Source organism: Vigna unguiculata, chromosome 8, assembly GCF_037176805.1.
Source record: "Vigna unguiculata cultivar grain cowpea cultivar isolate G323 ecotype 2 chromosome 8, ASM3717680v1, whole genome shotgun sequence".
Classification (NCBI taxonomy): domain Eukaryota; kingdom Viridiplantae; phylum Streptophyta; class Magnoliopsida; order Fabales; family Fabaceae; genus Vigna; species Vigna unguiculata.
In genome coordinates this window covers 21705920-21757870 of record NC_140799.1, presented here as the reverse complement: position 1 = coordinate 21757870, position 51951 = coordinate 21705920, and the positions used below count along the sequence as shown (strand labels likewise).

Below are 51951 nucleotides of genomic sequence, written 5' to 3'. Positions count from 1 at the left end.
GTAATTTATTCTTTAATTCTTTAATAATTTATTAAATAACCAAGTAATTAGAAATTATAAAAACATAAAATAAAGAATAAAAAAATAATATAGAAATATATTTGTAAATTTAAAATTAACATAAATGGATAAAAGAGTAAAATAAATTTTATTCAATGTGGCCACAAAATAAACTTGAATAGAAAAAAGTAAATTAACAATTTCAAATTATTAAAAACCCAACTTTTTGGACAATTGTAAACAAAATAAACATGCTTAGAAAAAAATAGTATATTCTTTTCTTACATTATAAAGGATTAAGAATAAAAAAATAGTATAAAATTATATTTATATTTTTAATTTAACATAAATGAATAAATAGGTAAAATAACATCTATGCATGTGTAACAACAAAATAAATATAAATAAAAAAAGAAAATTAACGATTTTAAAATGACTAAACAACCAAATTTTTGGACACTTGTATCCGGTAATTAAAAATCATAAAAGGGTAAGATTAAAAATGAAAAAGAAAATAACATAAAAAATTAATAACTTTAAATATATTTTTTCTTTAATAATTTACTAAATAACCAAGTAATTAAAAATTATAAAAACATAAAATTAAGAATAAAAAAATAGTTTAGAAATATATTTATATTTTTTAGAAAAATTGAATTTAACATTAAAACAAGTGGATAAAAGAGTAAAATAACTAATACACAAATGTACGCAAATGTGGTAGTTAAATAAATATAAATAAAAAAAGTAAATTAACAATGCCAAATGACTAAATTAAAATAAATGGACACTTGTCAGAGGTGTTAATTCGGCCAATGGCTTATGGGCCAACCTTATCTCACCCTTCATTAAGTTCACTTGACCAAAATTTTGAAAAATTCGACCTAACCAAAATTTTGTCAAATTCAGTTGAGTTTGCATTAGTTAAAATTTGGCCGAATTTAGCCAAGTTGGCCCAACTTAAGTCGAAGGTCATCTCATGTCGACTCATTTTGAAGTTTTAGACAAGTCAACTTGGACTAAAGGTTGAGATGGGCTTGCCCGAGCTAAAGGTTAATCTTGGGAGATTTGGCTGAAGGTTGAGATAGACCGACCTATACCGAAAGTTTAATAATATAGTCAAAAATAATAATATATTTTTCATGGTTAAAAAGAAAGTCCACAGAGTGACCTTGTCCTACAAGGCTTCTATGGGTTTTTTTGACCTTGTGGGATTTTTTAATAGTTGCTATTTTGGTCTTATGGGCTTTTTTGGTCCCACTCTATGTGGATCAGGGTCAAGTCTTGTAGATTGGCTCAAGTTGACAACTCTACTTGTCAATAAAATATAGGTAAAAAAATAAATTTCTTAATATCTTATTTTCTTATATTATAATAGATAATAAATATGCACATGTGACAACAAAATAAATATAAATAATAAAGAAAATAAATTAACAATGTCAAATGAAAAAAAATTAACTTTTGGGACACTTGTAAAAAAATTAAACATAAGTAAAAAAGTAAATTTCTTAATTTCTTCTTTTCTTATATTATAATAGATGAGAATTATATATATATATATATATATATATATATATATATATATATATATATATATATATATATATTCAAATAACATTATACTAGTGAAAACATAGGTTTTGTTATTTTTTTATGATAATAAAAAGTAGCAAAATTATTATTATTATTATTATTATTATTATTATTGTAAGTGTTTTTATAATCTAAAAAAAAGTTTAAAAAATTACATTGAAAAAACAAATGGATAAATTTAAAGAACCAATTACTTAAAAGGTGATAATGTTGTCATTGACGTGATCAAATTAATACTACTAAACTATAACAACGTCACTAAGATAGTAGTCAACAAAATAGAAAGGGTAAAGTAACCCAAAGTTATCTCCCAACGAAGACAAAATTGTTTTTTTAACAAATTAGTTCTTATAAAAACTATACAAAAGAGTTAGTCAAATAAAATAAAAAATGTAAGAGGATTAGGATAAACAAAGAAAGAAATAAAATTTAAAAGATAAAAAGAAATAAAAACTATAGTAAAGAAAATAAATTGATTCCAATGCTTTTTTAAAATAGATCAATCATTGGTTATCTAAAGATTATTCCTCAATTATTTATTGTTGTAGATTTGCAAATTATCAATGTAAAGTCTCAATTAATTTGTTGGCGTTCTAACTTTTAACTAAAGTACAGTCTCAATTAAAAGTGAGAACTTTTAGATTATCCACAGTAAATTCAACCAAAGTACAGTCTCAACCAAATTTTACTATGTCTAATCATGTCTATTCTTTTATCTCCTCACCAAATAAAAAACTTAATTAATCAAAGTAAAGTCTCAATTAATTTTAGTTAGATTAAATACCTTCAATCAAAGTAAAGTCTCAATTATTGGTAAAAACTTATTTAATCACATGAAAATTTCTAAATAAAATCAAAATAAAGTCTCAATTGAATTTAAAAACCATTAAACTCATGTGATTAGTATGCATACAGATTTAAACGGTTCGTTAATTAGCTAACATGTAAAAATCATTACTTTTTACGTGATTCAGAGACAAAAGACATAGATGAATGAAAACCACAACAATAATAAAAAGAACAAAGAAATTCTTTAATTCTAACCTCAGAATAATATATATATATATATATATATATATATATATATCGCATGTTATAGTCCCACATCGCTTAGAAGTCAAGGCTTAATGTGGTTTAAATAACTCCTCATTCCACCCTTTGAGGCATCTTTTAAGGACAACACCGTGCGGTCGGAACATTGGCGCCGTCTGAGAGAATGACAACTCCGGGCTTGGTTTGGTACATTCAATAGTCCCACATCGCTTAGGATTCAAGGTCAAGCACAATTTAAATACTCTTTCCTTCCTCCACCCTCCGAGACGACTTTTAAGGACAAAACTGTTACGGAGCACATGCTCCAAAGCGGACAATACCTCAGATGAGGGGTGATTGACCCTAATGATATCACACGACGAACTTGGGATCAGAACATTTGGCGCCCACTGTAAGGCCCAGGTAAAACATTTTCCTACCTCCACAATTTATATTATCTCTTCGTGAGACCATCACAATCCAAAATCACCTTACACATACTACCATGAGCATTTATGGTAAAAATTTTGCAATTTCCTTAACAAAAATGTTATCGTGACTAGGGATGTAAAAAAAATTCGTACCCACGGGTATTCGCGGATAAAACTCGCAACGGGTAAGAAATGGATACCCGCGGGTAACTAGTACATGTATTTTTTGTACCCGTATGTTAACAGAGCAGGTATGTGTATCATAATATTTGTACCCGTGGATACTCGTACCCGCTATACTCTAATTTAAATTAAATAAAATAAAAAAAAATGATTAAAACATTAACACATTGATTTTAAATGGGTTATTTTTTATCAATTGGTTTTAAAAAATCTCAATTTCTTTATAAATTGTTATTCAATACTATTTAAATGGATTATTGCACTTTGTTTGAAATTTATGAATGTTATGCATGTTAGCTCAAGCAAGCTTGGTGCAAAGATTTGATAAAGTAAAGTGCATGAGATCACATGTGGTTGATGAAGATTGATGAAGATTCGTTCAATGATCATGTTTCTATAGTGTTAAATCTAGAATAATGTGTTGAATATGAAGTTTACATGTACTATATTCGTAGGTTATATGACATAGGTTAGATGTCTTGTTAGTCTTAATGCATCCTTTTTAATATATTAAAATGGGTTTTAACAGGTTAAAAAACTTGTTATATATAGTTTCTGGTATGAATGTATTCAATCAGTTGAATTATTTTACAATCGATTGATTTCACTTAAGTCAAGTGAAATCAATAAATTGTATGAAAAATTAAACTGATTTATTTCTCCTATGACTATACTATATAAGCTGTATTTTCGAGAGTAAAGATACGATTTTGAGTTTTTGAGTGTGAAAACCTGTCATTCATCACTAAAAAACTCTTTCTCTCTCTGAATCACACAACTGCAAGGTAAAGATTGAAGATCTTGGTTGGTCTTGGAGGCAGTTTTGCTTGGTGGAAGCTTGAAGAACTCGTGTATGTTTGGCTAAGGAGAGCCACCTCTCGATTTAGTAGTTATTGTGCCTCTGGTTGTGTCCCTAGTGTGATTCCAAGTCTGTAAATATGAGTGTTATAAGGTTGTGGTTGAGATTTTTGTGGGAGTAAAAAATCTTGGTGTTTTCTATTGTTCAAAAGTGTAATCTTGGTTTGTGATTTGTATGGTTGAAAAGTGGAATCTTGAAGAACTCATGTATGGTTGGCTAGGGAGAGCCATCACTAGGTTCAATAGTTCTTGTGCCTCTAGTTGTGTCCCTGGTTTGATTCCAGGTCTATAAATGAGAGTCTTACAAGGTTGTGGTTGAGATTTTTGTGTGAGTAAAAAATCTTGGTGTTTTCTATTGTTCAAAAGTGTAATCTTGATTTGTGATTTGTAAAACTTTTGATAATTGTGGAAACCAGACTTAGGTTGTCTTAGTAAACTGGATGTAGCTCTATGATTGAGTGAACCAATATAAAAATTATTGTCCAATTCTCTTTCCTTCATCTCACTCACTTTAAAATTTCAAGAAAACCAAGTAAATCATTCTTTGTTGTGCTTAAATGCGTTTTTGTGTAATTTGATAGTGTAACATTGTTAGATATACTGTCTAGAATGAATCTTGTGTGAGAGAGTATATTGTTTGAGTGAAATTCATTAAATCTACATTCTACATAATTTCGCTGAATTTTAGCCGATTGTTTTGAGATTTTAATCAACTAATTTATAGGTGTATGAACAAATTAATCTGTTGTTTTTATTTTCTTATCAATCCACGTGCTTCATTAACATGCCATTCATTATCCATATCCGATACTTGAAGATACTTTACTAATACTTATCAATGAAGAATCTAGTTTATAAAACTGTAATACTTTTATGATGATAATAATTTATAATTTTTTATGTTGACAACTTTAATACATATGATTTTCATTTGGATTTACATAATAACAATCATATATTTATGATGTTTTTAAGAATTATTGTACACTTTTCAATATATGTATATATATATATATATATATATATATATTTATATCACGTGTCATATCTTATTATTTTTAGAATGAATGTATTGACATATCAGATACGTGTCATTTTCAATACACGTATCGTATTTGTGCATCAAAGCAAGAAAAATGAATTCGCCTAGGTCCACCATATTGTTCAACAACATTCATATTTAGGGCCCACTGTATCAAGACCAAGCAAGGAAGGGAAACTTTGAATTTAAAATACAATGATGAAATAACATGGAGCTTTCGTGATGTTAGTGACGTGCGATGGTATCTGTTGGCTTTCGTCGCAACACATTCGCCATGGTGTACCGTGCAGCTGGAGGTTTCGATGGCCTCCAAATTAACAACCAATCCAAGTTGGTTTTTGCAGCACCACCCGTAAATGTCTTCACTGACTTTACGTGTTGGATTCCAACTCTCTAAGAAACTATTTAGATTGGTGTGGGAGGCCAATATGGGTAACACAATTGTAGAGAACACCACTTTTTCACTTGGTACTAGTGGAAACCTTGTGCGATGGAAAAATTGCCAGGCAAACACTATCAACAAAGATGTTGTGGCCTTTAGGTTGTGATAGAGGACTATCCAAAGATTCCATACAAGAAGAACTTGAAGATGAACCTTTACAATTTAAAGGACCTATGACAAGGACAAGGAGCAAGAGATTGAAAGATCAAAACTATTCAAGGCTCTTGATGCTACAAGCAATCCTGAAATTTAAAGAATATGAAGATCATGGCTTGAAGCACATTTGAAGGATAGTTTTTAGGAAAATTAGTTTATGTTTTTAGACTTTGGGTTTCCTCTTAGAATATAGTTATGTTCTCTATTTTTGGGCTTTCTTTTATAAATTAGTTTATGTTTTTATGTTTTGGGCTTGGGCCTTCTTGTAGGGTTCTCAGGTTTTCTTAAACTTATGTGCCTATATATAGAGGTACAAAAAACAATGTAGACACTTTTAGTCATATATTGAATTTGATTTCATTAAAGAGAGGATTCTCTTTGTTCTTGGCTTAGGCCTCCGGTTCTTATCAAAGATTAACATCTTTGTGGCGAAACTTCACTTGACTTATCAATCTACTAGATTGTGGCGTCCTCCATCTTTGTCTTATTTCGTATTCTTCTTTGATTTATTCGTGTCGTGCCTCTTGAGGATTCAAATTCAGAAATAATCATACTCTTTCCTAGATAGGATCATATCAGCTTGCTTCTAAATACAAACATGGCCCTCCTTCTAGCACCTACGGGATGGCCTTATTAAACTTCAACCAATATGTCATCAAAACGACATTAGAAAACGCAACCATGACACGCTTCGACGTTAACCACCAGAGCAGTCTCTGCAATGTTCGCACAATCGTTGGAGACTGATATCGCTGTCGTTAGGCGATCAAATTACCACTACTTAACTTTAGCAACTTCAGTATTGCCAAGTTAGTAGTGAACAAAATAGTTAGGGTTAAGATAACCTTGAGTCGTCTCACAACGAATACGGAATTGATCTCAAATATTTGATTCTTAGAAAAATGCAATTAAAACTAGTAACAATAAAAATATAGGGGTTTTGATACGCAAAGCATGAATGACATGCAAATAAAAGATCGTAAACACAATAATAGTAAATAGGTCAATTCCACTACTTTTTCAAAATAGGATTCTTCATCGGTTATCTAGAGATTATTGTTAAATTAATTATTGTTGTTGATTTACATTCTCACTTTTAATCAAAGTACAGTCTCAATTAAAAGTGAGAATTTTTAGATTATTCATAGTAAATTCAACCAAAGTACAGTCTCAATTAAATTTTACTATGCCTAATCATGTCTATTCCTTTGTTTCTTCACCAAATAGAAAACTTAATTAATCAAAGTAAAGTCTTGACTAATTTTAGTTAAAGTAATTACTTCTAATCAAAGTAAAGTCTTAATTATTGGCAAAAACTTACTTAATCAAATGAAAGTTTCTAAATAAAATCAAAGTAAAGTCTCAATTGAATTTAAAAACTTTTTAACTCATGTGATTAGCATGCATGTAGATTTAAAATCATTATTTTCTATTCGATTAAGAAGCAAAGGATATAGATAAACAAAAACCACAACAATAATCAAAATAACAAACACATAAATTCATCTAACCTCAGAATCCAGTTAAAAAATTATAGTGGAAACAACCTTAAAAGCTTAGCCCTCCATGGCTTTGATGGAATACATGATGATATGAAGGAAAGAAATATAAAAAGAAAAGAGAGAATGAGAGATGTGATGGATGACGGTGTTTGCCAAAACCAGAGAGTTCTAAGTTGTAAGTTGTGTCGCTTCTGCTCCCTTAAGTCTCTTTATATAGGCTTCAACTGGACTTTGGGCTTTATCTGTCGGTTGCTAAAATCTTTTATTTTTATTTAATTAATTAGCAACTTAATTTCTGTCCAATTTCTAATTCTACCCCTCTTATTTAACCATTGTTGTAGTTTTGACCAGAGTTGACTACTGGCTTTGACCAGCTGACCTGTTGACTAGTTTGACTGCCCTATCAGATGCTGACACGTGACAGTGCATTTTCTCTCTCCAGAATTAGGGTTTCTACAGGTGCAATAGAGATGGAGATGGCAATGACGGCTGCTCCTCTACTACCGACGCTGTGGTTCGCGATGTGTTTTCTGGCGAAGTACTTCTTCTCCTATCTGGCTGTTGCGACGCAAGGCACGAAGGTGATGGAGGTGCTTCCATGGTGTTTGCATTTCTGGTATGGCTCGTGTGAGAATCTGCTGGTGCGTGTTGCTGCAGCGATGGTCATGGTGGTGCGCAAGAATGGTGGCGTGTTGCGGTCTACATTTGGTTCGATCTGCAGCGGTGGTTGAGCTGGTTCATAATGGTGGCTGCCAGTAGTGATTTTGTGGTGGCCGTGACTGGTTCTGAAAGTTGCAGGAATGGCGTGAAGGTGCTGCTGCGCAAATCTGGTGTTGCAGTGATGGTGTTTTGCGGTGGTGATGGTGGCACGCTGTTCTTCTTCCGCGATGGTGGCTATGGCTTCCGCTGTTGTTCTAAGGCTCGTTCTCGCTCACAGTAGAAGATGATGCAAGGTGTAGATGCTGAACGGTGGTTCTGGCTCGCAAGTGCAGGGAGGTTTTACTGCAGATTTATGGTGGATGCGTGATAGTGTAGATACGTGAAGGTTGCCGGCGAGAATGATCTCAAATCTTTTACTGCAGATTTATGGTGGATGCGTGATAGTGTAGATGCGTGATATGAGACTATGTAGGACCAAGGTCAATCCTTGTCGTGCCTAAAAGATTTAATAAAATATTTTGTTTCTTTTAGCATTTTTGTCTTATTATTTTTAGGGAAAAAAATAACATTTTGAAAACCACATTTTGAAAAAAATAACATTTTTAGGGTTCTTACGCTTTGCCAAGGTTCTATATCTTGTTTTTCTCCTTATTAAGTTGGGGTTTCAACATTCTATCAAAGTTTCAACAACTTGTTTCTTCTCTTTGAAAAATGACTACCAATGTTTGAACGCCTTATCAACTATCTCTTGCAATCATTACTCCATTTCAAAATAGGTTGATTTTCATCCTACATATCTCCACAACAATGAGTTTGATGATTGAAAAGAGAACAATTGACTCTAGCAAAAATTTTCAAAAGGTAGAGCATAACAAGTTTTTCATCATGCATTCATACATTTCAGGATCTTGATCTCTACAATAATGTTTTGATCCCTTGTGCTTGAAATAAGAAAACATGCTTTTTATCATGAATAACCATTTGCATCATATATCATCGTTCATGTATTGACACCAGATTCGAAAAGCAAACACCTTGACATCATGAACAAGCGAACATTTTCATGCATCATACATCTTTAACCATTGTTTCTTCTGAAGGAATCAATCTACAAAAATCATCTTGAGATTTCTCAAATTGAGGATCATCTTCAAAGACCTATATATGCTCTAAGCCTAGTTTCGTACTGGCCACCAAGCCCTGTTTCGTATTGGCCCACCAAGCCCAGTTTCGTACTAGCCCATCAAGCCTAGTTTTGTCTGGCCCACCAAGCCCAGTTTCGTACTGGCCACCAAGCCTAGTTTCGTCTGGCCCACCAAGCTCAGTCCCGTACTGGCCCATCAAGCCTAGTTTTCTCTAGCCCACCAAGCCCAATTCTGTACTGGCCCACTAAGTCTCGTTCCATACTGGCTCAACAAGCCCAGTTTCGTACTGGCCCACCAAGCCTAATTTCGTATTGGCCCAACAAACCCAATTCTGTACTAGTCCACTAAGCCCAAATCTGTACTGGCCCACCAAGTACAGTTTCGTATTGGCCTCCAATCCTAGCTTAATCTGGCCCACAAAGCCCACCTCACTTGGCCCGCTAAGCCTATCTCGCGACCTTCTCCTTAGGAATGGTCAACTCTTGTGTTCTCCTTTCGGACAACGACCCTCTCCTTGGGATTGGTCAAGTCCAAATCCTCATTTCATCGCGACCCTCTCCTTAGGAATGGTCAACTCTTGTGTTTTCCTTTCGGACAACGACCCTCTCCTTGGGATTGGTCAAGTCCATATCCTCCCTACATCAAGGCCCTCTCCGATGGAATGGTCATTGATTTCTTTCTTTACATCAAGGCCCTCTCCGATGGAATGGTCATTGATTTCTTTCTTTACATCAAGGCCCTCTCCGATGGAATGGTCATTGACTTCTTTCTTTACATCAAGGCCCTCTCCGATGGAATGGACATTGTTTTCTTTCTTTACATCAAGACCCTCTCCGATAGAATGGTCATTGATTTCTTTCTTTACATCAAGACCCTCTCCAATTGAATGGTCATTGATTTTTCTTATGTTTACATCAAGGCCCTCTCCGATGGAATGATCATTGATTTTCTTATGTTTACATCAAGGCCCTTTCCGGTGGAATGGTCATTGATTTTCTTATGTTTACATCAAGGCCCTCTCTGATGGAATGGTCATTGATTTTCTTATGTTTACATCAAGGCCCTCTCCGATGAAATGGTCATTGATTTTCTTATGTTTATATCAAGACCCTCTCCGATGGAATGGTCATTGATTTTCTTATATTTACATCAAGGCCCTCTCTGATGGAATGGTCATTGATTTTCTTATATTTACATCAAGGCCCTCTCTGATGGAATGGTCATTGATTTTCTTATGTTTACATCAAGGCCCTCTCCGATGGAATGGTCATTGATTTTCTTATGTTTACATCAAGGCCTTCTCCGATGGAATGATCATTGATTTTCTTATGTTTACATCAAGGCCCTCTCCAACGGAATGGTCATTGATTTCTTTGTCACATCAAGGCCCTCTCCAATGGAATGGTCATTGATTTTTGTCACATTAAGACCCTCTCCTATGGAATGGTTGACTCTTTTTTTACTTTCCATATCATGACCCTGTTCACGGAATTGGTCATCGCACCCGTTTGAGTCAGTTTCTATTCATCCTTTTCCTCCTTAAAATTCGTTCAAAATTGGTGTCTCTATCTTTACTTATCTTTTATTGTAATAATTTGGAAATGTCACATTTTGTCCGGGTAATACCTTTTTTTTATTTTTTATTTTTTTTCTTATCTTATTTTACTTTTATTTTGATTTGTCATTTCATCTTATTTTACTTTTATTTTATTTTATTTTTATTTTGTTTTATTCTTATTCTTATTCTTATTTTATTTTTGTTTTTAAATTTAATTTTTAAAATTTTGATTTTAATCATATTTTGTTTACTTTTTTTATTTTTGTTTTATTCCTTTTTCAAAAAATATGTATATATAAAAAAATGTAAAAAAAATGTGAAAAAAGAAATAGAAGAACAAGAGGTTAACGTAAGGTCTCTGATATTCGCAGACCTAAGGTCTCTGATAATTACATGTGGTAGCTAGCTGGCCATGGTCATGATGGTTGAAGGAGCAGGAAACAAGGTCTGCTTTTAGCCTTATCCCATGTCTCGAGGTTGGGAGGGCAGAAACAAAGAGAACATAACAAAAGAGGGAACTACATAATAAAAGAAAAAAACGAAGATTCAAGGGGGGACCAACAAAATAAACGAAAAGAAATTTCCTTAGTTCTCCACCCACGGGATCAGAGGATTACACATTCAGAAAGAACACAGTCAGAGGGATTTTACAACGAGAAGGGAGCAAAACCGTGGTTGATAGAGTGAATTACATCTTCAAGTTTTCACCTTCATCTCACCTGCATAAAATCAAAGAATAGATACCCAAACAACCCCCAAATATACACGTTTCATCTTCTTCAATCATTTCCACCCAAATACAAATCTGAAACAGAGAAAGGGAGAAGAGATAATCACCGACGGCATTGCTGCCGGCGCGTCTAGACACAAATGGCTACGGTAAGGTGGTACAATGCGGAAACAATCGCAACATGCTAACATCAGAGTGCGCGAAGCCTAAGCCGGGAAGAAACCCTCACGTTGGGAAGGGGGAAGTTGGCACTACCAGTGACGCGCACATGTTGTGGTAGCGGCGACATTAACGGTGGTGATGGCAGGCACTATGTCGACGCGCTCTAGTTGCAGCAGCAACGACATTCTTGGTGGTGGTTTGGGTCGCGACGGCCAGGTCGTGGTTTTCGTGGTGTTCGTGTGACCTGGTTGCGGTGGCCGGTGCAGTGGTGGTGAGTTGTGCTGTCTCGAATGTGCTAGAGACACAGGGAGACGTTGTTCACGGCGTAGGAGTGTTTTGCGCGAGGAGCGGCGAGCGACGACGGCATCGCTGGTGAGGCCTCCGGCGGAGGCTAGTGATGTTGGTGGTGACCAAAAGGTGAGCGCATGTCTCAACTGTCGAAGTCATGGTGGCTGCTGGAAAACGAGAAGAGAGAAACGAGAAGAGACGACTGCCATGGGTAAAAGAGAGCTTTAATTTTAATTAGGTTTATTTTGAGTAGAAATTGGTTCTGACCATGTTATTTACTTGTGCACCCCCGTTTTTAATCTTTGCACCTCCATTATTTGTGTTGGACTGTTTGTGTATTTCTTTATGCACCCCTGATGTTTGCCAGCCTCGCACCCCATATTTGTTTTCAACTTGTTTTGTTGTTACTGATTGCACTTCACTTTTCACAGTTCACACCCCTCCTTCTAGATTCACTTCACTTTTTACTTTTACTCGCTACACCCCCACCTTTTAACAAACACACCTCATTTACTTCATGCACCTCACACATTATTCATGCACCCTCACATTTTATTTTTTCCATTTTTATCCTTTTTATTAAATTCTACCTTTATAATTTTCTAAAAAAAGAAAAAAATAAAACAAAATATTTTAAATTATAAAAAATTACAAAAAAATAGAAAAAATCTAAAAAATGAAAATATTCTCTTTTGCTTTATCGTGTCTAGCCGGTCGCCCGCACCGTGTGACACTCATTTTTAGAAAACCAAAAATAGTTTTCTTTCTCTTTTAGTGTCTGTTCGGTCGCCTGCACCGTGTGACACTTATTTTCTAAAAAATACCAAAAATAATTTTCTTTCCCTTTTAGTGTTTGTTCGACTGCTCGCGTCGTGTGACACATATTTTCAAGTAATTTAAAAATACCAAAAAAATATAAAATTCCAAAAATATAAAATTATCAACATTTTCAAACAACCACATCTCTTAAGAACTACGTGATCCTTGATTCTCCATTGTGAGATACGTAGGAGCAAGGTCAGTCCTTGTTAGGTTCACCTCCAAAAAATCAAATCATTTTTCAAATAGTTTTTTTTCAAATATCTTTTTAAAGAACTACGTAACCCTGATTTCTCATCTTTAATGAGAATACGTAGGACCAAGGTCAATTCTTGTCGAGCCCAAAAAATTTAAAAAAATATTTTGTTTCTTTTAGCATTTTTGTCTTATTATTTTTGGGAAAAAATAACATTTTGAAAACCACATCGACTCTGCATTTTTAATTAAAGGTACCGCCCTCGGGCGGGCGTTGTAGGGTGCTAACACCTTCCCTACGCGTAACCGACTCCCAGATCTGAAATCTGGCTTTTCGCAAAGTTGTTTTATTTTGATGGTTTTCCATAGTTTTCCAAAAATAACTATGGTGGCGACTCCAAATATCTTTTTAAACCTGTTTTCTTTTTCGGTTCGCCTTCCCGTCGCGATTCCAGTTGCGACATAATTCTTTAAGAAACTTGGCGTATTTAGGAATTTGTCTTACAGCATCCAACAAAGGGATGTTTATCTCCACTTTCTTGAAAGTATTCAAGATTTCTTTGTCTAACTCCTCCATCTTTTTAGTTTTTGCTTTCAAACGGTTTGGATAGGGAGGAAGAGGAGAATAAGGTGAAGAATTTTCAGAGGAAGTATTAGGAGATACTAACCTGGAGTTATCACTAGGTTCAGGCGTTTTAGATGTTGCTTGTGTTGCTTTATCTGATCCTCCACTTTCATTATCAAGTACAACTTCATTGTCCTTTTCTTCATCTTCTTGGGCATCCCCAAGGCCTTGTATTTGCTTACCCGATCTTACAGTAATATCACTTACATTTCGCGGGTTGATTACAGTTTGTGCAGGCAAATTCCTCGAACCTTGTTGAGACTTCATCTAATTCAACTCATTTTCCATTTGTCCAATCTGGTTCTGCAAATTTTGATTAGTTGCTTCCATTGTCTGTTTCAACTCATTGATTTGTCCTTCATCATGTCAGCCATCATTTTCATCATTGCTTCCATGTTTGAGTCACCACAGGTTGCAGCTGGTTGTGGTTGTTGCATCTGTTGAGGTGGAACATAGACTTGTTGATATTGAGACTGCTGATTTCCCCATTTTTGGCTGGGATATTCCTTCCAATCTGGGTTGTACTTGTTGGAGGACAAATCATGGTTGTATTGCTGTTGAGGTGGTCTATTATTGCTATAGATGTTTGCAGCATATGCCTGAGGTTGTTCACCGTCTAACGTCCCTGTCTCTTTAAACATAGAACAAGCCTCGGTAGAATGATTAGTAGAAGCACAAATTCAACATAAGGTAGAAGGGATAGGCTTTTTCAGTAAGTCTGTCAAGGTCCTTACCATGGCCGCTAAGTCATCCAACTTCCCTTCTATTTTCTTGTGATCTGCAACATATGAAGCTTCTACTCCATGGGTTCCCTTCAATAGAGTTATAGAATTACTCCTGGTGGAAAATTGTTGATGGTTCGACGCCATATTCTCAATCAATTATCTTGCATTTGTTGGTGTTTTGTCCACCAATGACCCTCCACTTGCAGCATCTATCATTTGTCTATCCATGATACTCAATCCCTCATAAAAGTACTGAATGAGGAGATGCTCGTTTATTTGATGATGAGGACAGGAAGCACATAACTTTTTGAATCTTTCCCAATACTCGTGAAGATTTTCTCTTTCTTGTTGCCTTATCCCATAAATATCTTTGCGAATAGCAGCAACTATAGATGTTGGAAAAAAATTTTCCAGAAATAATCTTTTCAGAGTCTCCCAAGTATTGATGGATCCTAGTGGAAGGCAATATAACCAATTCTTAGCGACATCTTGCAATGAAAATGGAAAAGCCTTAAGCTTAATATGTTCCTCTATCACTGTTGTAGTTCTCATGGATGAACAAACAACATGAAATTCCTTCAAATGATGGTACGGGTTTTCTCCTGCTAATCCATGGAATTTAGATAGAAGATGGATTAATCCAGACTTAAGCTCACCTTCTCAATCCGGATATTGGATGCACATGTTTTGTGTAATTGCTGCATCTGGTGAAGCCAACTCTTTTATTGTTCTTTCTTCCATTCTATCTTCTTGAATTTCTGGTTTAGGTGATGAATCAGAAGATATGTTAATCACCGGAGGTGATTCTAGCGGTACACTTTCAGTAGTAGGTTCAGATGATGACGATGCTCCTTCAGTAGAACACCTGAGTTCAAGTCTCCTGCGTGATTTACGCAAGTTCCTTTCAAGTTCTCGATCAAGTTGATAAAGTTGACCCGGGTTGGCCCGAGTCATGCACTATGCAGTCCACCTGAAAGTGTTCCTCTTTTTTTCTTCCTATTCTTATTTTGGAGAAAGATTTCAAGAAAGAAATAAGTTAAGATGTCGTTGGATCTACTACCAAGAAAGAGAGGTGTGTCACAGTGGACAACTTAAATACCAAGTCTTTCCTAGACAGAGTTTTCCTAACTAGTCTCAAACAAATTTCTTAAAAGAAATTCTTAATCAAAACAAAAATAGAACTTTGCTTTAAATATATGAAAAGAAAACTAAAGACTACAAAAAACACAAACTCTATTAAACGTATATGCGTAAAATAAATAAATAAATAAACAAATAAAACAATATAAATAAATAAATAAAACAAAATCAAAATATAAGAAATACTAACCGTATTCCTCCGCAACGATGCCAAATTTGATATCGCTGTCGTTAGGCGATCAAATTACCACTACTTAACTTTAGCAACTTCAGTATTGCCAAGTTAGTAGTGAACAAAATAGTTAGGGTTAAGATATCCCTGAGTCGTCTCACAACGAATACGGAATTAATCTCAAATATTTGATTCTTAGAAAAATGCAATTAAAACTAGTAACAATAAAAATATAGGGGTTTTGATACGTAAAGAATGAATGACATGCAAATAAAAGATCGTAAACACAATAATCACTACAAGAATATGTAATTTTAGATGAGGTTTATTCCTTGAGGTTATAATAACCTCCGGTAAATAATAGTAAATAATAGGTATGGTGGAGGTTTTGAAAACCGTATTTAAGTATCAGGGGTTTTTTTATGAACCCCGGAAAATTTTTATCTTACCTTATTTTTTTATTTCTCACCCTTTTTTCTAATTTTTAGTTAGATTATTCAAATTTTCTCCCTTTCTCACTAAGTCAATCTAGAGGAAGAAAATGCAGCCTTCCCGTGCCTCCATCGTTTTTGGTTCAAGTTCAAGGTAACCAAGATCTTTTCTCTCAAAATGTCGTCTCCTTATTTTTGTTGTTCTTTCGATTTCATTTCCCTTTGTCTCATTTCAATTTTGATTTCGTTTAGTTTCCATGATGCTATCGATTTGGTTTCCTTCTTTTCATCTCCTTTACTCATGCCCTAGGTCACTGATTACTTTGCCACCATCAAGTAGTAGCATTGATCGTGCCACAGTTACCGGAACCAGAGTGTGATTCCATAGCCACCGCAACCATCGTAACAGTGTAATCCCTACTTTTGTTCAGGTACTCCTCTTTGTAGCTCCATCTTAGATTTTGTTCTTAAGTTTCACCACTTCGCCATTTTTTCTTTTCCAACTTTTCCTTTCTTTGCTGAGGTAACTCGGTAGGTTATTCCCTTTCTTTGTTGTATGCCTTCACACCTCTTTCTCCCTAAATACTTATCATTCACATTTCTAAATATAAGTGATATAAGTGAAACCAACACTTGTAAAAAATAATATTTCATTAATTTACTCTAGATTTTCCAGAATAATTAATCTTTATTCTGTGTAGAGTAACTTTCCAGAAAAAAAATTGTGTAGAGTAATTTGTCTTTTATAAAAGTATCCCGAGAAAATGAAGTTATGGCTAATTCTGTTTTAATATTGTTTGGAGGAGAAGATTCCAAAATGAGGAAACTGAATGATATAAATATGTCCTTGAAATGGCATATGGTTAACACTTAAATACTATAATTGACCGAATACTTTGTATCACCTAAATAACAACTTGGTGTAGTGAGAAAAATTTAATTAAGTTGTAGTTTATATAGTGAGAAATTTCCACGTATTTAATGGTGACAAGGAAAAGCTTCTAATTGTCCATGGCGTGCTGCCTGAAAGAAGAAGCATTAGAATTAATGGCATGTGAGAGTTAATGAGCAACTTAAACTCCTCCAAATAGACAAAGTAAAACACAAGAACTTAAAAAAAATGAGAAGAAAGTATTATTCGTTGTGCTAAAAATAGCTAGATGCCAGAATTGGAACCCAACACATAGGGTAAAAGGACTTTATTGGCATGATTTGATCTCTGCATTTTTGTTGTGAATGTTTTTTGTTTTAGCTAATCAATTAGGCATAGAGATATTGTGAAAGACAAATTTTCTTACAATCAACTACAATTTGATTTATGCAGTGCCAGTACAATACATGTAAATGGTAATTCAATATGATCACAACATCCCTTTTATTGTTTTGTATAACAGGTGGTCGAAAGTGGTTCTTATCGGGTGACAGTTGTACTTACAATTTCAGATTCCTAATCAATCTTCAATATTAGAGTTTTGAAATTTCATCTTATGGTGAAGTCAATCTTAATTTTGCATGTTGTTAGATGAAGCTTACAAATGGCTATTTTTTTGGTTGTTTTATGTAGGATCTAACATATATTTCTGGATAGCTATCCTTCCTGTATCTGTAAGTTACTTCATTATGTCCTTCATTTTCGTTTTAGATATCCTAATTGCATCAAATGATAGTGTGGTGGATAAACTAAACTTTTAAACTTTTGTTCCAGAACTATTTAGATGAATGGCATATGGTTAGTTCTTTGTGAAACAATATTGATATTTTTTGTCTATGATAGTTTAAGATTTTTTTATTAACTTATTACTGGACAGAATTTACAAACAATACACACGTAATTGACAAATTAAATTCTATGAACATATATTTTTATCTTCTTATCACATGTTTATGTTCTCCTTGTTTTCTTGTAACGCTTTTGATCCTGTAGTTGTGAATTTTACAATATTTTTAGTCTCAAGGCAAAGGTAAATTCATGAGAATTATGTAAATATTACAAAAGCCAATGAAATATAAGATGTTTACCATAATCTGTTTCTGGGTTGCAATCTTTTCTAAGATCCATTTTCTTTATCTATTTCACAATTCTCTAAAAACAAATTATTTTTCAAATGATTACTGTTTACTATATTCATATGATGTTAAACGAGTCTTCTAAAAATATTGAAATATATATATATATATATATATATATATATATATATATATATATATATATATATATTAAATTTAGCATCTGTTTGGACTACATAAACAATCTAAAAATGAAATAAATGAATTTTTTCATTCATGTTACTCCTAACTATAATGCACTATTAGTTTTGAAAATAAGATACTAATTTATAATAAATTTTAAAGAACATCCATGTAAAGTATAACCGAGAGAATATTATATAATGAATATGCCATAATTTGTAATATTGAATAAATATTATCCAGTATTTAATTGGGGTTTGAAAATATGTATTCGAAAATGTGCTGGTAGCACTCCTTAAACATAGTTCAGAAGAGATTGGAATTAGTTATGTTGTGTGATTAATATTGAGTGAGTTTAAGATAATTGATATGTATATTATCCATGTCTCTCTCTACCAACCCCACAAAATGAAGTGGGGAGTGGAAGGAAAATTACAAGATAATTTTGGAGGTAGCAGCATATTCAAAAATTACAATTCAAACGGATGACAGATAGGAACTTGCCCAGCTTAGGGAACATACCCCACAATGCTGAAATAGATAACATTGTACTCTGATTAAGGTTTTCCTGCTTTAGTTTAAGCCCTTCCAGTTATATATATATATATATATATATATATATATATATATATATATATATATATATATATATATATATATATATATATATATATATATAGTCACACAATGTTTCACATTAATTTTGGTGAAAACGTGAAAACTTAGTAATTTGTTTTATAAGCTAAAGTTACAACTTTTGGAGAAATAAGAGCTAGAAAGTTTAATTCTAGTCTTTCTATAATTTATATTTGTTTTCAATCTTTGAATTTTAAAGTGTATTATTTTTTGTCTTTTTAGCATTTAGACATCGTTTTATAGAAAAGCAAGGTGAGTGTATTCCTTCCTTGCACCACTTCCTCCTTCCACTAAGTAAAAGTATTGGCTAAGACTTTAGTAAATAACTTAAAAACACACGCATATATGTAATATAATACATATATGTAATATAATAATATTATATGATATATGATATAATATAATATGTATTATTATATAATAATACATATTATATTAAAGTTTAACCACGTCTAACAGATTTATTTCTGTAGTTAGTGTTAACTAATTGCTCTTATATTTTTGTATATGTATATCTTATAAATATAACTTGACACTTCCTTGTTTTGATTATATTACTATATTTTATGTATTTATGTAATTATTTATATTTTAATATTTAATTTAAAATAGAGGGCATTTTCTTCTCTTCATCTCTACTTCATCTCTCAATTTCAGCAAACGTGGTCCTCTCAATCATAGCTTCCAATTTCTCTGCTTTTCTCTTCTCCAATCGGTCAATCACAACTCCAAGTACTTTCGTTTTCATCTCAATGGACAAATCTTGGATAGAGATGCCTAGAAATACACCTCAATATATGGAAGGATTGAAGACATTTTTAGACTTTTCATTTGCTAATAGTAGTGTGAGGGGGGAGATAGTATGTCCATGTCCGAAATGCAACTTTAACAAGTGGCAATGTCGTGAAATAGTGTATGAACACTTGATTATCAAACCTTTTCCAAAAGGATATACAGTGTGGCTTCTACATGGGGAGAGAAAAGGAGCAAATGTGACGGATGAAATACATGTAATGCCAAGAGAAAATGATGAAGTAATTCCCGCTAATAATCCAATGTGTGACATGATTAATGATGCATTTGGGTATCATGAATACAACGATGACATGGTGGATGATAGGGAAACGGGTGCAGAGTCAAGCCATAATATGAATGATGATCTTGGAGACTTTTTTCAGTTGATGCAAGAAGGTCAAGAGAGTTTATATGAAGGGTGTGATAAATATTCTAAACTTTCTTTCTTGATCAAGTTGTATCACATCAAATGTATGTGCAGAATAACTAACAAGGGAATGTCCATGATACTAGAGTTGTTAGCCGATGCTTTTGGACATGCTAAAATACCAAGCTCATTCTATGAGGCAAAGAAAATTATTAACAAGCTTGGTGTTCATTACACAAAAATTGATGCTTGTCCAAATGATTGCATGTTGTACTTTGGAGAAGACGCAAATATGGACTTTTGCAAGAAATGTAAAACATCTAGATGGAAGGCAAAAAAGAAAGGTACAAGTGACAGTGGTACAAGTAATAAAAGAAAAAAGATTCCTGCAAAGGTTTTAAGGTATTTTCCTCTGAAGCCACGCTTACAAAGGATGTTTATGTCTTCTAAAATAGCTGAGCATATGCGATGGCATGCATCAAAAAGTACAAATGAAGACATCTTAAGGCATCCAAGAGATTCTAAGGCATGGAAGACATTTGACCTTAAACATCCTCAATTTGCCTCAGACCCTCGAAATGTGAGACTTGGTTTGGCTACTGATGGGTTTAATCCATATGGCAATCTAAGCACCGGTTATAGTATTTGGCCAGTTGTACTCATACCGTACAACCTTCCTCCTTGGATGTGTTTGAAACAAAGTTCCTTTATTCTCTCTATGATCATTCCAGGAAAGCGAGCTCCAGGAAATGATATTGATGTATATTTACAACCACTAATAGAAGAGTTGAAAGAGTTATGGAGCACGGGCATAAAAACTTTTGACTCATATGGTAATGAAGTGTTTGATATGCATGCAGCCGTATTGTGGACTATTAGTGATTTTCCAGGTCTTGGAACTCTATCTGGATGGAACACGCATACTGGGTTGGCATGTCCTAGATGTAATTTTGACACAACTCCTAAGAAGCTTCTTAAAGGTGGTAAATTTTGTTTCATGAGTCATCGTCGTTGGTTAGATGGGAGGCATAGATTTAGACTAGCTCGCATGAGATTTGATGGAACTATAGAAAATAGAAATCCACCTGTGGTAGTGTCAGGATATGATGTCTTACAACAAGTTGAAAATGTCAATGTTGAATTTGGGAAAGAACCAGTACTTGAAGAACGAGCCAAAAGACAACGGGGAGTTAATCATGCCAAGTTAGACACTCAACAATGGCGAAAAAAGAGTATATTTTTTGAACTTCCTTATTGGGTAGACAACTTATTACATCACAATTTGGATGTTATGCATATTGAGAAAAATGTATGTGATAATGTGGTGTTTACCTTGTTGAATGATAGTTCAAACAAATGTAAAGACAATCTAAAAGCACGAAAGGATTTACAACTTTGGGGTATTAGACCTGATCTTTGGCCTGATGAGAATGGTAGATATCTCCCTGCTATATATACATTGACAAATGCAAATAAAGATATCTTTCTCAAAACTTTGAAGAACATGACTGTTCCAGATGGTTACTCTAGTAACATTAGTAGATGCATTGATGTCAAACAACGTAAGCTTGGTGGATTAAAAAGTCATGACTCACATGTTTTGATGGAGCAACTTTTACCTTTGGCAATGAGAAATACACTTCCTAAAGAAGTATGCTCTATCTTGGTTGATCTGTGTATGTTTTTTAGGCAATTGTGCAATAAAGTTTTAAGAATGGATGAACTTGACCAACTACAAAGTAGAGTTGTCCTCACATTGTGCTACATGGAGATGTTATTTCCTCCTTCTTTCTTTACAGTCATGATTCATTTAATTGTGCATTTGGTAGAAGATGCCAAGCTTGGAGGACCCGTCCAATATCGATGGATGTATCCCATTGAGAGGTATTTAGGAAAGTTAAAGTCCTATGTTCGTAATAAGGCACAAGCAGAAGGGTCAATAGCTGAAGGATACATGGCTGAAGAGGCTTTAACTTTTTGTTCTAGATATGTAGATGGAATTGAGACTGTATTTAATCGACTGCGTCGTGTTAATGATGAACCTCATATTGTTCCATCTAATATAAGTACATTATTCCCACAAGTTGGAAAACCAGCCAGTTCTTTTGCTTATTTCACTCTATCAGCAAAGGAAAAGTTGCAAGCACATCGTCATGTGCTAACTAACTGCACCATAGTTGACCCGTTTCTGCAGTAAGTATTTATGCATTTTTGTATAATTAGTTTTTCCTTCAACATTACATTATATATTTTATATCTTTGACATAGGGAATTTAGAGACACTTTACGAAGACAACTAAGAAGCCGCACACGATCATCCTCTATGATAGACAAGAGGGTTCATAGGGAATTTGTAGAATGGTTTTCACGTCGTGTATGTATATGTTCTCCAATAATCTTTAACTTATATATATTATTAAAATATTAAGCATGTTTCTTAATATTAAGTATTTTGTTTTATTTTGTTTTAGATAAGGAATGAATCAATTGGTACCCATTCAATTGATTTAAAATTCTTAGCTATGGGTCCGATTGATTGTGCAAAGCGATACAGTGCCTACAATGTGAATGGGTTCAAATTTCGTACATTGGAGCGTGACCTTTGGCTTAAAACACAAAATAATGGAGTGTTTGGTACATTTGGGACAAGGAGTTATGCAAGTAGCATTGACAATCAAATGCGGTTTGGAGCTGTGCCATATTACGGTCGATTGGTAGACATAATTGAGATAAATTACCATGGACATTTCTCAGTTGTTTTATTCAAATGTATGTGGGCTAATACAACTTCTTCTAGAGGGATTATGACTGATGACTTTGGATTTACATTAGTAAGTTTTTCACGTTTGATCCACACTGGTGATAATGATGATGATGAGCCATATATTCACGCATCAGAAGCTCAAATGGTGTATTATGTAAAAGATGAGTTGGATAAAAATTGGTGCATACCTGTACATTTAAAGCCTAGAGACATGTACGACATGGGTGAAGAAGATGTTGACGATTTTCATGAATCTGAACCATTTGAGCAACAAAACTTAGAATTATTATATCCAGATGAGGATGGAAATATACAACTAGCAAGGTAATTGTCACATAACACTCTTTGAATTTTAGTTTTTGTGTAATTGATTTTCTGATTTTAGGATTATTATTTCTGCACTTGTTTTGATTCAATTCTGTATTCCATAATCCAATGCTATTTTTCTGCATATTTTATGTTTCTATGGATTGAGTACAATTTTGCATCATGACTTTGTATTCAGCTTGAAGATTATCAAGCTTGGCTTGATGCAGCCTTAGTTTCTCATGTTCTTGTTGAAGAGCATCTTCAACCATAGCTTTATCAACACATAAATCATAAACCTCAAGTATAGTAAGTCATCCTCTTGTGTCTATCACAGATACAAGATATCTGGTCTCTTAAGTGTGCAACCTCTCTTAAGTGTATTCCAATTCTTGAACTAGCTTTAATATATCAGAAAATGCAAAATGTGATTCCCCTAGTTTAGAATCTAATACTGTACATTGGCCATGCGCTTCAGTTCTGCCCAAAGATCTGTTACCACATCCTCAGCTTCATTCAACTGTGCTTCAAGCTCTTCAATTTTTCTTTGCTGCTGCAATGATGCTTTCTCTGCTTCAGCTGTCTGTTAACAAAGAAAGCATTAGTTTATGGAAATTCATTAGTTTGTGACTTTCAAAGGAGAAACAAGAAAATCCAACCGATATTATTAGATTATAAATAATGACATTCATAACTAACAATAAAAAGTCATAGGTGTCTTAAACACAACATATAAGTAACTACCAACAAAAGGAAGTGTCAATCATCATCTTCTAAATTCAATTCTTCTTTAACATTTTCACTATTATTATTATTATTATTATTATTATTATTCTTACAAGGTAGATTAATAAAATAAAAAAAGGTGAAGTATACCACTGTTAGCATTAGCATAGGAAATGCATGAGGTGGGACGCAAAATCCCATAGGAAAGGGGAAGAACACTAAACAGGGGATAAGAGGTTAATATTGAATGAAGTCAAAGATAAACACATAATTTATCTTCTGGGTTGTTAGTCTTTTATGGAGGTGTTCATCAGAAAATAGCTTCTGGGTTGTTTGAGCCTTTCATATTTAATGAAAGTCTAAAGTTGCTATATTTAAAAGACTTACATCCAATTCTCCTCCAAGAAAACCTAGAAGGATTAATATAAGAACAAAATATACATGCTCTCCCAAGAAAAACACTACCCACCAACAACACCAAAGTGTCAAAAAAATTATTCGGCATAAACTGTTTGTGGAGAACAAAGTAAACATTTGTTACTTACATGAAAGCAAAGTCAAAAGATCCTTCATTTGCAGGCTGCACCCAAACATTCAAATATGTTTTTAGATAAAACAGTAAACATTCACATAGTCTTAGAATCTTAAAATTTGGTTTACCTATAATAGTTCGGATGTACACACCACCCATAAGTCCTCTTCTACATGGGGACAAGTAGTTGATCACAAGTCTTCTTCATGTCATCATCCGTCTAATCCAAGTAGTATGTTGAATTTAAAATTGAGCTTTATTAAATCTTCAAGAGTTTTATTGGTTGTCAGGAGTCTTCAAGAATAAATTTGCAACCTCAAATAAGTCTAAGTCAGATACACAAGTGCATATATCATTTCCTGCACCTAAGTTTACTAATTCTAGACATCTTCAACGTCCATCTACACCAGGTTAGATATCTCAACTCTCTTACTAATTTGTTTTCCATCTATATTCAACAAATTTATTCATTTTTCAAAACTAAACAGGTTCTTCATTTCCATTTCCCCATCCACCTTCAACTGCACCTCAAAGAAGTAGTGAACATGCTCCCCCTCCACCTCCACTTGCACCCCAAGCAAGTACTGAACAAGATCCCCCTCCATCTGCACCTACACCTCAACCAAGTAATGAAAAGGATCCCCCTCCACCTGCACCTGCACCTCAACCAATTAATGAACATGATCCCCTTCTATCTGCACCTGCACCTCAGCCAAGTAATTTACATTTCACATATTTATGCACACTTGTTTTTTTTTTCATTCAACTAATTTACTTCCAGGAACCTTGAAAGTGAGGATATCTTCAACTAGTACATCATATGTATATTCTGAAAGTGAAAAGGAAGAAAGTGAGCAGTCTGAGTTGCAAGAAGATCAACATAGGCTTGTAGCACGAAAAAGAGCATGGTTTGTTGATGTTATTGGTATGCAACTACTTAAATTATGTGCTAGAATACAGTTTTAAATTATGTTATTGGATTTTGATGTATCAAATACCAAAAACTTGTAATCAAATTCTGTCTACACTGAAATCTTATTTTTAATCATGCAGATTTTTAGTTAAATCTACATTATTTAATTTGTTTTTCAAACTTTATAGATGATCAAGGAAAGATAAATACAAAACAGCTACGAGCCAATGATGTATGGAATTTACCTACAAATGAAAGGATTGTTGTGCAATGGAATAATGAGGGTCAACCAATTGGAGATAGTGGAGCATTATTGAATAGGTTTTTAGGTAGTGTTTCAAGAAACTCCAATGCTTTTCCTATTAGTTATTCTAGTTGGAGGAAGATTCCTAAAGATTATAAAGAAGATATACTTAAAAACGCTATTCAGGTAAGGAATGTAAAAGTTGAATTTATAATTTAATTATACCATGATTGTTGTTAATTTTAATTGTTTCATGTTTTGAAGGTTAAGTTTGATGTCCATTCTGATGTTCATGTAAACTATGTTCTCAAATCACTTAACACAAAGTGGAGAGACCATCGACAAGAATTGTGGCAACAAAGGAATGATGGTACACGTACTAGAGATGAATTGATCACAATGGCTCCAAAAGGAATAGATAGAGACCAATGGGCTTCTTTTATTGACTATCGTCTAAATTCAAAAACAAAGGTATAATTGAAACTTTTTTTCATCAACCTTATTTATTATTATTAATTTTTATACTTTGATGATTAGGACCATGCCCTCAAAAATAAAAACAATAGGGCAAAGCAAACCATTGCTCACACATGTGGATCTAAGAGCCTTGCAAGGAAAAGAGATGAAATGGTGATAATATTACATATCTTCAAATTAAATTTATGTTTTAATTTTTTGAATTGTGTCATAATTTTTTTTTTTCAACTCTATAGGAAAAAGAGTGTGGCCAAAAGGTTAGTAGAGGAGAGGTATGGATAGCCACCCACAAGCATGCTAATGGAACATTTGTTAGTGATGAAGCAAGGGAAATTGGTGTAAGTTTGATTCTAATAAACTCTATAATTATCATCCACAATTGACGTTATTTTAATTAGTTTCTTCTCGTGTTCTGTATAGGAAAAAATTCAATCATATGAATCAAAATTATCAACATCCCAATCAAAAGATGTATCTAGCACCGATTCCTTAGCTTTTGCTTTCGGAAGTCAAGAACATTGTGGACGTGTTAGGGGTTTAGGTTTGGGACCTTGTCCATCTAAAGTGTTTGGCTTCAATGCACATTCATATAGTGGGGCGTCTTCGAGTTTTCCTTCTTATACACAGTTACAAAATCAGGTTAATAATTTCTTATTTTCAATTATTGCTTTTTTTAGTTTATCTCTTCTGTATAATGGTATTTTATTGCCATGAATATAGTCTTTTTTGTTGTTATATTGGGAATACAGAACCCCACTTTTAAGCTGCACAGTAGCATCCCACATGGTTACCAAAAACGTGGTGAAAGGCATGCTTTCTATTGCTGTTAAATCACCTTAAATTGCTATTGCTGTCATTGTTGTTATTGTTATCATTATTAAGACATCATTATCCTCATTTGGGTGTATGTATCACATTGTGAATGTGAAAAGTGGTTATTGAGTGCACCTATCATTGTTAGTTCTCTCTCCCTTGTGCCTTTTATTGATATACATAAGCCTCTTCTTAGTAAGCCTCTTCTTAAATTGGGAATACTGATTCATATGGGTATAGGTTGTACAGTATGGTATGGTTTCACACCAGGCGATGGTATTAATATACCTACGGAAGGATTGGCACTCCTATTTAGTCTAATAGAAAATTATGAATCCTTCTTGACTAACCCGGATGTTCATGTTCAACCGGGCTTGTCGGTGTTAGCTTAGGACTAGCAGTTGCCATCTTATTTACCCTTGGTATTAATCTAAGTTGTGGAGAAACAATACCACTGTATTTATTGCGAAATGATATTATTCAAATAAATAATGGATTTTTAGTCTGCATGAATAAACTATAATTTATCATTATTTCACCAAGTAAAAGTTTTTCCCATAACCATTATTATTATTTTTATATATAGAGATATTATGAAACCAGTGCAGATATAGCTAAATGAGACAATTCAACACGTTCTTAATCTCACTTACTTCTATTCACAAGGGATTTTGCATGAATCATAAACTTTTTTTTAAAATTTTGTAAGTTTGCATTTGGAACATTGCTTCAATCGAATTATTTCTTTTACAGTAACATGTACCAACATTTCTTTCTTTTCTGCACCATTCATGTCACACAACAACACTACCCAGTTCTTTCTTGAAGGAGATTGTGGAAGCTTCCATTTCATGCAAACGATGCCTAATTATTATAATCCTAGAATATATTTATTTACAAGACAGTATTCTACAGACCATAATTTACAATTACAACTATCTAAGGATATAGGTTATGTACATGATTCTATGAAATCTGAGAATTTTATACCTAGTCTGACTCTTTATCAATTGTCTAGCATTCAACATCAAATTGAAAATGGTTCTTACAAGGTAGGACCGCTAGAGTATATTGATTGTTTAGAAGAAGATATGAATCAACTTTTAGATTCTACATTACCTGATTATCCGGATATCCATATACATGTATCAGAAAAACCTGATGAACATCTAGTGATAATAAAACCTGATGAACATTATTGATGATTTTGAGTTTGATTTAAGTTTGTATTATTGTTAGGCATGCTGTAAAATGCAGATAGTTTGATTAATTTGATTAGTTATGTTCTCAAACAGGTTTCTTCATTAACATCGCAAGTCAATGAAATGAAGGCAATGATGACTTTTTTTGTACAAAACTATCAAGGAGAATTGCCTCATGATTTTCCTGTGTTTCATTCATCATCGGTAATATTTAAATTTTAAGTATATTAATATATATTTTATACTGTGAAGAATGTTACCAATTATTATTATTTTTAATGTTAGGTATCTGATCAGGGGAGTGTTCCCAATGGAGAAACAAATGACTCAGATCAAGATTGATACAGAAGAATCTTATTAGACTTTCATTTTATTTGACTTTATAACAAGTATAACAAAGATATTGTAATATTTCACTAGTTTGAATGTTTAAACTTTATTATTTACTTTGAACTTATAAACTATGTTCCTTACTTTTATGAATGCTATATCTAGTTATAAACAAATATCTAAATGTTAGAATTTTTTCATATCATATATTTTATGAATTATATGCACTCAAAAAGTACAATAAATAAAATTAAGGGAATTTGAAAAGTAAAAACATTAATAAATAATGAATTGCATTGTAGGGGTAAAAAATGAACTTTCAGTACTATTATACGGTATAAAGGATTTAAAACTACATACAAGAAATAGGTACTAGAGTTACAAAACCACATTGAATACCAAGGGTTCTAAAATTGACGGTAATTACTAGGGGTTTAAAAACCTCAGAAAATACCAGGGATTACTAGGGGTTTTAAAACTGCCGATAATTACCAGGGGTTTTAAAACCGCCGGTAATTACCAGGGGTTTTAAAACTGTCGATAATTACCCGGGGTTTTAAAACCGCCGGTAATTACCAGGGGTTTTAAAACCGCCGGTAATTACTAGGGGTTTTCAAACCGTCGGTAATTACCAGGGGTTTTAAAACCGCCGGTAATTACCAGGGATTTGAAACCGCCGGTAAATACCAGAGGTTTCAAAACCGCCGGTAAGTGCTGTTTTACCAGGGGTTAGTGAAAACCGCCGGTAATTCGTTAACGACGCTGGTTTTTCTAGGAGAAAAACAAACCGCCGGAAACTCCTTTAACGGGGGTTAAAACCCCCGGAAATGCCATAAATAACCTCTAGTAAAAATTATTTTTGTTGTAGTGAATAGTAAATAGGTCAATTCCACTACTCTTTCAAAATAGGATTCTTCATCGGTTATCTAGAGATTATTGTTAAATTAATTATTGTTGTTGATTTACAAATCAATCAATGTAAAGTCTCAATTCATTTGTTGGCATTCTCAGTTTTAATCAAAGTACAGTCTCAATTAAAAGTGAGGATTTTTAGATTATCCATAGTAAATTCAACCAAAGTACAGTCTCAATTAAATTTTACTATGCCTAATCATTTCTATTCCTTTATTTCTTCACCAAATAGAAAACTTAATTAATCAAAGTAAAGTCTTGACTAATTTTAGTTAAAGTAATTACCTCTAATCAAAGTAGAGTCTCAATTATTGGCAAAAACTTATTTAATCAAATGAAAGTTTCTAAATAAAATCAAAGTAAAGTCTCAATTGAATTTAAAAACCTTTTACCTCATATGATTAGCATGCCTGTAGATTTAAAATCATTATTTTCTATTCGATTAAGAAGCAAAGGACATAGATAAACAAAAACCACAACAATAATAAAAATAACAAACACATAAATTCATCTAACCTCAAAATCCAGTTAAGAAATTACAGTGGAATCAACCCTAAAAGCTTAGCCCTCCATGGCTTTGATGGAATACATGATGATATGAAGGAAAGAAATATAAAAAGAAAAGAGAGAATAAGAGACGTGATGGATGACGGTGAATGCCAAAACTAGAGAGTTCTAAGTTGTAAGTTGTGTCACTTCTACTCCCTTAAGTCTCTTTATATAGGCTTCAACTGGACTTTGGGCTTTATCTATCGGTTGCTAAAATCTTTTATTTTTATTTAATAGATTAGCAACTTAATTTCTGTCCAATTTCCAATTCTGCCACTCTTATTTAACTATTTTTGCAGTTTTGACCAGAGTTGACTACTGGCTTTGACCAGTTGACCTATTGACCAGTTTGACTGCCCTATCAGATGCTGACACGTGGCGGTGTGGTTCGCGATGTGTTTTCTGGCGAAGTACTTCTTCTCCTATCTGGCTGTTGCGACGCAAGGCACGAAGGTGATGGAGGTGCTTCCATGGTGTTCGCGTTTCTGGTATGGCTCGCGTGAGAATCTGCTGGTGCGTGTTGCTGCCAGCGATGGTCATGGTGGTGCGCGAGAATGGTAGCGCGTTGCGGTCTGCATTTGGTTCGATCTGTGGCGGTGGTTGAGCTGGTTCGTAATGGTGGCTGCCAGCAGTGATTTCGTGGTGGTCGTGACTGGTTCTAAAAGTTGCAGGAATGGCGTGAAGGTGCTGCTATGGTGGTGCTGTTGCGCAAATCTGGTGTTGCAGTGATGGTGTTTTGCGGTGGTGATGGTGGCCCGTTCTTCTTCTTCCGCGATGGTGGCTATGGCTTCCGCTGCTGTTCTAAGGCTTGTTCTCACTCACGAAAGAAGATGATGCAAGGTGTAGATGTTGAACGATGGTTCTAGCTCGCAAGTGCAAGGAGGTTCTGCTGCAGATCTGTGGTGGATGCGTGAAGGTTGCCGACGAGAATGATGGTGGACAACTTGTTAGTGCAAGGATTGTTGCCACGTGGCTTGTTCTGGTTGGCCAATTTTAAAAGTTGAGGATTGCCACATGGCAGTTCTGAGTGAATGGAGTTTAAATGGTAGGAGGGGTGCTACTTAGTAAAGATTGGGGTGCAGAACAGGTTTTTGTGGTCCACTTGTAGGAGGAGTGTGCAAATAAAATCTAGGGGTGCATTTAGCTCCTGATTTGTTCTTTTCCAGAATTTCCTGATTTTGGACTTATTTTGTAACTTTGAATATATCAAATCCACACTATTAATGACCAAAAATAAATTCCAGCTGCATTAACAAACGTTAGAATATCCAATAATATTTTATGCAACTAAAATCAATTTTTACGCCATTTTTACAAAATTTACTCAATAAATTCAATAATCACAAATCCTAATTAAATCAATCCTTAAGCACAAAAAATTTAATTAAATCCCCAAATTTAAATATTAAATGAGGGCAAAAATTAGGCACCATAAGATTTTCATCGAACCTCCACACAATTGCAGAAGTTTGCACACCAACAGAAAAGTGAGCCCCATCACCACATGAACGTGCCTCTCAACTTAATGAGATCTTGGTGTGATAACAGAATCTACATGCAACTATCATTCCATATTATTAGCATGTGATCATGCAAATCATCTTTAGTGCAGACATGATCTTAGCAATTTTATTTAGGACAATCAATCTGTATAGCCCAATCTTAGGAGATTTAGGTACTACTAAAGTTCCAAACATGTTTATATACATTTGTTTACATTTTATATGCATATATATATATATATATATATATATATATATATATATGTGTGTGTGTGTGTGTGTGTGTGTGTGTGTGTGTGTGTGTGTGATTTTCATTCATTAGAATCCATTGTAGGAGATTAAATCTTTGTTTTCATAGTTGTGAACCATACATTTTGGACTAGTTTTGAGTTCAACTATAAATATATTTTCGTGCATTATTTCATTGTCATTTTAGGACCATTTTAGTTTATCTTAAAGCCTTATATTCATAATCCCATTATTGTACACAAGACATGTCATGATAGGTAAAAAGGGCTTATTATGATAGGTATTTTGGTGTCATAATTGTTGGAGTCATAGAAAATGCACTCTTTTTATGACACCACAAAAATGTGTCATAATAAGTCTGACTGACTGTGACAGGTATTCGAGTAACAATTATAGTAAGTTCAACTTACCATGGCATGACTTGACAACGTTGACATAATAAGTGCACTTACTATGACATATTTTCGAAAACTTGTCATTGTAATTCCAACTTACTATGATAGGTATTTGGAGACATGCCATAGTAAGTGGGCCTACTATAATAGGTACAATAGTCAATAATAATAAGTTTAAAGTTAATATGACAACTAATGCAAAATGCGTCATACTATGTTAGATTGTTTGTTTTTTATGATTTTTTTTTTTGTTTTACCATTTTCCTCTCCATTCAATTCACTTGTAAATACATTTCATATCACCAGAACAAAAGTTCCCATGCAAATCAATTCCATATAGTTAAGTTGTATACCAAACTTTAAAACATGAAATTGTATATACATAAACCTATAACCTTTACAACTTTTACAATTACTCTCCAAAAGATTGTACATTACTATAAACCTAAAATTTCAACAAGTTATCAGCAACACCCAAAAGAAAGGAAGTCCACTTTGTTCTAGTGTCTTCCATCTCTCTATCTTCAAATGAGGATGAATCATTAAATAGCTACAAAAAAATAATGGAGTTAAACAATATTGTAATTCATAATTACATAAGTGTTTAGTCTTTTTTTTTTATTTCCTTATTCCATCAATCAGTAATGTTTGTACATATAATCGTGTGCATGTGTTTCATGATGTAATACCCACATTCATAGCTCCCCATTTGACGTCGATACTACTAATTAAATATGAATAATTATAACATGTTTTATATTAGAACTTAAATTGTGGTCAGACTTATAACTTATGTTAGGTGCAATTATTTGCATTTTCTTCCTAGATATAGATGGAACACCCAACAACCAAGAATGAGCTTCCAAAGACCTACAAAAAGTAGACATTCATTAAATCATATTAATTATATTATAAGGAAATAAATCATAATAAAAAACTTACGCATCTAATATATTTTTGATGGCTAATGTGTTAACTTTCTAATGTAAGGAACACAAGAGAACCAGAAGAGAACAACCAGGAAGAATGACTAGCTACTGCCAGTGACCCCTAAGGGTTGGAATAATATTAATAAAAAATAAGTTTTAAATTAATTACCTATAATTCAAAAATTGTGTACTTACTTATGCAAAATGCTAAATACACCTCTTTGCTGGCTTTATCAAATATCTCTATTAAGCATTTTTGCACCTCCTCAGATTTATTTCCTACACTTTGAATGGTAATAAGGTCAAGAAATCCATAAATACTTGTATTATTCTTTTCAATGCATAGGTGATGCAAATACCTTCAATATCAAGAAATAATGTTACACTTTATGGTTAATGAAGGCTTACTTACAAATTCCCAACTTATAGAACTGGTGCACATAAGAGATCATTACCAAGCACAATTTCAGAAATATCCTTATGAAATACAAGAAAAAGGGGGTACCAGTCTTGTTTGTGAATTCAAGAGTTATATCTAACTAGACAGTTTTATTCCCCATTGTGACTATCATTGCACTAAGTTGTTGGGGAGGAGGAGACAATTATGGTTGTGGAAGTGTAACAACGTTTGCATTCTTAGAACCCTCCAAAATTTAAATAAATTAGTACAATAATATATCCATCCAATTGCAACAAATACATACATAATTAAAGCAAGTATGAAAAACAACACTCCCCAAACTTATGGCTGGCCAAATGATAAAGTTCCCTAAGGCTTGTCCCACTTTTTGAACCTCCTCAGTGGGCACATAAATGCGAACAAAAGAATCTTTAACATCTATAACCACCATTTGCATCATAACATCTTTAATAGTCTGGTGGTAGATGGTCTTTCCTAAATTATATATTTTTCCTAAGATTTACCTAAGGCCACCAAATATGGGGGGGTGTTTATCAACATACAGTTCAAAATCAATAAGGACATCAACACTATTCCCTGATTCTGCAGGAAGAGGAGAATTTCCCTTTGTGCTAGCAACACTTGGAGTAGGCCTCATATGTGAAGCTTGAATAGAAAAACCTAAGGATGCTAGTAATCATTCATTCTAACAATCATTCGTTCTTCAATTCTAGAAATAAATTTGTCTCATTTGTCAACACTTTTTTATCTTATTTACTAAGTTGTGCTAAAGTAACCCGTCGAGGATAAATATGAAAGAATTGCTTGATGCTTACCCCTCGTCTAACACCACAGACATATCTTGGATTATCTAGACGTCCAATGGCAACTACCAATATATCTTCTCAACCTTGTGGAGTGAATGATGTATGACCCGTGAAAATTAATTAATTAAATAAATAATTAATTAATAAATGTGGGTAGTGAGAGCCTTTAAGCCATTAATTATTGATTGATATGATGTGGAAAAGTACTAGCTCAAGTGGTTGAGAGTACTTGGTTGTGTTGAGAGGACTTAGGTTCGAGTCCTATGTATGTCATTTATGTGCTATTGAATTTATAATTACTTTTAATTATGTAATTGTATTATATAATATGTTGATTATGGTGCGTGATATTATATTCTTAAATGAGTAATAACCATCATGAAATATGAATTGGTTGAATGGTTAGGCATGGAATTAATATTGGCATGCTTATGGGTTCGAATCTTAGTAACTCTAAATTAAACTTCCTTTTTTGCTAAAATTAGTTTTCGCATGAAGGTGAAAGGGTAGAGAAAACCCTAGATGAATGAGCTGCTAAGGGAGGCTGGAAAAATAGTCCATAATGACTATTTGAATGGCAATTATCATGAACATTAAGCCATTTTCGTTTTAGCACATTAAACTACCATTAAGGCATCGCTAAAAGTCAAATTTTGAGTGAAAAGGAAGGTTTTTTGTGATGCCATTGTTGCATAGTGAAAAGAGTACGAAAATTGGAGAAGTGTTTTGTGAATTGAGTGAGAAGGAGAGCTAACGTGGGAAAACAAGGGGCATCCATTCTGATAAAAGCAGAAACCAAGAACCCAGAGTTTAAGCGAAGGAATCCAGGTCAGGGGAGCTTTACGCGTTAATTTTATTCTAAGTCTGATTGGCATGCTAAGTATAGTATGATTATGCATGAATTATTTTATTCCATTTAAAGCTAGTATTTCTGGAAATTCTAGAAACTGTCTGGCTGACAATGAACTGCCGCCAGACGACTCTTTCCTTTCTAGGCCATTATAGGTTCCTGTAGAGGAACCGTCTGCCAAAAATTATCGCTAAATAGCCTATTTGACCAACATTGACCCGCCCTTGCCCAAAGTTTCCTGGATGACAAGTCTTGACTCTTTGATAATCCAATGAGAGGCTGCCACGTGTCAGAGTAGTCTCTCTCTCTCTCTCTCCATTAGGGTTTGACTGCCGTGAGTGGTTGCACGAAGGTTAGGGTGGTTGACGCGGTGGTAGTGGAAACGCCGAAGGTGCTGGGTCCGCGAAACTATTATGGATGAGTGCATGCGCAAACTGTTCCGAGGAGCTCGATGTCGTGCAACGATGGTGCAACCATGGTGATTTAAACGAGAGAAAGAAGGTGGTGATGTTGATGCAGGTGCCGTTGGAGTTTCTAGTGTGGTAGCAACGTCGAGCACGGCGAGTACAAATGCGAATATGGTGGTTTCGTGTGGCAGCAACGTCGAGCACGGCGGTTCCTGCAAGGAAGAAGGTGAGGTGTGAGTGCAGGTGCTGTAACGCGTTCAAGGACTCGTGCTCCACCAATAGAGGTTGGCACAGGTGTTGGTGCGCGTTGGTGTAGTGTTGTCGGTGGTTCTAGGTTTGCTTTGGCGAGTTACAAGCACGAGGTATGAAGGCTTTTCGAGCTCGAGTGGTGCGTCCATGGAGGTTTTGGCAGCGTGATGATGGAAGAAGAGGGAGGTGCGACGAAAAAGTAATGGAGGTTGTTTGGGTTGCGGTAGATGACTACGGCGGTGGCGCGACGGAAAGGGGGACTATTCCGGCGAGTTGCAGGCGTAGAGGAAGAAGTCGATGGCGGTGCAGTGACGGCTGGCGTTGGCCGCGGCGACTGCGGCATGGTGAGGGTGAGAGAGGAGGATAAATTAGGGTTAGGGTTTCTGATTGTGTGAAGGAAAGAAGGTGATGAGGTGTCATTCTATGATTGGGTATTTTAGTGAGTGGAGGATTGATGACGTGACAAGTTTTAAGTGGTTATTTTAGTGCGTGGAGGATTGAGGACGTGGCAAGCTTTAATTGGTTATTTTAGTAAGTGGAGGATTGCCACGTGGCATAATCTGGTTGATTGGAGTTTAAGTGATATTAGGAGTACAAATTAGTAAAAAGAAGGGGTGCAAAATAGAGTTAGAGGACTCAATTTCCGGAGTGGTGTGGAAAATAAAAACTAGAGGTGCATTTAACTCCAGAAATATTCCTTTTCAGAAATGGAGGGTCCAATTGCAGAAACGGGGTGTAAAAATGAAAACTAGGGGTGCATTTAGCTCCTGAATTATTCCTCTCCAAAATTTTGATTTTGGGACTTAAATTATGACTTGAAATATTCCCAATTTACACTCTTAAGGACCTAAAATAATTTCTAGTTGCATTATTAAACTTAAGAATATCCAATAACATATTATGCAACTAAAATCAATTCTTAAGCTAAAAAATAATATTAAATCCCCAAAATTTAAACACTTAATAAGAACAAAGGTTCGAACTCATCATACCCTCAAAACGGTTTGGAAGTGGAAAGTGCCTAGCGCCTCGTGAGCAGCACCAGGCGATATTGCTGCAGTAGAATTATATTTTGCTTATGTGATTTGTGTGGTCTACAAGGCTTCTAGGATAACTTAAAGGTCGGCTTGCTCGTGTTCCTTGAGTTATGGCTCAGAACGTATCCCTTGAGTTGTGGCTCGGGATAGGGGTTAAGCACGTGGCATTCTTGAGTTGTGGCTCGGAATGACATCCCTCGAGTTGTTGCTTGGGATGGTGGATAAACACGAGGAACTCTTGAGTTGTGGGTCGGGTTGGCGAGTGTTGCCAATGTGAGTGTGTTGGTTGTGGTCCGCACAGATGGGTCCAAATACATTGCCCTCCTCAGTAATTAGCTGACGAGTTTGGTAGTCTTAGGACGTTATGAGCTATGTTCGTATTGGGAACTCCACCTGGCGTTACAGTGTATGGTCCGTAGCATGGTTTCCCGCACGTGTTCTAATCGGTTGTGGCCGATAAGTGTGGCAGCAAGACATCTTAAGGTACACACTAGAAGACGTAGAACACGGTTAACATGATTGTGGCCATGTGGGATGAAATCAAATGATGGAATTCCTTTGGTATGATTGTTTTATATATATGTATAAATGTATTATATATATGTTTATTCTGTTAGCTCTCCCTATCTGCTTGTGTGTGGCGATGATTGTATACGCGGTATACGTGAGCAGATGATGTTGTAGGTGGGTCTGGTGAGGCATAGAGCCAGAGCGGGGCTAGACTTGGGAGAAGGATTTTCTCAGAGTTTTTATATTGTTTTTATGATTTCAAATAAATTGTAATCATTGATATTACTAGACTTTTGGATAATTATAATTGTATTTATTATTATGGATTTTGGATTATTGTTGAGGTAATAAAAGTTTTAAAATTTCCCGCATTTTTGGGGAAATGGTATTTCATCAAATGTAGTTTAATTATATTTCTTTATTTTAATATTTAAATCTGTAATATTCGGTTGCAATGTTACAAATGAACCTTGATAGCTCTTATCCACTAAGCCATCTTACAAAAATAAAGCATTTTAGTCCAAGTTTTACGTAATACATCCCAAAATAAGAGTAATGAAGACATTAAAATTATTGGTAGCATGAGTTTCTAACAATTCTCCCAACTATAGTGCGAGTTTCTTCAAAAGTATATTCTCCTGATAATTTTGTACGAGGTCTCTTCCATTTCTCATGACATGGAGGTAGAGATATCAAAGCCAAATCTGATTCATCAATGGCAACTAAGGTAGAGGCTTACAAATCATAATCTTCTCTAACCTATCATATCTCCTACGAGACAATTTGTGGGGTACACATTCTTTTTTTGAACATACTATGGAGCTTTTCACTTTTCCTATTACATACATTTCACATATAAAGATTTAATAAGAAAATATGTTAGAAAAGAAAAATTAAACTACCAATTCGTAAATAAAATATTCAATTTACCTAAAAGGCATGGTCTAATTGTCTCTCTTGAAAAGCTTGCTACGTTTTCTCGTCAAGGAATTGATATATCTCACAAGGGTTCTTGCCACTTAGCTTACCATAAATATAGTGACTAAATTCACTTCTCTTGCTTCAATGTTAGACACATGTGCTATTGGCACTTGTACTAATTCACCATGCCATGTCCACTTTGTGTAACTCTTTTGGAATTCATCATACAAAACATGCTTTCGTATTACTTCAACGAGTAGTATTCGCTCATTTAAATAATTAACACATGGACATTAGAATCTTCCACGATTATCTAGACATTCCTCGTAGCAAATTCAATAAATTGTTGTACTTCACTCTCAATAGAATTTATCCAACTTCGATCCATATTAATGTCTTGTGTCATAACAAAATATATAAAGAAGCTCTTAATAAGCTCAAGTGGATAATTTTGGAAGTGGTTTACTGCACTAAGTTTTGAATCATGGTACACTATTAAGTAAATCATGGGATTTCATAGTCCTAATATGAGTGTATCGGAAAACCCTTCTTCGAGCTTTCACTTGAATGTCTAAGAGAGAAGAAAGGCAAAAGGCCTAGGGATATTGTGCGTTTTAGTGAAAAGAAAAGAAAAAGTATTCCTTTTTCTTACAATCACTCATTCAAGAGGATAAATCTTAACCTTACAATAGGCAATGAAATTATTATAACATATACAAATAAGTATTATTTATACAATATATACGTAAGTTGGAATGAGAAAAAAATTGGTTTTGCAAGTATTGTGTAAATCATTCAGAAAGATAAGTATAAATACATTTCTTTCTCAATCAAAAACAAAATGTGTATGGTCCTTAAGTATTAAAATGAGATAAGAATCCATTTTATTTTAAAATAAAATAAAATAATAAAATTCATACTTATCCGACCTTATACGCGTGCATAAGTCATACTTATAAAAGAAAATTTTTTAATATGTATTTTAACAAGAGATGGTAAGTAAAAATGGCGTGCAAAGAAGTAGGTTAAAACGTGTGTAAGACATAATGTTACAACTTTAGTACTTTCTAGGTTTTCACCTAACTTTAGTAGGTTATATTCTTACCTATTCCCCTAAGTTTTCACCTTTTTGGTTTTAAGTTTGTTCTCCTTATTTCTGATATTTTCCACCCTAAATGAAGTGTTTTTCGATATCCCTACAATGTGAAAAAAAGAAAAGGGTGGAGTTCAATAATTGTGAGCCCTTATATTAATACTTGTTGAGTATGATGAAAATATGCATCTTGTGTTCTTTGGTTTCGATACTTTTATTCTCTTTAGAGAACGATCCTGGTTTTTGGATGGTTGTCGATTTGGGCTCACATGGTGTACGATTTGTTTCCATGGTTGTCGTGGTGGCTCGCATGTAGAGCTTATAAGTGGGAGAAAGCTATAGGTTTAAAATGACTTTCTTAGCCAAGAAGAGGGGGTTGAATTGGTTGAGTACTCAAAATTATGTTCAATTAAAGATTGTTAAAAATCTTTTCTTTTGAATTAAATTAACCAACAAATTAGAAGTTAATTGTTGCAAGACCACACATTTTAGTCGATTGAAAGAGAAAAATAACAGGTTAATTTGATCAAACAGTAAACACTCAAACAGACCAATATGACTCAACATATTAAAATATAAAATCAACAGACTAATATATAAGGGAATTCTGCAGAAAAATGCAAATCACAAAAATAACTCAAATACCATGCATTATCAAATAAGACAAGATGTAAATATTTTCAATCATGAGTTGCACACTTTGTAATTCAGGGAGAAAGAGTTTTCCAAATTGGTTTCACTATTTTCGTGCTAAAAAATCATAGAAACTTCTCCCACTCTCTCAAAAACCAGATTACATAATCTGCACATAAATGAATTCATCAAGTTGATTTATCTGTATAATATGTTAATTTTAGTTGACTTAAGTGAAATAAGGCGATTGCGTAGAAATTCAACTGATTGAACACATTCATAGTAGAACTATATGCAGTAAGCCTTTTTACTTGTTACAACCCTTTTTAACATATTGAAAAGACAGTTACCAAAAGCTTTGTGATCTTAATGTCAATTTCAGATTCAATAAACCCTAAACTTGGTCAACTACCAATCACTTCAATTCTTCATTAAGTCTTCATCAAACTCACATGATCACATGCACTAGCTTCATTAAATCTATGCACTAAGGTCACTTGTGCTAACAAAAGCCAATTTCAGTCTTGGGGAAGATGAGAGTTAAAATTTGATTGCACAATTTCTTTCTCTCATGAAGGAGAATAAAATTTATGAGATTTTAGATGGCAGAGTTGTTAAGGAAGCAAGGAAAGATGACATTCTTGCAATTGCAAACCTTGTAATGAGATGCTTGAGACTTAATAGGAAGAAAAGACCAACAATGAGAAAGGTGCAAAGTTCCTTACATATCAACCATGATCATGAGTACACAACTAGCGAGACAATTCAAGAAATCACATATGAAAGCATGCCACTGTGCTTAGAACTGGACTCCACATCCTTTTATTAATTTTGAAAGCTTAAAACACCTTTAACTTGAATCAAATAAACCACGAAATGAGGATGTAATAGCTGTAAGACCCGGGAATAAATAAATAAATAAATATTTATTTAGCAATAATTGTGGATTGGAAGCATATGTAAAAGAATTAGTTTGCCAAGTTTTAACAAGGAGTAAGGGAAGCTCAAGTGGTTAACAACAATTAGTGTTTCTATTGCTAAATTTTATTTTCGTTTTTTTATTTTAGTTTTTGAGAGCACTAATTCGTGACCTAAGCAGAACTAGAAGGCTAGGAAAGGTTCTCTTTGGTAGAGGCAAAGGCCAGGGAAATTTATGAGAACGATGGATACTAGGAGTGCGTTTGGAACGTGAATTCCAAGTAAGGGAACATGTAATGCATGCTCCATTTTTCTTAATTATGTGTTTTTAGTATGTGCTTGAACATGTGTGCCTTTTTCCATTCGTTTATGTGCTGACTCGCATTTTCTAGGTTTCTACTCAGAAATTGCAAGGCGGTGTTCTTAGGCGGCTTGGTGACGCATGAAGTGTGGTGGTCATTTCTATTGTTTTTTTTAAATCAGATTGATGACAATCGACTACTATGTCTCATTTTCCTACTCATAAATACCACCTAGGTGCTTGGGGAAAATACACAACAAACACTAGAGTTCTTACAAATGTATTATGTATTCTTTTTTTCTTCTCTATACTATCTCTTAAAATAGTGGTATTCATAAGGTTAAGAGACCCTTCGCTGCACTCGATCGATCAGACTAATTGTTGTGTCTTGGGAGAGAAGCGCATAATATTGTGTATTGCCTTGTGTAGTGGGGCATTTTCTCTCTAAGGATAGCGTTTTACGTGACTCAACCCAAGCTTTTTCTATCATTTCCTCAATTACATTATCTTATATTATTATTGTGTTTTATAAGAACGATTTGACTTGATCATCACTTTTTATTCATATCTCTTTATTGTTTTGTTTTATCATTATATCTTTCTATCATTCTTATAAAAAAAATCTAAAAAATACTTCTCTCTTTTATAAATCAGAGATAATATTATGTTTGCCATGGATATGATTAAGTCACTCTCAAGTAAGCCTGAAGAATTTACGGGTGATTTTTTTTTTGTTGGCAACAACATATGAGGTTTTTGGCTCACTGAAATAGGATTACTTTTTGTGGTTTCTAAAGTTACCGATTCTTCTATTACCTTGATTGTTTCTTCAACTTCTTCTACCGATGCCTCTTATAAAGATATTTTATGTCATGGACATATTTTATGTGCTTTTTCGGATAATATTTATAAAATACTTTCTTTTGGTTACGACTAAGGGTTGACTTTACCCATACTAATCTTTTGGCTACTTTTTTTAGATATACTGAAGTTGTTACAGATAAGTAGTATTAATTTGATTGCTTCATGATAGCGTTATCAACTAGTTAGACTATATAAGACTTACATAAGAAAATATAAAAAGACTTTTCATTTTATGCTTTGCATTCTACAATTTTTCAGAGCTTTTTAGATAGTTTTTATCTAATGCCTTTTACTGTCATGGACTCTAAAGTGAGCTAGGTAACAAATTCTTTTACTTTTCTACAATCTTTTACAAATTCTATCTACTATTTTGAAACTTTAAAATTATGCTTTTAAGTTTGTCCACAATTACAGTTGACTCTTTTACTCTTCTTTCTCACTTCTATATCTAAATCCATTTCTCTATTGATGATCATGTGGTTTTTACTTTCGTAACCTGCTAAACTCAGTTATCGATTCATGTTGAAGTTTAGTGAGTACAAAGTGAGCGCCTATACAGAAGCAAATAAGAATTATCCTTGGCCATAAATTTAAAATGTTTTCTTATGCACATCAATATAAAATGTTTTTTGGTTTAGACAATTTTGTCTGTTTTCATTTATTGTTTTCGAATGTCTTTTCACAATTTCCAATTTCGCACATGATCTACCTTTTACACATACTTTCTAGTATCAATTTAAATTCAAAAATTCATTTAATCATTACAAACTTGCTGCAAACATTTGGTTTCCAGTTCTATTCCATATTATAGTTTGGTAGTTTTTAGAGTTAATTTTAGTGCCACCAGCTTTTGGCTTTGGTTTGAATACTAAATTTTGATTTTTGATGCTTCATTCAAGTTTTATTTACTATTTGATGGTTGTTTCTACATTAGCTTCATGTGCTTCATTCAATTCTATGATTAGTTTTCAATTTCTAGTTCTTACTAAGTTAGGTTTTCTAGTTAGGTAGTTTGTTAATTTAAAGGAATTCTATACTTGTCCTTTTCAATAATTCTCGATTTTAATCTTCAATTAGAATTTCTTTAGATTAGTTTGCAATTTCAAATCATGTTTCCATTATAATAATTGCACATAATTCAAATATGCACAACAAAGCAAACTTCTACACTTTGTTGTAACTTTTGTTCACCTTGGCTAGGCTGCCAAATCTGGTTTAAAGGGCGACCTTTTGAATTTTGAGTTGTTTAACAGTTCTTAAATCATTCATGCATAGCTTTTACCAAACATTTCCATTGAATAAAACACATCTCTATTTCTATTAGGCATTCTATCAAACACATTATGAATTTACTGTTTTAATTCTTTGGAATTTCATCAAACAGTTTTTGATTTCATTGTTCTACATTATTTTAGGTAGTTTTAATTGTTAGAACATGTTTCTTTGCATCTTATCGTGCATTTTAAGCATTAATATCTTATTTCTATTCATTAGAAAAATCATTTTATAGATCATTCCATTACGTTCATAGTGAAAATTATGCTTATTGTTTTAGGTGTAGTTTTAGCCTTAGTCTTAGTTTCATGAAATGCATTTAGATCATTCTTAGGTTTATTTTAGTTTAGGTAGCATGTTATATTTTTCATTCTCCCAAGGATTAGGACATATACACATAGTAACACTTAAACATTGTTATTTCCTACGATTGACACTCGGATTTTGTCTATACTTCAATAGTAGGAATTGTTGAGATTTTTCTTAAATTTGATGCGATTATATAATTTTAATAGTGGTTTGTAGTTGTAATCTGAAGAGGTTGATGTACTTGTTGTAATCAATTTATTTAATTAGTGGAACCTCTTAAGTTCATAACAAACAAGAGGATTTATTTTTGTAAACCATATGCAGAACGAATGACAAGTTGTCCATTGTTTACCTATCTCTTACTAAACATCATTCTCTCTAAAAAATAGTAAATAAAAAGGGAGTTTGTTTGAAAATGGATTAATAATTATAAAATAAAAAAGTGATAAAAATAAGTTGAAACAAAACAATAAAAATTTAAATAACTAGATTTTTTTTAATTATAAAAAAAAGAATGGTAAATAACTTGAAGCAAAGTAATAAAAATTTAAATAACTAGATTTTTTATAAAGAGAAAGAAACGAATGCTTTAAACAAATTAAAACAAGAAGACATCAAATTGGAACAATTTTGAGAAATTGAAGAAATAACCAAAATGAAAGAAAAAGCTAAGTTTTAAAATGTTCAATTGAATTTAAACCAAAAAAATAAAAATAAAACGTAAATCCAATACCAATTAAATTAAAATGTTGAAATAGATATAACCTTCAATTAAATTGCAAACTGATTGGAATCTAATAAAAAAAACTGAATGTATGCGGAATTAAATAATAATAAGAAACTAAATAGATGATTATAGATGAAATTTAATTAAAACAAATTTGATGAGAGGAATTAAATAGGCTAACAAATAGAGTAGATTCCAAATTTTATAACGATTGCAATTAAATGTGGCAGTAAGTGATGTGAGTGATGTATGCAATGATGTGTGTCTAAATGAATTTGGGAAATTGGGAGTGAATATAATAAAATAAACTTGTGGATGCAAGTGTGAAATAAAAGGTAAAAAAAGAAGTGAAGTACGAGCTTAAAATAAAATTACTAAATTGGTAGCTAAAAGAGATTATACCGAGAGTATGGATGAATAAAACAACTTGTATCATATAAAACTATAAAATTAAATAGAAAAAGAAAAAAGGATTAATAAGAGAACCGACCGAAAAGTTGTAGAGGCTCCTTGTTATTTGACTTAAAGTAATAGTATAAGTCAAAATTCAAAGTAAATGAGAGAGGGAGAGAGAGAAAAATGAGTTTTTTTTTCTCTAACCCCTTTTTCTTTACTTCTTTCTAGAGAGGATGATGTGTAGTAATGAATACACTTCTACAATTGCGTCCTTATGAGATTTGACACAATTTACCTATATTACGTTTAGTTAACTTGTTAAATTTTGATCAACATTATCTTCGATATAAACTTGATACACCTTTCAAAAAAAAGTGTCTTTCAATAATATCTGTTACTAATGTTTAAATCCTAAAATTAAATATTATTTATGTATAAACCATTTTTTTTTATTTATTTCATTGATTAGAATTTTTTTTAAACCAAATTGATGACAATTGACTACTATGTCTCTTTTTCCTACCTATAAATACTTCCTAGGTGCATAGGAAAAATACACAACAAGCACTAGAGTTCTTACAAAAGTGTTATGTATTCTTTTTGTAAGATCTTGGACCAGTGCGGATCTTGGACTCATATGTTAAACAGTTGAGAGGTAAAGAGACCAGGATGGTGAAAGTCCTTTGGGATGAAGCGACTCAAGAGATGACTTGGGAGATGGAGGACCTGATGAGGCAATCTTACCCGCATCTATTCCCTGGTAAGCTTTAAATTTTTGGGGACGAAAATTTTATAAGGTGGGAAGAAAGTAAGACCCGAAGAATTTAAATAATTAAAGAAATAATTATTTAATAAATGCAGGTAGTGGAAGCCTTTATGACATTTAATAATTATTTAATGTTAAACTTTATGATATGTTGGCCGTGATAAGAGAGTATACATTTATAGATTTATAGAAATTATCATGAAATAGGAATTTGTTGAGTTGGTTGTGCATTAACTTGATAATCGAGGGGTTGTGTGTTTGAACCTTGTCTAGAGCAAAATCATAATATTTAATTTTTTTCCTTCTTAGGGAAGAATTTGAGTAGGTGAAGAGTTGGAGGTGAGATTTTACGAATCTGGACACATTCAATTATTTTCGTTTTTATTTTATTAAAATTATTTTAGGGCTAAAAAGAAAAGGAGGATTAGGTTAATTTCGTGTGGCTATTATCACAGAGTTTAGAACCCTAAAAGAGTTGAGTTAAGAAGGCGTTAGAAGGCTGGGAGAAAATCTTAAGAGCGGATATTAAAGTAAGCGCAAAAAAGAGTGTTTGTGGATTAATTTTTAGCAGGAATGACAGGTTAGGGAAAGCTTGACTTGTTTTCTTCTCTTTATCTTTGATGTTTGTTGAGTGGGGCTTTATACAATATACATGTTGTCCCCTCTTGATATTTCCTTCTTGTTCTCGTGGTTTTTGGTATGTTGGGAGAGTTTTCATGTGGCGTGGCTGGTTCTCGTTAGAACCTTTTTGATATTCTGCAACTGTGTATATTTTTGTGTTGGGTTTTAGTTGATTTTGCATTCACCGCAAACCTCGATATTGGAGGGCATGCTTTTGGTTGGTTAGTATGGCAGTTGTGTGCTTTCAAGTGTGCTTTAAAAGATTTTTTCCATTTACGCTGTTTTCATTTCATTTTAGAAAACCCCTGGTTTGTCTGGTTTTCTGGTTTCATTAGGTTGTGGTGCAGCGTTAGTTTCCTTAACTTCTGTTTATATATATATATATATATATATATATATATATATATATATATATATATATATATATATATATATATATATATATATATATATATACACATATATACCACGACCATGATTATGCCTTATAGAGGAACCGTAATTTGCATTCTTTTTACTATTGTTTGGTTTATTATCAACAGTGGTGCAGGTCCTTGTTTTAGTAACATATTATTTTATACCATGTTACATATATAAAAGTGTTTATTTTAAGTTTTAGTATTTCACTCTTTTGTTGTGGTTGTTTCTACGGTGTAGTGGGTGCTTCCAACTCTGGCCATATATATGAATGTTTTCTCTCTCATGCTTTTGGTTTTTCTTGTTTTGTATCACTTGTTTTAAGTGGGAGGAAAGTTTTCTAAATACTTAATTGTTTCCCGAATATGTTTAAAGTGCTTTGACACGGGCCTCAATACATTTGTTTCCTTACTTACGTTTTGGTGCATACCACACTTGCACAGTCAAAGATAGTTTAGCATTAGGTTACTTTTGGCTTTGATGTGACATTGGGACGTGATGACTACTTGCTTTTTTTCTTTTTTTTCTCTTCTGTAGCCATGCATTTAAGTTTTTCTTCTTGAAGGGAAACTCATAAAGTTAAACAAATGATATCTTTCTAGTGGGCCCGAGGTAATAGGTAATTGTTGATTTAGTTACGTGAGTTGCATGATTCTAGATGAAGTCCAGGTAACCCAAAAAGTGAGAGTTGAAATTGTTTTCGTGTAAGGTATATTAAATCTATTAATATAATGGTATAAAGTTGCGCAAGTGGTTTCCATCTTATACACTAAGATAAGATATAGGTTTTATATAATATATTCACATAAAATGCAAATGATGATACATAAAATATATTAAAATATTATACATATAGTTAATTACGGAAAGTGTATTGGATGGATGCGATTATAATATTAAATTGATTTTGGACGTGTTATCGTGGTCATAATTACGAATGAGAGATATATTGGTTATATATTTGAACGGTGGTATTGTAAGCCTATATATGTATATGTATGTATGTATTCTGGAATTTATGTCTCTTGTTGGTTTATTTAGACCTGTGTTTTGGAGATGCATGAACCAATAATTTTGCATTACTGGTGTAGCATTTGGCGGTGTGGATTGAACTGCTAGGCAATAGCTACCAACAGACGATAGATACCCAAAACAATGGCAGGGGTCACTGGATATGCATGGCGCCTGGCGGGAAGGTTTGTTCCGCAAGGCAGAAGCGGAGTGGCAGGAGAATTGTAAGGCGTTGGCGCCTGGCGGCGCGAGAGGTGCGCCAGGCGGTCTGAAACCAAGTTTCGCATAATGACGCGAGAGGCGCGCTAGGTGGTTATGGGTGTAAAGTTGGTTCGTGAGGAGGACTTCTACACAGCTTCGGATGAGTGTCATAATGCGATGCTTTGGCTGGGGGCCCAGTTACGAGTGTAACTTGTATTGGGGTAACACGTGGCCACTCTAGGATGTAGCCTGGTGGTTTAGGAAGTCCAGTGGAATGTGCGAGATTGTGGCTCATACGGCGAGGTTTCGGATGATTGCCCTCTTCAGTGCATCTGATAGAGTTTGGTAGTCTGGGAACAACTACGGACTTATGTTCGTTTTGGGGAACTCCACTTGGTGTCGCGGTGTGAGGCCGTGGCAAATTCATTCCCGCGTATGGACTATTAGGTGGTGGCCTGTAGTCGGATGGGCGAGTAGACACTCGTGCAGCAAAGATCGATCGGTGTACTCACCAAAGGGTGTAGAATCAAGAGGTGCCTAACTTATTGGTTGAAAGTTGATGCATTGAGGAATGGGAAAATCTAACTTGGGTTGTAGTTTTGAGTTGCTTTACTTAATGTCTTGTTTTAGTTGTTATTTTTTTAACTGAGCTCACCCTATCTGTGTGTTTGGCGATGATCATGTAACTTGTTACGTGGGAGCAGATGTTGATGTAGGTGAGCGTGTGGATGGTTAGCGATGGATGTGGGGGAACTGCTATGGGAGTTTATTCGTTTTCTTATATAGCAGTTTAGAAAATATTTTGTATTGGATTTATAAACACTTTATGTTTGTTATAGTTGAACACCATGGTTTTAGTTCAGTTTGGCGCATTGAAATAAATGTTTTAAATTTCCCTGCGTTTTGGGAAAGAAGTAGTTAATAAATGAGGTTATTAATATATTCTCCAAACTTCTATTTTAAATTTGTAATTTTTGGCTAGGACGTTACACTTTTTTTTTCTCTATACTATCTCTTAAAATAGTGGTGTTCATAAGATTTAGAGATCCTTCGTTGCACTCGATCAGACGGGTTGTTATGTCTTGGGAGAGGAGCGCATAATATTGTGTATTGCCCTGTGTAATGGGGCATTTTCTCTCTAAGGATAGTTTTTTACATGACTCAACCCAGACTTTTTCTATCATTTCCTCAATTACATTATCTTATATTATTATTATTTATAAGAACGGTTTGACTAGATCACCACTTTTTATTCATATCTCTTTATTGTTTTGTTTTATCATTATATCTTTCTTTCATTCTTATAAAAAAATCAAAAACATATTTCTATTTTATAAATTAGGGATAATATTATGTTTGTCATGGATATGATTAAGTCATTCTCAAGTAAGCCTCAAGAATTTACGAGTGAATTTTTTTTTGTTGGCAACAACATATGAGGTTTTTAGCTCATTGAAATTGGATTATTTTTGTGGTTTCTAAAGTTATTGATTCTTCTATCACCTTGCTTGTTTCTTCAACTTCTTCTACTCATGCCTCTTATAAAGATATTTTATGTCATGGATATATTTTAGGTGCTTTGTTGGATAATATTTATAAAATATTTTTCCATACCACTAGTGCAGAATTTCCTTTTTACCTCGCCTTGTATGCCTCGGTTGGCCAGGAACCGAAGCATATAATGGCGCGGTGGCATTTTTGCAATTCCAGCCAAGTTTTATGCCTTAGTTCAGCTAACACCTGAAGCCAAAGAGAGTTATAGGCCTCGGTTCGCCCAAAACCAGTGTCAAAGATAATTATATGCCTTGATCCAAGAAGACCCGAAGCCAAAAAGAGGTATATGGTTTCGACTGTTAAAGGAACCGAAGCCATAGGGTTTATTTAGGGTTTCAATTTGGCGAACCCCCTTCTTCTTCTTCGCGCCTCTGCAACTCTTTCCTCTCTCTCCCCGCTGCTGCCAACCTAAATTTTTCTCCTCTGGTTCACGTGTGGGTGCTCTTTCTCTTCCTACCTTTAATTTTCAAACCCTTTAAAAACACTATTTTTCCACGGGAGTGTGGTCGTGTGTGGTTGCGTGAATGAAGGAGTGATGGTCGCATGGTGACGAGCCGCAAAGTCTTGGGCACCTTTCTCTCTCGCGGAAGCAAAGGATCAAGGATTGGAGATGAATGGTGTGGACGCCGACGACAGTTGGAATCGTTGATATAGTCTCCGGCGGGCAAGGTCGTGCAGCCGTGAGGGAGATCAGCACTATCGTGTGGACACGCGAGCAAGGAGCCACCCCTATCTCGCATTGGGGAGGAAGGAAGAGAAGGATCGGTCGTTGTCGGTCGCCCTCTGTACTCTCCAAACGCTACAACACTCTCTCATCCAACGAAGCCTCCGCCGCCGCTCACTAGATCAAGGGTGAAGCCTTCTCAGCAGCGGGTGCCTCCGCCACGACCTCCGTTGATGGCATTGAGACCCTCCATGGTGGACTGTGCGCTGACACTGTTGTTTTGTGCGTTGTTGCAAGTTGGTGGCGCGGTGGCTGAAAGCAGCTGCAGCTGGTGCGTGAAGATGGCTCTGGTTCTCACATACCCGAAGCAAAAAAGTCCCTCTATGGCTCCTGTTCCTTTGCAATCGAGACCAAAGGTTCCTCCTTTTGGTCTCATCTCAATATGCCTTGGGTCTAAAACCGAGGCAAAATGACGAAAATAACCGAGGCCAAAAGCCCTTCCTGCATTGGTGTACCAAAAATGATATTGAGTTATGGGAAACACTTGAACTTAAATATGAATCTCTAGAAAAAGTTTTATCTAGAAATTTTTGTGAAAAAATTGTGGAATTTCAAATGGTTGATGATAAACCATTTCTGATCAGATTCGTGAGTTTGAAAATATTCATTATGACATGAAACATAAGCTCTTTTGATCTCAAAGTTGCCTCCTTCTTGGTCTAATTGTGCTCGAAGTTTAAAACATAAGCTTGAAAATTTTTGTTTTGATGATTTGCTTGTGTGTCTTCGTATTGAGGAAAAATATCGTTTTTCTCAAAATTTTGTTTAAAATTTTTAGTCTAATTTCAAAGCCTATTTTGTTGAGAACTCTAATAAATCTGAGAACTCTTATAAGCCTAATGCAAAACACTTCCAAAAACATCGTTTTAATAAAAATAAGTTTGTGAAAAAACCTTTTTCTCTAAACCAAAGAATAAGAAGCCAAAAGTGCTTTCAGCGTACTGCCAACCTATGTCTAATTCCAAACCTAAAACTAATACTATTACTATGGGTGTATTCTCTAATTTCCCATCTGAAAGGTAGCAAGTCACTAGCCCTGAGTTAAATCATGTTTTTAACTCAAACTATTGGTTAATAGACTATAAGGCTAATATTCATGTGTGTACTGGTAAAAAAATATTTTCTTTATATCAAGAAACAAGCACACATATCGTGAGTATGGAAAATGCACATGTTCTAGGAGAGGGTTAAGTGAAATTGGAGTTATCTTATAGAAATTATCTTATTTTAAATGGAGCCTTTCATGTTTCCTAAATTTGAAAAAATTTTATAAGTACTTCTTTGTTAGCAAAACAAGTTACAAAGTTGTTTTTGAGTCCAATAGAGTTGTTATTATTAAACATGGTGTTTTTATTGATAAATGATATATTTGTGATGGTTTCAGTTAAGTCTTCTGCCTTTTTCTTCTAATAAAATATCTGGTAGTTCTTCTTTGATTATTACAAATGTTGAAAGTTGTAATATGTGGCATGGTAGAATAGGTCATATAAATTTAAATTCTATTAGAAGAATGATGTCTCTTAATTTTATTCCTAATCACTGGTGGACCTTACATATGACTAAGGGGAGCCACGACTCCCCCATTTTTTTAATTTAATTTTTAATATTTATTTTAAAATTATTTTTATATTATTTATATTAACTTTTTATTTTTTTAAAAAAACTTCATGCATAGTTTTTTCTTTTTTTATTTTACATTTCTTTTTTATATATCTCCACTTCTTTCTTCCATTTTCCTTTTTATTTTAATTTTCACTCTCAATCTCATCATTTTTAAAATAAAATTGCATTAAGGTGCACTACAGGATTTATTAGATTTAGTAACATTTTTTTGTTACACTTATTGTAAATGTTACCTTATGAATAACTATAGTGATATTTTTTGAAAATGTTACCATAAGTAATGAAAAATGTTACCATAAATAATGTTAACCATGATATTGTAACATTTTTAAATAAATGTTACTATAGATAAATAAATTTTCATTTTTTATCTTAATTGTAAATTTTTAAAATTAGAAAAATAAATCTGTAATTAATTAATTTTATTATAACATTAAAATAATTACTATTAGTTTAAAATTTATATTTAACATAATATTTTAATTTATTTAAAAATATATTTAAAGTAATATTTAATTTATTTACAAATAAATTTAAATTAACAATATGTTATCTGTTTTAACAACAAACATTAAACATGTTTTCAGAATTTTA

The 51951-nt window shown here is 33.7% G+C and overlaps 3 protein-coding genes across 3 annotated transcripts; all 3 read left to right on the top strand.

The window, feature by feature from the left end:
* Window positions 1-19405: 19405 nt before the first annotated feature.
* Window positions 19406-22077, top strand: LOC146884236 (uncharacterized). Its single transcript, XM_085665221.1, has one exon. The coding sequence runs from the start codon at window positions 19471-19473 to the stop codon at window positions 22075-22077; it is 2607 nt and encodes an 868-aa protein (XP_085521347.1). The 5' UTR covers window positions 19406-19470.
* A 303-nt stretch (window positions 22078-22380) lies between these two features.
* On the top strand, window positions 22381-23224 carry LOC146884235 (uncharacterized). Its single transcript, XM_085665911.1, has 3 exons — window positions 22381-22968; window positions 23030-23048; window positions 23150-23224. The coding sequence occupies exons 1-3, from the start codon at window positions 22403-22405 to the stop codon at window positions 23222-23224; spliced, it is 660 nt and encodes a 219-aa protein (XP_085522037.1). The 5' UTR covers window positions 22381-22402.
* Window positions 23225-24381: 1157 nt separating this feature from the next.
* Window positions 24382-26672, top strand: LOC114194956 (uncharacterized). The gene is made up of 10 exons (XM_085665910.1): window positions 24382-24391; window positions 24499-24618; window positions 24697-24924; window positions 24990-25133; window positions 25310-25551; window positions 25630-25836; window positions 25903-25995; window positions 26079-26180; window positions 26263-26481; window positions 26592-26672. The coding sequence occupies exons 1-10, from the start codon at window positions 24382-24384 to the stop codon at window positions 26670-26672; spliced, it is 1446 nt and encodes a 481-aa protein (XP_085522036.1).
* Window positions 26673-51951: the final 25279 nt, after the last annotated feature.

Excerpts from the sequence above, each read along its gene's own strand:
- LOC146884236 (XM_085665221.1), top strand. The coding sequence starts at position 19,471 with ATGGACAAATCTTGGATAGAGATGCCTAGAAATACACCTCAATATATG.
- LOC146884235 (XM_085665911.1), top strand. The coding sequence starts at position 22,403 with ATGGGTCCGATTGATTGTGCAAAGCGATACAGTGCCTACAATGTGAAT.
- LOC114194956 (XM_085665910.1), top strand. Across the intron at positions 25,134-25,309 it reads ATGGTTTGTTGATGTTATTG|ATGATCAAGGAAAGATAAAT; the intron begins GTATGCAACTAC and ends CAAACTTTATAG. Across the intron at positions 25,552-25,629 it reads TACTTAAAAACGCTATTCAG|GTTAAGTTTGATGTCCATTC; the intron begins GTAAGGAATGTA and ends CATGTTTTGAAG.